This window comes from Orycteropus afer, unplaced genomic scaffold (genome assembly GCF_000298275.1).
Source record: "Orycteropus afer afer isolate SDZICR_OR568_19922 unplaced genomic scaffold, OryAfe1.0 scaffold00330, whole genome shotgun sequence".
Lineage (NCBI taxonomy): Eukaryota > Metazoa > Chordata > Mammalia > Tubulidentata > Orycteropodidae > Orycteropus > Orycteropus afer.
Genome location: NW_006921917.1, coordinates 3,674,393 through 3,744,726, shown reverse-complemented (window position 1 = coordinate 3,744,726; position 70,334 = coordinate 3,674,393). Strand labels below are relative to the sequence as shown.

The 70,334-nt window shown below is 46.6% G+C and overlaps 3 protein-coding genes across 3 annotated transcripts in view; 1 reads left to right on the top strand and 2 right to left on the bottom strand.

Annotated features, from left to right (window-relative positions):
* MED11 (mediator complex subunit 11) overlaps positions 1 to 3,003 on the bottom strand; it is a 6,493-nt gene extending 3,490 nt beyond the window's left edge. The window contains exons 1-2 of the mRNA XM_007952324.2: positions 2,919 to 3,003; positions 2,575 to 2,705 (exon numbers count right to left, since the gene is read on the bottom strand). Coding sequence (XP_007950515.1) covers positions 2,575 to 2,705; positions 2,919 to 3,003 — 216 coding nt within the window. The remainder of the gene's footprint in view (positions 1 to 2,574; positions 2,706 to 2,918) is intronic.
* A 13,267-nt stretch (positions 3,004 to 16,270) lies between these two features.
* ARRB2 (arrestin beta 2) lies at positions 16,271 to 24,474 on the bottom strand. The gene is made up of 15 exons (XM_007952320.2): positions 24,452 to 24,474; positions 21,251 to 21,281; positions 20,650 to 20,710; positions 20,493 to 20,537; positions 20,094 to 20,290; positions 19,744 to 19,803; positions 19,271 to 19,338; positions 19,003 to 19,138; positions 18,687 to 18,771; positions 18,350 to 18,422; positions 17,924 to 18,061; positions 17,004 to 17,087; positions 16,837 to 16,919; positions 16,676 to 16,730; positions 16,271 to 16,364 (listed from the first exon to the last, which is right to left on the bottom strand). The coding sequence occupies exons 1-15, from the start codon at positions 24,472 to 24,474 to the stop codon at positions 16,271 to 16,273; spliced, it is 1,233 nt and encodes a 410-aa protein (XP_007950511.1).
* A 9,723-nt stretch (positions 24,475 to 34,197) lies between these two features.
* Positions 34,198 to 67,659, top strand: PELP1 (proline, glutamate and leucine rich protein 1). Its single transcript, XM_007952318.2, has 17 exons — positions 34,198 to 34,446; positions 43,969 to 44,033; positions 44,416 to 44,521; positions 55,029 to 55,178; positions 55,567 to 55,638; positions 62,297 to 62,356; positions 62,651 to 62,801; positions 62,994 to 63,123; positions 63,279 to 63,366; positions 63,817 to 63,905; positions 63,986 to 64,102; positions 64,245 to 64,392; positions 64,531 to 64,690; positions 65,456 to 65,511; positions 65,658 to 65,864; positions 65,985 to 67,415; positions 67,567 to 67,659. The coding sequence occupies exons 1-17, from the start codon at positions 34,198 to 34,200 to the stop codon at positions 67,657 to 67,659; spliced, it is 3,372 nt and encodes a 1,123-aa protein (XP_007950509.1).
* The last annotated feature ends 2,675 nt before the right edge of the window (positions 67,660 to 70,334 follow it).

Below are 70,334 nucleotides of genomic sequence, written 5' to 3'. Positions count from 1 at the left end.
TGTGTTTCATGTAACAACCCATTCACCTCTTTCCCTTCCAGGGAACCAAGAAGTAGGTGCTACATAGCACAGGTTAGAATGGTGCATCCAGAAGGGGAAGCTGCCCACGGGGCTCACCAGAAAAACAGGCACCATAGTGTCTGCGTTGGCTGGAAAACAGCCGGAGGCAGGCAAAGCAGTAAAGCATAGTGCTTTGTAAAGTATAGTGATTTGGTGGCTGCTGTACAAAACTGCCCCATGTGCTTATGCCAGTGCCCGAGTCATCTACTGCCCCAGGATCCTGGAGAGACACATAAGGGACTGGCAGGTAGATTACCAGACAAGGCTTCTTTGGCAGAGTAGACTAAGTTGATGCCCGAGGCTCTGAGGTTAATAAATTTGGCCCCCACTAGAGCTTTAGCCTCCACATGCCAGGCTGGGAGCCCTTTGTGATCCTCTAACCATGATACAAGTGACATCACAGGCCCCTGAAGTCCATCTACCCAGGAGGTTGCCAGAGCAAAGCAGTATGGTTTTCTGAATGCCTCAGGACCTGGTGTGGGGATGGAGAACCATATATTGGTGCTTCATCCCTTTGGATATGGAGGAACCCACCATCCTGCTGCATGGAGGTCCTCAACAGTCATGCTTTACCTGTACCGGAACAATGGCTACAGTGTGAGGGATGGAAGTGGGTTGCCTTTAGTGACATACAGCAAAATGGGTGACTTTACTCATAACCCCTCAGGTGGCCTCCCCAGGGCAGCACAGATGGTACCCTCAGGGAAAATGCCCACAGCAGCTGCTGTTCTCACCACCCCAGGTGAGGCACAGGCATGATCCAAGTAGAAGGGTAAAAGTTATTCCTTTTGGTATGCACTAAATACCTGTCTTTCCAACCATGGGTATGTCCTACTCCGCTTTCTTCCTTTCAGGGCTGCCAATGTCTTTCTAGAGTAGGCCAACAGCTTTGCTGCAGTCCACCACAGAAACAGCTGTTGTGTTTGTGGCCAGCTCCCTTCTCAAGCACTGAAACTTGGAGCCTCTGGCTGGAACTGATTGGGCAGCCACAGGAGATATATCAGGGCATGTTTGAGCCTCTGTGTAATGGGGGTTAACAGGAGAGGAGGGGGCACAACCTTTCTTTTTCCGAGACCCAGACTGTTGCAGAAAACCACGTCGTGGTAAGAGACCGCAACACCTCCTGGCTGTGGCCACGAGAGGGAGTTTACCACCTCTGGGACGGTTTAGGTTGGGTGGTGCTCCTGCAAGTGTGCACCTCTGTCTGTTTTGAGCCAAGTAAAGCTCTGTAGGTTCCGTCTCCCTCCAAGTCCCCCTCCTAAATAGTGGGCTGGACTCCTGTGTTCTACTGCCAATGGGTGATAGCGCTGAATGGCTGCAAAATCACAGGAGTGTACCTGGTTCCTAATGGCACTTGATGGCTGTGTGGCCACTACTTGTGGCCCTGGTTACTGTGTGATTGGATAGAGTGCTGCATCTTGGGGTTCTACAAGCAGAACCATCAGGAAGCTATACCAAAACCTCTGAATTACCCTGTGGTAAAAGCCAAGGGGACTAAGGGCAGTGTTTTCCACTAGTGTTTTGCCTTTTAACTGTTTTTGTTCCTTCCCTTTGTAGCCAGAGGACAAACTGAAGCTCTGCCTAATTTGACTAAACAGGCCCTGAATGATAGCAGGGAAAGCTTGTGGCTTAGCTTCTGTTAATCTCATTCATAAAATGGAGGTGACAAAAATTACATCCTCGAACAGTTGTAAGAAGCCCTGGCCACAGAGGTTAAGAGCTCAGCTGGTAACCGAACTGGGTGCTTTGGACCCACCCAGTGGCTCCGCTGGGGAACGACCTGGTGATGTGCTTTGGTAAAGATCACAGGCTAGAAAACCCTATTGAGCTCTTCTACTCTGTCAACATGGGGTCACGATGAGTTGAAAAATCGACTGGTGGCATCTAACAACAGCTGCTGTGGAGTCTATGGGTGGAGATCTGAAAGGTGGACTCCAGAGGCTCCTTAGAAGACAACCCTGGTGATCTGCTTCTGAAAGGTCATAGTTTTCAAAACGCTATGGAGTCCTCCATGCTATGGTGTTGCCATGAGTCTGAATAGACTTAGCAGCAACTAACAACAAAGATTTGCACGGTTACATAACATAGTGCTGTGTCTGGCACAGCGTTAAGAATTTAGTAAATGGTGGTAGCTGTTGAACCCTCTCAATCCTGTCCTTTTTCTCTAGACTTAGGCATTTGGGGTCTCATGCCACAGTCAGGCCAAGTTTCTAAAGGCAAATCCTGTGCCTCTGGCATTTTTTGCATGCCCCCTCCCAGGCACTTTCCCGGTCCGCTGACTAATGAGATGCAATCCAGTGATACAGGCAGGGCGGCCTTTAATCTTCTCCTTTGAAAGGAAGAGACCGACCTGGTAAACGAGGGGTCTTGCTTCGTTATCCGGTCCAATTAGGCGTGAGGCCAGCTTGGGAAGCCTGGCCCTCCCCTAGCTCCCTAGGCCAAAGCTCCATCTCGGACTACAAACGTAGTCCTGAGAGCCAGGGCCTGCTCCTACCACTTCCCTCACCTACCCACCTGCGTGAGATAGCGGATCTGAGCCGACAGCTCTGCCTCCACATGTTGGACTGAAGCTGTGAAGGCCGCCGCCTGCCGGTCCAGGAGCCGCTCATTGGTTTTTTCCTTGGACAGTTCCAGGATCACGTTACCTGCCGGGGGCGGAGAAAGGACTGAACTACCGGAAGACTGCCAGTTAGCCCCACCCCAAAGCCAGTCCCTCCCGCCCCTCCAACCTCCCTACACATTAGGTGCTCCAGCGCTCAGGACCTCTCCCGACCATGGCTCCTAGTCACTGATCGGTACATGTGCAAGCCGCTCAGCCTCGCTCTTCCTCCCTGCCGTCTGCTCGTCGCATTCCAAACCTGCATTTTGAAGGATGGCGCCGATTTCTCGCTCGATGTCTTCCAGAGCGCGTAATCTCTCGTTTGCCAGGCTGCAGGTAGCCATTATCACTCTGGGAATCCTCCACCGGCCTTTCTCCTTTTGCGAAATAATGACGCTTGAGCACGGAAGTGGCTGTAGGTGGGCGCCTGCGCATAGTGCTCGCTAGCTGGCACTGTAATTCCCAGGATGCTCGGCGCAGTTTTATTTATTTTTTTTTTTCGGGGGGGGGGGGTGGTCCACCTGGTGAACTACAACTCCCAGGCTCTCCTGCGTTTGGTCGGGTCTTCCGGGACCAGATGTGTGGTTAGAGGCTGTATTGAAATACTCCTCCGCCCGAAGCCATTCGAGCTTGTCAACCTCCAGGACACTATCTTGTGTTCTTTACTTAATTTCTTCTACAAGAATTTATTAAGTCTCTGGTGGGTACTAGATGATGACAGTGGAAGCTTTGGGGTAGTCTAGACTGGATAATTTTGCCCGCCCAGCTCTGCCATAGTCAGGGCCTGGGGAAAGCTCGTCTTGGTGAGTGTTATATTATTCACCCTAGCTTTTTCCCCGACCACGAACCCAGTTGAAACAGATTATCCATCTATCTATCTATTTTTTAAAATTTTTATTGTGGTGAAAGCATACACAAGACATTCGCCAACATAACCACGTCCACATTTACAACTCAGGGACATTGATGACATTTTTCATGTGGTGCCACCATTATTGCTATCATATACCCAAATATCCCACCACTTATCAGTGTATTCTTCAATACCAGATCCTTCCAGCCTTTGTCCCTTTCTATTTTTGGTTATTATGTGTTGGGCTCTGAGGATGCAAAGTTGAATGAAATAGACTCTCATGTGACAGTGGAATAGATAGATGGTTTGATAGAGATATGCTTAGAGTGTGCGGCTAGGAGCACAGAGAAGGGGCCCGTAACTCTGCTCAGAAAAAAGATTCTTGGAGAAAGTGCCGCTTGAACTGAATCTTAAAGGGTTAGCTAGGTGGATGAAAGGTTGAAGTGGAAAAGGGAAACAGCATGGACAGTACCATGGTGCTGTGAAGGGGCCTAGCTCATTGGGGTGTAGCAAGGGCTTCTCTTGGACTAGAGTGAATGTGGTGGTGGTTAGGTAGGACAGTGTTGAGTCTGGAGGATGAGCCAGATCAGGAAGAGGCTTGCAAATTAAGTAATTTGGATTGTATTCTGAGACATCGGAAGCCTTTGAAGTATTTTGGGAAGTGTATTATGACCAGATTTAATTTTCTGGAAAGATGACTCTTTCTCTGTGTGTGTGTGTGTGTTTAATTTTTATTGGGATTTAGGTGAAAGTTGACAGAGCAAATTCATTTTCCATACACCAGTTCATCACATTTTGTTTCATGACATTGACTGCAATTCCCCACAGTGTAACAGCTCTCTTCCCACTTCCTCCATGTAGTTACCTCTTTCTTGTGTCATTCTCTCCCATGTACTCCTGCCCTACCTCCCCCCACCCCCCACCATCTCCCTGTCCAAACACTGCCCTTCTGTTCTCCCAAGATTGATCGATCCATTGGTCCAAGGAGTGTATCTATCTGATGTAAATGTTCACCCCATATGCCTCTCTGTTGTTTGCCTAGAAGCCACAGGAGTGAGTTCATTTCCAGACCTGAAGGGTAACTAGGGGCCGCAGTCTCAGGGGTCTCACCAGGCTCTATCAGACCAATAAAACTGGTCTTTTTTTTTTTTTTAATGATTTTAGTTTTATACCACATTGTTCTCCCATTCTATCCAGGATCCCCTGCACTGAATGGAAAGATCACTCTTGGCAGTATATGGAAGACTGTCAAAAATAGAGCCCGTTTTCACAAGATTAACAGATTAACTTGTCACTTGAACTCATTGGAGCTAGCATTTAACTTCTCTTCTGTAAATCCTAATAAAATGACAATGAAGAGATTTTAAAAAGAGGGAGAAATTAAGAGCCAAATTTTTAATAGAAGCTAGAAAAGAGAAAGATAAGTGGTAACTGATTTAGCAGTGAAGTAGTCACTAAGCCAGCAGTGATGAGAGCCTGCAGCAACCTAATTTACCCTTAAGTTGTTGTTGTTGTTGTTATGTGCCGTCGAGTCGGCCCCGACTCATAGCGACCCCTCCTTGGGTTTCTGAGGCAGTATCACTACGGAAGTAGATTGCCCCATCTTCCTTCTGAGGAGTGGCTGGTAGATTTGAACCGCCAGCCTTCTGGTTAGCAGTCAAGTGCCTTAGCCACTATGCTACCAGAGCTCCCCACCCTTAAGTTAGTGGTATCATATACACATGGGGTAAAGGTGGTCCTAAAATTAGGATTATTTGAAGTAGTTATACCTCCATGATTTCATGTGTCTGTGTAACTGCTCACCCTGCACTCATCGGAGTGCTGGAGGTCTCTTTCTTTGTTGGACATGGAAAACAGATCTTTGGCCTGGAGGACACTGGGCCAGTTGAGGGTAGGAGTACTGTATTGAAAGTAGAGATGAAGTGAGAGTCATATATACTCAGTAATGGTTTCAGGAACTCTGGTGACCAGGCTTATACTTGCCAGGTAGGAGACTAGAAGACTTTTCTCTGGGGAGTTTGACTAGTCAGTCAGAGGAAAGACCTAAGGATATTAACATCAGGGGTTCTCCAACAAAGTAGATCACCCATACTGAAACACACAGTTGAAAATTCCAAACTGTACACTTTCTGGTCAACTTCTTAGCACCTCATAGACAACAAAAGATTTCTAGATATCTGAAGAAACTTATGAGACAGACACCAAAATAAAAGGGGAAAAAACACCTTGGACAAACCCACCAGTCGTTCTGTGGGAGAAACATGTGGCAGTCTGCTTCTGTAAAGATTACAACCTTGGAAACCCTATGGGGGCAGTTCTATTCTGTCCTGTAGGGTTGCTATGAGTCAGAATTGACAGCAATGGGTTTTATTTTTTAAACAATATAGAGTAAAACTTAAAAAACAACAAAAACAAAACAATTGAAGCTCTTAGCTAAAGATTCTGTAAAAAGGGGATTGGCGGATGATATTCTTACTTATTGTATTTGTATGTGCTATAAAAATGTCCATATAAGGTTTGCTGGACTGATAGAGCCTGGTGGAACCACTGAGACTATGGCCTCTAGCTGTCCTTCAGGTCTGGAATTGAACCCACACCTGTGGTTTCCAGCCAAACAAAAGACAGGCATATGAGTTAAACATTTACCTCAAGTAGATACACTCCTTGGAGAGAACAATCATGGGAGAAAGAGGGGCTGTTTATGCACAGGGAGACAGCTCAGGGGGCAGGAGTGCGTGGAGGGATGGACACAGGGAGGAAGTGGAGGGGAGCTGTTGCATTGTGGTAAATTGGGTCCATGTCATAAGACAAAGTGTATGTGAACTGCTATATGGAAAGTGAATTTGCTCTGTAAATTTTCACCTGAATCACAATTAAAAAAAAAAAAAAAAAAGTCCATATACAGTTTAATAAAAGGGGAGGGGGATTAAATACAAGAAAGCATACTTGAAAAATAAAGCCATGAAGGCGGGAATGAAAAGTCTGGCAGACAGAAGAGCAATTGAGGACTTTGGTTCACAAATAAAGGAAAAGACAGAAATGGCGTATAGGAGGAGAAAGAGAAGAAAGTTAGAGAATCAGTCCAGGACGCTTGAATTCTGGAAGGAGTGAACAGAGAAAATGAAGGGGAAGAAATCAGGTGACTAATTCACAACTGTTTCAAAGAGTGGAAGGACTTGGGCTTCCGGATTTAAAGGGCCCAACATAATGGAGGAAAGTAGGCCCCCACCAAGGCAGGTCATGAAATATCAGAACACTCAGCTCAAAGAAAAAAGGTCTTTAAAAAGCTTCCAGAGAGAAAACAGACCATATGCTAAGGACTGGCAATCAGAATGACTCTGAGCCTCTTAACAGAAACATCCATGCTAGAAGGCAGTGAGTGGACCGTCACCATTTCTGGAGAAAGTGATTTCTGTACTCAACTGTGTCAGGGTGCAGCTTAAGCCGTGGTAGAGACCAGAAAATACAATGACTCAACGCAATAGAACTGAATTGTTTTCCTCATGAAACAGTTCAGTGGGTAGAGGGCTGTGCTCCACGAAACCATACAGGGACCAGGGCCAGCAGTGCAGCTCTGCCATCTTTAGGGTCTTACCCTCACAAGTGTGGGCTGCAGACCAGCAGCACTGGCGTTACTTGGGTGCTTATTAGAAATGCAGAGTTTCAGGCCCTGTGCCAGCCCTACTGTCTTAAGAGCCTCAGAGGATTCATGTACACAGTAAAATTTGAGAAACACTACTGCTACAGGACGTTGCTGTTGTCTGCGTTGTCAAAACCGGGAGGCTGCCATAGTCTGAGCTGCTGGCAGGAAGGGGAAGAGGAAATGTGGAGGAAGCACATCGGTCTCAGAGGTCTGGCGAGGAAAAGACTCATTTCTACTCACATTCTGTTGAAGAGAACTTCGTCATATGGTCTCACCCAACTTGGGGGCTCTGGGAAATCCAGTCCTTACATACGTGGCCAGCGTTGTTTTCTTACCATGGAAGGATAGATTTTAGGAGATAGCTAGAGTGTTACAACAAGGAGCCTGGGTAGCACAAGTGATTGGTGATTGGCTAGTAACCAGAAGGTTAAAGGTTCAAACCCCCCCCCCCCAGTGGTTTCATGGAGGCCTGGTGAACTGCTTCTGTAAAGATTACAGTCAAGAAAACCCTATGTTTTTTTCCTACTCTATTTTACTCTATAACATGGGGTTATTGTGAATCGGGGGCCAACTTGACAGGCAGCTAACAACCACAGAGTCTCCCAGCAGCCAAACTATCAATTACAAACGTAGGATAAACCAAACAAACCCACCAAACCCACTGCCATTGAGTTGATTCTGACTCATGGTGACCCGCATTGGGTTTCCAAGACAGTAAATCTTTACAGAAGTAGATTGCCTTGTCTTCATTCTGCAGAGTGGCTGATGGGTTTGAGCTACCAGCCTTCTGGTTAGCAGTCAAATGCATTAGGCACTGTGCCACCAGAGCGCCTTCAAAGGTAAACATGTTTTAATATATATGAGGTCTCAACATTTTTCTCCTATGCACTCTTTCTCAGGAAATAATTCGAGTTAGACCCAGAAAAAGAAAAATGGGGTATTCAAGAACTAAGATCTTTAACTGTGAGAGAGATGAAGAGAACCCCAGGATTATGGTGAAGAAGAATCTCAGGGTGACAAGAATGAAGAGCATTCAGCCCAGAGTGGAACAGGTTAGGAAGCTCAGAGAGGTTTCTTCAAAGAGATGTGAGAGAGAGATCATCTAATTTGTTTTAAATGAATTGAGAGGCTAGATAGACCTTTTGGAGGGGCATATGGTGTCGAATTAATGATAAATTCAGAGAAGCAAGTTACAAAATGACAATAATTCAGGGAAAACAAAGTTATGCAAGAAGAGAAAAGTAATCATAGTATATCACATGACTCAGCAGCTACGAATAACATTTCCATCGTCATAATAACGTAACACACTGAATACTTATGTAACCCAGCCTCTTAGGGTGTGGGATATGAGGCAGGATGGAAAGTGTCCGATGTGAGGCAGGGAAGACAAAGAGCTCAGTCTTCATGTTACATAGTGGGAAGCTAGTAGATGTTGCTTCAAACAAACAAAAAAAGTAGCAAAATAAGCATGTTGTTTACAGAGATGGAGGTGAATACTAAAAGACTTATCTATTTTAGGTGAAAGTAGTTGCCTCTGAGGACAAGGGAAGTGGGCAGTGGTCTGCTTTTCATTGTAAAAGGTCTGGTAATACTATCTAACTCCTTAAACTATATATAACTTAAAAAAAAAAAAAGAAAAGAATGAAAAGTGAGAGAGGAAATAGTGAGTGTACTTTATTGTGAAAGAAGCCTAAGAGTGGATAAGTGGTTTTGCTTTGATTTCCTCCCTCCTTCGCTCCTTTTTTTCTTTCTTGTGTGGGTTTGTTTTCCATGGAGGAAGAGCCAATAGAGACAGGTGGAAGAGAGGGGGTAGTTTGATGAATCAAGGTCTCAGGAGGAGGTGGGAGGGGAGAGATCCACAGGTGGAAGGATTAGCTTTGAACCAGAGAAGGCATTTTAACCTTGGTTGTGTAGGAGAAGTGGTACAGTGTTTGTAGGTGGGTGGGAAATTGAAATCATTCATCTCTCATAGCCTAATCTCTTAAGGAAAAAAAGGAGAAGCCATGGCAAAAGTGAGGAAGGTTTAGAAAAATTAGAATGGGAGCAGGAGAGGGAGGTGACCAGGGACATGGAGAGTGACAAAGGGTTATCCGGTATCGACAGCCCAGCTGAGGTTAGACACCCTGCGTTTGTAGCAGCCCCAAATCCATACTCAGCACCTAGCACAGTGGTTGGCACCTGTTGTTGTTTTGTGCTGTCGAGTCAGACCCAACTCATAGCGACTCCTCCTTGGGTTTCCGAGGCGGTATCACTATGGAAGTAGATTGCCCTAGCTTTCTTCAGAGGAGTGGCTGGTGGGTTGGAACTGCCAGCCTTTTGCTTAATAGTCAAATGCCATAGGCACTCCGCCACTAGAGCTCCCAGAGGAAGGCTTGTTGTTGTTGTTGTTATGTGCCGTCGAGTCGGACCCGACTTATAGCAGCCCCTCCTTGGGTTTCCAAGGCAGTGTCATTACGGAAGTAGATTGCCCCATTTTCCATCTGAGGAGTGGTTGGTGGGTTTGAACCACCAGCCTTCTGGTTAGCAGTCAAGTGCCTTAGCCACTATGTTACCAGAGCTCCCGGAGGAAGGCTAGAAGGGCCATATTAAGCAATTCACTGCACTGCATTGAGGTACATATAATACTTTGTAATAACCAATGGACACTACTTTGTGACTTGCATCAAAACAGTGTCTTTACTGTATTATTATGGTAAAGAAGTTTTAGTGTATCTGGAAGTGTTTCTTTAATGTTTTATATGCATAACAATTGGGCAATCCTACTTCCATAGTGTTACTGCCTCGGAAACCCAAGGAGGGGTCGCTATGAGTCGGGGGGCCAACTCGACGGCACATAACAACAACAACAACAGAGACTAAGACAGATATTTGACTAACTGATGGTACATATGAACTATAACTGTTTCAACTTACATACAAATTTGACTTAAAGACAGATTTAGGAACAAAACTTGTTTGTAATCCAGGGACTGCCTAAATGGTGAAAGGAGAAGTTGAATGTGCTGATGAGATAGTGGTTGATATGATCTTGACCTTTAGCCTGGAAAGAAAAGGAAGTATCATAGATTGTAAAATATAGAATGGTCAAGAGCTTAGTGACAAAACAAAGAAGCCATAAAAAAAAAGTGATTATAATTGATTACATCAAAATAAAAAAAATTATGCACTGTTAAAAAATATTAGAAACAAACTGAGAAGATAAATGACAAGCTGGGAAAATAAACATTTGCAACATACATGACAAAAGGCTAATTTCTTTAATGTGTAGAGTTCTTGGAATACATTGAAAGAAGGACCAAAAAAACAACCAAACTCACTGCCGTGGAGTCAGATCTGATTCATAGCAACCCCTCCTTGGGTTTCCAAGGCAGTATCACTGTGGAAGTAGATTGCCCAACCTTCCTTCTGAGGAGTGGCTGGTAGCCTTAAATCGCCAGGCTTCTGGTTAGAAGTCAAATGCCTTAGGCACTATGCTACCAGAGCTCCCAAAAGAAAGACACCAACCCAATAAATTGGGTTTATCCTCACTTAGTAAGAAATGTAAATTAAAATTATTAAAACATATTTCACTTGATTTGTTGTTGTTGTTATGTGCCGTCGAGTTGGCTCTGACTCACAGTGACCCCATGCACAACAGAACAAAACACGGCCCGGTCCTGTGCCAGCCCCACGATCCTTGCTATACCTGAGCCCATTGTTGCAGCCACTGTGTCAATCCATCTTGTTGAGGATCTTCCCCTTTTTCGTTGACCCTCCACTTCACCAGCATGATATCCTTCTCCAGGGAATGGTCCCTTCTGACAACATGACCAAAGTAGGTGAGATGAAGTCTGGCAGCCTCTCTTCAAGGACCATTCTGGCTGCACTTCTTCCAGGACAGATTTGTTCTTCTGGCAGTCCATGGTACTTTCAGTATTCTTCACCAACACCGCAACTCAAAAGCATCAACTTTTCTTGGTTCTTCCTTATTCATCGTCCAGCTCTCACATGCATTATGAGGCAATTGAAAATACCATGGCTTGGCACACCTTGGTCTTCAAACAGACTTAGTCTTCAGCACTTTAAAGAGGTCTTTTGCAGCAGATTTGCCCAGTGCAATTACATTGTCTGATGTCTTGACTGCTGCGTCCGTTGGTGTTGATTGTGGATCCAAGTAAAATGAAATCCCTGACAACTTCTGTCTTTCCTCTATTTGTTGTAATGTTGCTTATTGGTCCAGTTGTGAGGATTTTTGTTTTCTTTATGTTGAGATGTAATCCATCCTGCAGACCGTAGTCTTTCATCTTCCTCAGTAAGTGCTTCAAGTCATCTTCACTTTCAGCAAGCAAGATCATGTCGTCTGCGTATCACAGGTTGTTAATGAGTCTTCCTCCACCTGATTGGCAGTGATAAAAAAAAAAATGCTCACGCTCTTTGGCCCAATAATTCTACTTTTAAGAATTTGTTCTACAGATACACGTCATTATGTGCTAAAGACTTATCTTCAAGGATAATTATTGTAATACCAGCAAAAGAGTGGGCGCATCCTACACGTGTAAACTGGTAAATAAATAATGATATCCAGGCAGTGGAAAACTATGCAGCCCTTTAAAAGAACAAAGTATATCTCTGTGTATTTTTAAGGAGTGAGAAATGCCCTCCTAGATACACTTAAAGTGAAAAAAAGCAAGGTATAGAACAGTGTTGATGGTGTGTACAAGCTGTGTTTAAAAAAAGGAGGGGGTGCAAACGGGTAAGCACTCTTGACTACTAACGAGAGATTGGCGGTTTGAACCCACCCTGAGGCATCTTGGAAGACAGGCCTGGCAGTCTCCTTCTGATAGTTCGCAGCCTTGAAAACGCTGTGGAGCAGTTCTGTTCTGGACACGGGGGGTCACCATGAGTCACAATCAACTCAGTGGCAACTAACCACGACATACTTGCCAAAGGCTGGGTATAAATAAATCTCTGAGAGAATAATCAAGAAACTGATTCTGGGTGGTTGCCGCTGGAGGGAGAAATGGGAGGTAGGGATCAGGGGCAGGAGGGAGCTTCATTTTCATTGTTTACTCTTTTATCCTTTCTGGATATTTTTTCAAAACCATGTGTATGTATTACCTTCTTAAACCCATTAAAATTATTTTAAAAAAAACAAATTCATTGTTTCTCAAAAATGTGGGATCTTAGGTTGGACTAACTGCATTAATCACCCTTGGGTGCTAATTAAAAATGCAGATTCATAGATTCTTCCTGAGAAAAGGGCGTGGGGGCAGTGTCCAACCCCTTCTAACCTCACAAGGGGGAAGGAAGATCCAAAACAGCGTCAGCAACCTAAGGCTGATTCCTGTGAGGCAGAGGTCAGACATGCCACCACCCTCTCATCCTATTTACCAGTTCTGACACCAGTCCTTCCATGGCAGTCTCTCCTTCTGTGTTGGGTTTGATAACTCACTGCAGTGGCCCCACAGACAATACGGAATTCACAGACAGTAGTCACTATCTGGGCTTTGTTAGGGAAGTAACAGGTTACAATTCAGGATCAAAAACAAGCCAGGATACAGTTCTTCAATCAGGACAGCTTCTCAGTTGTGCCATAGGCACACTTCTCTCCGTCCTCAGCCTCTGCCCTGGCTGGTCAGTGTTACAAAGCTCTTAGCTTTGTTGATAGGCACCCAAAGAGGCACCCCACTCTTGCCAGCAGACCTCCTGCCTGAAGGCACTCACCTGTCTCCCTCTGTGGGCTGGGGAAGCCCACCACTCTGCCTCATGCTGGTCTCCTGCTTATGCTGCTTCTATTGCTACCACCTTTCAGCTGTTTCTCTGCTGTCTCAGCCCAGGGATCTCGAGTCCAAAGGCATGTTCCACTTCTGGTTCTTGTCTCTTGATGGTACTGAGCTCCCCCTTTCCACCTCTGGGGTGGCTCATTTTAAGCCTAGTGGATGGCAAAACGGACCTATCCTCATGCTAGGGTCCAATACACCTTATTTTCACAGTCCCACCCCCACAAGGGGAGCTCTGGTGGTGTAGCGCCTAAGGCATTTGACTGCTAACCAGAAGGCTGGCAGTTCAAACCCACCAGCCACTCCTCAGAAGGAAGGTTGGGCAATCTACTTCCGTAGATACTGCCTCGGAAACCCAGGGAGGGGTCGTTACGAGTCGGGTCCGACTTGATGGCACATAACAACAACAACAATGCTGAACAAAACTCAAAATCATTAAAAGAAAAAAAAGGACCAGGTTTGCTTGTCTGATAGAGCCTGATGGAACCACTGAGACTGTGGCGCCTAGCTGCCCTGCAGGTCTGGAATTGAACACACTCCTGTGGCTTCCAGCCAAACTAACGACAGGCATATGAGCTGAACATTTACTTTAGGTAGACACACTCCTTAGAGAGAACAATCATGGGCTGTGTATGCACAGGGAGACGGCTTGAGGGGCAGGAGTACATGGGAGGGAAAGACACAGGAAGAGGTAACTATGGGGAGGAAGTGGGAGGGGAGCTGTTGCATTGTGGGATATTGCAGTCAATGTCATGAGACAAAGTGTATGTGAGCTGCTATATGGAAAGTGAATTTATAAACTTTCACCCAGATCACACACAGACACACACACATACACACAAAGTCTGGTCTGAACCTATCAGCCACTCTGTGGGAAAAGATGTGGCAGTCTGCCTCTATAAAGATGTATAGCTTTAGAAACCCTGTGGACAGTTCTGCTCTGTCCTTTAGGGCCACTATGGGTCAGAATTGACTCGAAGGCAATGGATAGTGGTAGTAGTAAACCTGCTTCAGTGTCCCTGGCCATCTTCAGGCCCTGAAATGTTTTCTGTTCCTTCCTGCCATTGCCCAGATGCTCATCCCGAGCGTGGTCTCCTAACTCCTCCTCGTCTCTCAGTTCTCTTATTAAGGTCACTTTATCCAGAAAATCTCCCCTAAACCCCGGCCTAGGTCAGAACTCCCTGTCATTGTATTCTCATGGCCCCTATACTTTCCCTTTAGAGCATAGACATTATGCTTTAATGTTTATCTTGGTCACTGCTATGTCCCTAGACTATGCCTGGGACCTATTAGGGGCTCAGTAAATGTCCATGGAATGAATGAATGAATGAGTACTTAAGAGAAAAAGAGAGCAAGGTGGGGCTATAGAAGGGGTGGGTGATGGAGGTAAGAAATGTCAATGGAGCTTTGTTCGCCCCTCCAGCCCAGCCTGGGGTTTTGGCCAAGCCTTGGAGTGTCTGAAGTCACCGAGCACCAGGATGTCACTCCTAGGTCTTGGGCCCCAGCAACAGACTCGGGCTGCCTCGGCTTGGGTGTTAGTTGGAAGCACTAGATTCCATGGATATGTTGTGTGGCTCCTCTGTCCGATGAGGCCTACAGACGTGGCCCTGCCGAGCCCAGGAATGGACCACTTGAGCATTCACAAGGAGCAGCAGAAATGAGCTAAAGCCAGGTCGTACCTTAGTCATGGGTGTCTGGCTTGCTCTGCCCATCACCCAAGAGCCATCTAGTCTGCAGGGCAGCTGGTTATTATTTCCCCTGTAAATGAATGTTTACTTTGTGGCTTTACCAGAGCGTACCCTTGAGTTTGGACTGACCAAATCAAGTTTCTGTATTTACCTTGGAACACAGGTTCCCTGAGGGTACAGAGAAGAGTAAGATGAGTCCTCACCCTAATGGTTGTCACAGGCTAACAGAATCATGGTTGAGCACTGCAGTGCAGTGAATTGCTTAATAAGGCCTTTCTAGCCATAAAACAACAACAACAAAAAAACACCAAACTCATTGCCCTCCAGTTGGGTCTGACTCATAGCGATCCCTCCTCAGTTTCCAAGGCAGTATCACTAAAGAAGTAGATTGCCCCATCTTCCTTCTAGCCATAGTCCTCCGTTTTGCAATGTATTGTAAATCCTAGCTTCTATGCCTATTTAAGGAACTCTGGTGGTGCAGTGCCTAAGGCATTTGACCGCTAATCAGAAGGTTGGCGGTTAAAACCCACCAGCTGCTCTGAGGAAGGAAGATGGGGCAATCTACTCCCGTAAAGATTTACTGCTTCGGAAACGGTTTCCATCGAGGGTTGCTATGAGTAGGAATTGACTCCATGGCAGCGAGTTAGTAGTTATGCCTGTTTAGGGTGGGATGTATCTTCAATCCCATCTTGCTGGAGGATGTGACTCAAGTCACCACCCTTAGTTCCCCTGAGGGTCTACATGTGAATGTTCTGGCAAAGTCTGCTCTCTCTTGCTCCGGATCCTGCATTTGGTTCGTCAGCATGTCACCTCTGGAACTGAGACAGCAGCCAGCTAATTCAGGTTCACCAGCCCCTGCAACCACATAAGGGAGGCGACTCCTCCAGACCCACGGATTTGAGGGTGGTCAGCCTCCTAGCCTCCAACCACTGCGTGAGCCATTTTATCGGCAGTTTGTAAATCTGTGAGACATTACAGCAAGCTATGAAACCTTAGGATGGGAGGGAGAGTACTGAGGGGAGGAGGAGGAGGAGTGGATGTTAGAGATGATGGAAAGTACAGCAGTCTGGAAAAGTTAGACATTTAGGACATCTTTAATCTCCACCTCATAGGGACCAGCCTTGTGGTGATCCTTCTGAAAGAAATTACTCAGGCAAGCACATTACACACTCCTTAAATTCTGCATAGAAAACACACAACAAGCTCATCCCTATTAAAAGGTTTATTTTCTTCTTTATGCTCAGAAACAAAGAAATGGCCTTGCCCTCCAAAGGGTCTCATCTTGAATGGAATGGGAGGCAACAGAGCGACAGGAGCAGGTGGGAGGTGGAATGGGAAAGTTCTTTTTCGCTCCTTTCCTATCACTCCACTTTCCAGTATCCCCCCGACTCCAAAAAAGTTAGGTACAAACACAGCTTGCCACCCACTGGGAGATTGGGGAGGCAGAGCTATAGTCAAAAAATTAATGCCCACTTTCAAGAGGAGATGGGTCCAGTGCATATCTGGGGGGATGGGGAGAGGAAGGGAAGGGGTTGGTTGAGGAAGCTGCTGGACGGAGCGGAAAGGAAGACAGGCGGGGACCGCCTCCCCCCTGACAGGAGTGGGGATCTTGGTCCTACCCCTGCCTCTCCCAGCATCACCCACTCCCTTCCTCCAGCCCCCCTCCTAGCAGAACTGGTCGTCATAGTCCTCGTCCTTCATCCCCTTCAGCCGGAGCCGGGCAAAGTCCTCAAACACAATGTCATCGTCTGTGGCATAGCTTGGCAGTGGAAAGACAAAATGAGGCAAGGGCTTCAGAGCCTTTTCTCGACCTTCTGCTTCCCTCCCAGAGACAGGTCTGACTTAGGCACAACCAACAGTCACGCAGCAACGGGATTGGAGATATTTGTAAAAAGGGAAAGGGTGGGGGCAGTACTGGGCAGCTTCACCAGGTCACGGCATCTGGGTTTGATACTTCAACTGACTCTTTCCCCAATGGCCAAAAATAGGCTTGAGGGTAGATTTGAATCCTATAGGAATCGTCGTCAAAGTGGGTGAGAGGGAGAGGTGGGGGAGGGATGAATTTCTTACTTGGTATCAAATTCGATGAGGTTGGTATCCACAGGGACATCTGCTTCAGGAGCCGCTGAGGGGAAGAGAAGAGGTGAGTGGGTGGGTACTAGAAGTTCCAGCATGTCTCTTACTAACCCTCTCACGTCCTCCCTCTGGAGGCTTAGGGTAGTTATGCTTACCTGACTGGGGTCTGGGGTGAGTGATGATGTGGTCATGGGGCTTGGGGTGCATAAGAACAAAAGGCAGCTCCACAGAGACGTCTCTGGGGGAGGGGAGAGCTGGCATGAACAGAGAGCTGGCATGCAGAGAGAACCAGTGTAGTCCCACCCCAGCCCCCACAACTCACCCGCCTCGAGACACCACCAGCTTCACCTTGACCCTGTAGGACACCAGGATCCCCAGCACCTCCTTGTTGGCACCCTCCTTCACTCTGCAAACAGAGCGGAGAGTCGGACTAGGACCTACTGTCCTGTCACCCCGTCGCACCCTTGGGGCTTCCAGTGAGTGCTGAGCAGAACAACAAGCTGCCATCAGCCCTGGGGCTCCAGTCACACACTCTGTGCTGTTCTTGTAGTCAAGGAGCCACCTCATTCGTCTACCTAGAGCTCTCCTGTGGCTTCCCATCTCTTGCTTCTACAGCAAAAGCCTAGGCCCCTGTGGCCCTGAGCTCCCCGTGTGCTCTTCCTTAGCCCTCTGACCTCACCTCCTCTCCTTGCGCATCCTCACCATGCTGCCCTCAGGCCTGTCCTGTGGTTGTGCAGTGTGTACCCTGGACAGAGGCCTACCTCTTACACTGTGAAGCTGTGGACCCCTGCCACAAGCACAGTGGCATCGTGTAAGCTAGCAGAGCTACTGCTTGGCCACCTCAGGGTCTCTGTGCTAGTCCTCCTATCTTCCTGGAGCCCTCTTCCTGCCCACCCACACTGCTTGCTTCTTTGGGTCCTTATTCCAAATTCACCTCTGTATTACACTTTCCATAGTCACTGTGTTTAACTTAACACACCCTGTTCCTCTCCGTATCCACTTTGTATCTCCCTCGCTTCTGGGCTTTGCTTTTCTTTTGTAACACTTATTACAAAATTATCATTTCCTCATGATCAGATCTGCCTGTCTTCCCCTGACTAGAACAGAAGAGATCTGGTCCCATCTGGACGATGTTGATATATCTCTAGCCCCTAAGACGGAGCCTGGCACAGCTGGCACCTTTGTTGGATGAAGGTCTTATTTCTTGGGCTGGAGACCCTGCTCTGCCATAGCCCCCCTTACATGGTGCTGGAAGCCAGATTGGTGTCCTCGTGTTTGAGTTTCCCATCCAAGGCGAGGCCACGCTTCTCCCGGTTGTCACTGAGGAGCGGAGTTATGGTGTACACCTTACAGAACGTGGAACTGGGGGACACCTGGTCACTGGCGGTGGGAGCGAGAGAACAAGGAGGACTCTTGGAGGGCCAGGCTGGGCAAGGGGCAGCCCACCACCACCAAGCAGCATCTCCCACATCACTAGCCCCTTGTTCTATTGAGCACACCTCACAAGGGAGTACGTTTGGGCTCAGCCTGCTCAGGAAAATGGACAGCTCGGAGCTACCCGATTCAGAAAGGAATGCCCCTTTAATTGGCAATAGTGCAGGAGGAATTCTTCCCTGGTTCTGCTGTTCTCACCCCAAGACTGAGATCCAGGTCTGTGGTGCTACTCACTCTTGTTCAATTTGAGCCACCGGACACTTGTACTGGGCGGTGCTGAAGAGGCAGATGTCGGCGTACTGTCTCACTGTGGGACGGGGGGCGTCACAGCAGCTTTGCACGGAGCGCAACTCCAGACCACCTGGCACGGCCCTGGGCCCCAGCCCGACACTACCCTCCCACCCTCTACATCTAACCTCTTCACAGAAATAAGCTCCGAGGCCCCACCGGTCATTCTGAACAATCTAAATTCTTCAAGTGCTGTTGCGTCCCCCACCCCGAACATGTCGTTGGACTGAGCCACCTCTATAACTCCCTCCCTCAAGACTCTCTCCCAACCCCCACTTCCTACCAGAGACTTTGATCTTCTTGACTGTCTTGGTGGAGTTGTTGGTGACATGGACGTTGACATTGAGAGGCTCCCCGTGGTAGTACAGCTTTGGAGGGAGAGGGTCAGTTAATTTGGTTTGTTTTCAGGGGTCTAGTTACTTGTGTGCCCCCAACTCAGAGACACTACTTTGCCTCCTCTCTCTGAATCCAAGGCCATGATGACACCACACCCATCTAGAGCATCCTCCTTCAAAGAGGCCATACTGACATGTGGCTTCACACCTTCCCCTGGGGTCTGGCCTGCATTGTGGCCCCTGAGTCATCCTCTTGCACCCCACCTCCTTGTCCAGGGATGCCTCGAGGTGGAGGGAACGGTCAGACATGAGGAAGTGGCGTGTGGTTTCAGCTGAAGGCTGAGGGCCGGGTTTCTCAGGGGCAAACTGCACCTTTCGGATCACCAGTCGCACAGAGTTCCTGGAAGTGGGGGTGAGGTGGGGGAGGAGTCGGTGCTCAGACACTCAGATCCCTGCTCCCACCTCCCACAGGCTTAGGGTTCATGCCAGCAGGGAGGGATGGTGAAACTACAGAGGAGGTTGCATCCCTTACCTTTTGTGGCTTTTCTCTTCTAGTGATTTGGCACAGAAGGCTCGAATCTCAAAGTCTACCCCGCAGGCCTTGGGGGTGGAGGGAGAGAAGGCCACATCGTATACAAGGCCCCTGGCACCACCACTGCCCTTCCTTCCTCCCCTCTTCCTTGTCTTGGGTAGAACTCTTGCCCCCTCCTGGTCTGTGGCACAGGGAAACTCAATCTTATGCCTTCCCTGAGTCTCCAAGGCTTGACACCCAGCAGAGGGGTAGTACCGGCAGTGCAAGGCAAGCCTCTGCACTCAGGTACACACAGGTCATCAGAGTCGGGGGCAGTGTCCTATGTGAGCAGTGGCCATACCATACACCCAACTCCCACCAGGACACTTCTCTGCCCTTGGCCCCACTCCTGGCCTCTCCTGACAGTCCACTGTGCTTCCAGGCTGCTGCTGGGCCCCCTCTGCCCTGCTAGCTCAGAGCTCTCTCTTCCTTACCTTCCCTGTGTCCTCTGGGCCTGGCTGCAGTGTGACAGAGCAGGGCAGATTCTGGGGTATCTGTGGCAGAGGGGAGGGAAGGCTTCAGTCTCTCTGGAAAGCCCCCCAGTCTCCCTCCCAATCTCAACCTGAGGATGAGAAGGAAGAAGGAAGGGGCTCCAGGAGGCAGCAAGGTGAGGGCTTCCTGAATGCAAAAGGAACTTCAAGAGAGGTGGGCTGGGTCCCTGCCTCCTCCTCCCTTTCATGCAAGGCCACAGCCTCACTATTTTTCCAGATCTACTCATGACAGGTGCCTCACACCCAAACTCAGCCCAGACCCCTTGCCCTGTGGAGGGTGGGGGCATCCTCACTGTGAAAAAAAAGGGGTGGGCATGCTGGCCCAGCTTCCTCAGCAGCCGGTCCTGTAGGCGAGTAGGGGGCCGGGGTGGGTTGGGCATTGGGGGGAAAGCCTGGTAGGTGGCGATGAACAGGTCTTTGCGGAAGGACAAGCCCAGCACATCCAGGTCTTCACGGCCATAGCGGAAGGCGCAGGTGAGGGTCACAAACACTGGCAAGGGAGGGCAAAGTGAAGAGGTCAGAAACCCCCTCCCCCAGGCCCCCAGAATCTTACAGCAGCTGCTCCACCCTTGGGAATTACCTCAGTCCTATTCCTCTCTTCTGCCTTGGCCCATCTCTCTGGGGTACCCCCTCAATGCCAGCCCATTTCATCTCCCTGCCTTCCCTTGAGCCCCTGCATTTGGGGCCAGTACCTTTGCGGTCCTTCAAGTAGTCAGGGTCCACGAGCACCACACCATCTAGAAACGGACACATGAGTTCACTTCCCACTAGAGCCTCTCCCCCATTCCTGGACCCTGGGAACTGCTTTCCCTCTTAAGGGATGAGTTGCCACTTTCTGGGAGAACTTACCTACAGGGTCCACTTTATCCAGGTGATCTACAAAGTCTCGCTTGCCCAGGTACACGGTGAGCTGAGGGTGTAGAGGGTCACAGGGAAGGTTGGGTAGGAGGGTGACAAAATACCAGAGCGCTCAAAAGTGGCTGTGCTGCCCCTGGGTTTGCCTAGGCTAGGGTATCAGGAGGGAGTTTCTCCTGTTTTCTTCCGGTTGGTTTCCAAGACTGCTTAACCTTTAGGCTTCTTAGCTGCTCCCTAATTTCTTTTCATACTTCTGCCCACTAGTCAGGTGTCTGTAGGTCCTCAGGGGACCTCAGCCCTAGGCAGCCAGTTAGCAGCTGTTGGCCTCAGGGGCTCTGGGATAAAACAGACCATAGCCTGGGGGTTTGTTTACTTTCCCCAGCCCCAGACACCTGGGTTGGCTTCTCTTTGGTCTTGTTTAGGGACCCAGGCCTCTCCCCACCCACCCCTGCAGCTAGCCCAGGCTCAGCAGGGAAGGAAGTAGGTTCTTAGCTGTCACAGGAAGTGGGGAGCTAGGGGTTGGGGAACATCTAGGGGCAGGCTGGGCTGTTAGGGCCCAGGGAGGGTCAAGAGGATAAGCATGTGGGAGACTCACCTTGCAGTTAGGGCTTGACTTCTTGAAGACCCTAACAAAACAGAAAGGGAAACCCCACTGCCTCCCTCAGACTCAGCAGGGACCCGCCTGCCAGGACCTCATCCCTCCCCAGCCCAGGAAGCAAAGTTCTCCTAGGGTCCTGCTGGGGGCTTTCCCCAGCCTCCCCACCTTCCCCTAGTCCCAGAAGGAAAGGCACCCGCAACTCCTTAATATTTCCAGCACAGCAGCCACTTGAAGCGGGTTGCCATGGCAAATCCCATTTCTCTTATCCTTGGTCCATCCTCACTAGCCCCTCCTTCCCTACAGTAATGGCCACTGGTTGCCACAGGAACCACCCAGGTTTTCCCAGGACCTGAGTGACAGGTTACAACAGCATCTGTGTAAGATCTAACCCTCTTTCCATCTTCTCTGGTCTCCACTTGCTCATGGCGGGAAGGGGCAGATGTCCCAGCACCAATGACAGTTCTGATTTGGAAGAGCAGTGGCCCTAGCCTTTGCCCTTAAAATGGCTCCTATAACAGGAACCACCCAGGTCTGACCCTGTTCCATTAACCTCCAACTGTCCCCATCTCTGACCTCAGCAGCTTAAAAGCCTAGTCATCTTTCAAGAACCAGTTCAGATGTCACTTCTTTTGGAAAGCAAGCCAGTCAGGACCCCAGGTCACTCTGCTTTGGGGGTTCCTGTCATACCTTGTTCATGCTTTACTTCTGGTGCATAAACTGCACACCACAGCCAGTGAGCTGGGCCTCATCTGTCTGTCTCATGGATAGACTGTGGGGAACATAGTCATAGACAGACTATGGGCACCAGGGGCCTTAATCTTTTAGGCATCCCCAGCACAATGCCAGCCAGATGATGAAGATGACGGTGCTGGCTAGCATTTATTGGGTGAAGGCTCTGTGTCCAACACTGCTCCAAGTGTTTCATGTGTTTATCTCATTTATTACTCTTAAGGACCCAATGATGTAAGTCCTAATATTCCTATTGTACAGGTAAGGAAACAGACACAGAAGAACAGTCAAGCGTTTTGCCTAAGATCACAGAGTATAAATGGTGGGACTCTGAAACAAACGAAGGTGGTCTGGCTCCAAGTCCACGCTCTTAATCAATAAATGACTATACTATCCTGACTATAGGAGCTCTGGTAGCGTAGTGCCTAAGGCACTTGACTGCTAACCAGAAGGCTGGTGGTTCAAACCCACCAGCCACTCCTCAGAAGGAAGATTGGACAATCTATTTCCGTAGTTATATAGCCTTGGAAACCCAAGGAGGGGTCGCTATGAGTCAGGTTCGACTCGACGGCACATAACAACAACAACAACAACAACAACAACAACAACAACATCCTGACTCTAACTGGCATTCCTCGTTTGCTGAATAGGATTTGCTTCCTGGTTGCTGAAACAGTGTAAGCCTGGACTCCAACCCTTGTTGGGAGGGAAGGGAGTCTGGCTCTGGCACTCGTGGGCCCGTTCTTTGCTGTACCACCTCACTCCTCCCAATCCACCAAGCCTCAGCAGCCATCCCCGGGAAGGGCCCAGAGATAGCAGAAGCTGAAATTCTGCCAACTGGCCCATCCCGCCTCCAACCCAACTGCCCCAGTTTCTGCTATAACAACTTCACTTTGCCTCTTCTTCCCCAGAAGGCCGAGCTGTCCAAAGACTGTAAGGCAAATGGGTATGGAGGCCCCAGGTACCTCCAACCACTCGAGAACAAAGCATGGATGTGGCAGCTCCCACTTGGAGGCTGAGTGCTATGGTATCATCCAGGCTCTCCCTCCCCTTTGACCTCAGTCGCTTCTGGTTTCTCTTTTTCTCCCAGTGTTTCCTCTCATTACAAGCACTGGCAGAAGGCTACGACAGCCACGGCTACTTGGCCAACTGGAGTAGGGCTCTGGAGCAACTGCCCAGGAGCAGCTACAGGGCACCTGCCCTTTGGATCCTACCCCAGTCATCTCCTGCCAGGCTAAGAAGGCGCAGGGTATGTAGACTGAAGCTGGGGTGACCAGGGAGGTGCCTAGTGAAGTGTGGGGGGACAGAAGCAGATGCCCCTCACATTTCCTGCCATTCTCTCCACTTCCTGTGGCCCAGAACTTACTGGTGGTGGTGGTGGGGAATTGTGCCAAGTCAGCAGTGCCCCTTTAGTCCATCCGTCCCCTTCCCTGAACCTCATAACGGAAACCAGGGCCTCCCTCAATACATAGCAACTTCCCCTTTCTCCTGGGTGACTAACCCCTTATCCAGGACATCAGTCCTCCCTCCCTGTGATCTTCTCTCTGATACTAGTGGACTCCATGCTCAGAAGCCTGGGTTCTCATACTCCATAGGTAGGGAGTGGTGGGCCTAATACAACATTTTGCAGAACAAGTGATGGCTCAGGCAGGACCAGGCCTGCATCTCTGCACCCTCCTATGTTGAGGAATACAGCTCTAACCTTTCCTCTTTTGCTCCTGTTCTCTGGGGACTCGGGCATTCATCCCCTGCCCCCTTGGGGTGCTGGGTCACAACAGGAAGTGGATTTTGCTAGAGACCAAAAAAGAGAACTCGGGGTGTCAGTAGAAGGAAGGAGCCCCGATTGCACAGAAAACATCCGGGGAGTGGATGGCGTGCCCAGGGCAGACATTGCCCACCCCCACCTGGGGGCTGAGGGGTAGGGCTCACGTTCGGGGAGGGTCGCCAAGCACTCTGCTTCCCCAAGAAGAAGCTGTTGCTCCTAGCAACCCAGAGAAGGCAGAAGTTTGGAAGGGGAGACACCCTGCCCTCGGGACAGGTGGGGGCAGCAAAACTGCCTGTGGGGTATTGGACGCGAGCCTGTCCATTGGCTCAGCACAAGTCTGGGGGGATCCCTCCCAAAGTCCAGCCTTCCCAAATACGACCCCTCAAGGCTGGCCACCTGCTCCTCCTCCCTCCGCCCCTGCATCGCAGCTTGCACGGGAGAACCCAGGCGTCCGGCCCCCATATCCCTGGGAGAACCCAGACGCCAGTTTCCCGATCCCCTTAAGCTCTTGCTTCCTACAGGCGCCCGAGCATGCACCCCCATTATCCTCAAGGACCAAAGCTTGCGGCCCCGGATGGCTGCTCCCTAGGGACCCAGGAGTCCGGCCCCACGGATTCTCTCTCCAGTGCCCTTATCTGAGGACCATTTGGGCACTCGCCGAGAGCCGCCGCCCATGCCCCGTCGCGTGGCCCCACCTCCCTTACCTGGTCCCGGGTTTCTCCCCCATGATGCGCGCGCCCGCCGCCCGCCGCCTGCCTCCCGCCGGGTTCGCGGCTCGCTCGCAACCTCCTCGCCCGCTGCCAGGTCCCTGCTCCTCCCCGCACCACTGCGCACGCGCGCTCTCCGCTTTTTCTCTTTTTCCCCCGCTCCCGTCAGGCCCCTCCCTCGGTTCTGGGGAACATGGGCCAGATGCGTCAGCCCGGATCGCGCGCGCCGCGGCGCTGCCCGCCTTCTCCCCACGGACACGCGCGGTGATTGGCTGTACCCCGCCTAGTCCTCCCCTCCCCAGGGAACTCTCTCGGGCGGGCGCAGTTCCTACAACCCACCCACTCCCGCTCTTCCCGCCCATCTCCCCGCCCTTCCACATTCCCTTAAAAACTGATTGGGTTTCCCTAAACGAAGGTTCCCGCCTTCTAGGAGATTAGAGCCCTCTGGTTGGCTCCTGGCATCCAAGACCCTGTGGGGGTTCCCTCCCCTTTGTTTGCTTTCTTAGCGGTGGTGGAAGCGAGGTGGGTAGTGGAGGCGGTAGAATGAGCAGAACCACTGTACGGGAAAGAGGATGGGGAGGGTGCACACGTGGGTGAGCGGTTACAGTTGCTTGATACTTGCTTGACTGCGCGCGGCTCATCGGCTCACCCCAGAGCGTGCAGCGTTTTTTTGACCCGCCCTCCAGCTTCTTTATTATGGTGTGTCTGCTCCCCCTGGTGTCCGTCTTTGGTCTTTGCAGGCTTTCTTCTCCTAATTTCTCGCCATTACCTATCTCTTTCAACCCACCTATCCCAGCTTCGGAGCCCTGATAGCGCAGTGGGTAAAGCGCTTGGCTGCGAACCGAAAGGTTGCTGACTGAAACTCACCAGTCATTCAGCAGAAGATGTGGCAGTCTGCTTTCTTGAAGATTTACAGATTTGGGAACTATGGGGCAGTTCTACTCTGCCCTAAAGGGTCGATAAGAGTTGGAATGGACTCCACGGATTTTTTTTTTTTTTTTTTAATCCAGTTTCTATTCACCCACCCATTCATCCATCCATCCATCCTACTTTGTGTCAGTCCCTACCACTAGGCAGTGAAAACCCAGACATGAATTAACGTGGCCCTTGCCTTCCTAGTGTAATTAAAGAGACACATCAACAGGTATTATGATCCCAGGAATGCTCTAATAGAGATATGACTCACAAGGCAAAGTAACAACGCCTGGCCAGGATGGGGGGGGAAGAAAGTACAGGCTGTCCAGAGGAGGGCACATTTGAGGACAATCTTGATGGACGGGCAAATGATAGGAAAGGATATTCCAGAGAGAGAGAGAGAGAGACACACGGGTGAAGGCATATCCTATTCTGAAATTTTTGTGGAGCTAGATGGCAGGAGAGATGAGGCTGCAGAGGAAGACTGGAATGGATTTGTGACGAATTTTATGTAGAATGAGTGAGCTGTCCTCAGGACACATGGAACCAGTAGCAGTTAAGCAGGGATGATGGGATTTATCCTTTTAGGAAGATAATTATGGACACGTGGAGAGTGGAGGGAGTGGGGCAGGACTGTGTGCAGAGAAAGAAGTTATCTGTAGATAATTGCAAGGGAAGATGGTGAACACTTGAACTAAAGAGCTAGGGTGAGAAGGAGAAGAGGGACCAGACCGAAGGGTCATTTCTAACATCAAATTGCTTGAACTTGGGGGAGGGTGATAGATTTACGGGCATTTCAGGATTTATGATGCTAAGATATTTCTCCATATTCCATCTCTTTTCATATTCTCTTGCTGTTAGGTGCCTTTGAGTCACTTCTGACTTAAGCAATCCGTGTGACAGAGTAGAACTGCCCCAAATGGTTTTCTTGGCTGTAATCTTTATGGACCACATTGTCAGACTTTTCTTTCCTGGAGCCACTGGGTGGGTTTGAACTACCAACTTGTCAGTTACCAGCCAAACACTTAACTATTTGCCCCACCAGGGCTCCTTTCCTATACTACACCACACACACACACACACACACACACACAAATGAACTAACTTTACACTTCTCCCTGCTCTTTTCCACGTAACAAAAAGTAATATGCACCACAATGTAGTTTCTGAGATCGTCTTTCAGGTTCAGAACAGGCTGTGCCCACCAAGTGTCCACTCCTTCAGTTCCATCCCACCTCAGTTCTGAGTTTGCTCTTCACCTCTTTCAAGCTTTCGATCATGCATTTTTCTTTCATGGATCAACTTTGTCTAAATTTGACCCTGGTCAAAGGGTCATGGCTGCAAGGTAATGCTATGTGTTTGAAATGCTGTTGGGACAAAAAGGTGATAAAGGCTGCATGACACAGCAAGTTGCTTAACTGTGCCTGTTACTTCATCTGTAAAATGAAAATAATTCTAGAACCTTAACTGATGGTGTAGTGCCTAAGGTATTTTACTGCTAACCAGAAGGCTAGCTGTTCAAACCCACCAGCCACTCCTCGGAAGGAAGATGGGGCAATTTACTTCCACAGAGATACCGCTTCGAAAACCCTAGGAGGGGTCACTATGATTCAGATCCTACTTGACGGCAGTGAGTTTTGTTTTGTTTTAACTCATAGAGTTGTGAGGATTAAATGAGTTTAGACTTGTAAAGTGCTGAAATAATGCTTGGCACACATTAAGTGCTGTAAAGTGTTCCTGTTGTTAGCTGGCATATGCCCAGCAGTCCTGTGCCATTCTTATGACTGGTTGCAGACCAGATTCTTGTAAGCTGTGGGCTTGTCATCGGCTGATTTTCAGGAGGAGATTGGCAGGCCTTTCCTTCTATTCCATGTTAGTCTGACAAACTCTGCTGAACTGAAACCTGCCCGACATTACAGCGACGCACAAGCCCCCACTGACAGACACTTGGTAGCTGTACGTGAAGTGCGTTGGCTGGGGATCCAACCCAGTCCCTCCACCCTATTAAACCACTAGCTCTGGTAGCATAGTGCCTAAGGCACTGAACTGCTAACCAGAAGGCTGGCAGTTCAAACCCCCCAGCCACTCCTCGAAAGGAAGGTTGGGCAATCTACTTCCATAGTGATGCTGCCTCAGAACCCAAGGAGGGGTTGCTATAACTCAGGTCTGACTCGATGGCACATAACAACAAAAACAACAACCCCCCATAATGTGTTAGCTATCAAACCCAGTTTCTCAGCCCCATTAAACCACCACAATCCCCCATAAACTGTTAGCTATTATTATTTATGGCCCTGGGATTTCATATCCTAGAAGCCCTTCCCCAACCTCCAAGATTTAAAAAATATTCTCCTGTATTTTCTTCTAATATTTTCATAGTTTTACCCTGTACATTTAAATATTTAATCCATCTGGAATTTATTTTAAGATGTGAGATAGAGATATAACTTTTTTTGTATCTGTATTTTCTATTCTGCTTCATTGCTCTATTATTTTGTAACTTACAGTAAACTATAAGTGGTGAGACACATTTATTCTTGTTTTTCAGCATTTTCTTGGCTATACTTGAAAGTTGATTCTCTAATTGCATTTAGAATCAACTTACAAACAGTTACTTTGAAAAATTCTGTTGTTATTTTGATTGAGACAATGTTAAATTTATATTTAACAATTTGGGGAGAAAAGTTATCTTTATGAGCTCATCCAGAATATGATATATCTCTTCATTAGTTCTGACCTTCTTTAAAATTTTTAGAAAGTTGTTGTAAAAATGGCCTAGGGGAGGCTTCTGACCTCCTTTAACCTCACAAGACAGGAGAACAATCAAAATCAACAGCCCAAGGCTGATGCCTATGAGGCAGAGGTCAGACATGCCTCTGCACCCCAACCTTTTTACCAATTCTGACCCCAACTGTCCTTCCCATGGTACTCTCCACTTCCCTGTTGGGTTTGATAATTCATTTTAATGGCCATACAAAACTCACAGACAACACTCAGGATTATGGGTTTTATTAGGAGAGTAATAGGTTCACTTGATGGCTAACCAGAAGGCTGGCGGTTCAAACCCACCACCCACTCCTGGGAAGGCACACTGGGCAATCTACTTCCATAGAGCTACTGCCTCATAAACCCAAGGAGGGGTCTGTATGAGTTGGAATTGACTTGACAGCAGTGAGTTTGGTTTGGTTTGATGCAGAACAGGTGTGGAAGGTCATTCAGGACGGCACTCATATGTTTATATAGATATACTTGTGGATATTTCTGCATATGTATTTGTACATGTTGCAAGTATATTCATATATATAACAGAGCACATACGGGATGCAATTATGAAAACTTCTTAGACATAACCAACACCTCTTGTGACGAGCTACTGGGCTTGAAGGCTAAGGACCACAGTCTCAGGGAACATTTAGATCAATTGGCCTAGCATGTTTCATAGAGAAGGTGGTCTGGTGGTGCAGTGGTCAAACCACTCGGCTGCTAACTAAAAGGTGGATGATTGGAACCCACCAGCTGCTACGTGGGAGAAAGATGAGGCAGTCTGCTTCCATAAAGATTTATAGCCTTGCAAACCCTATGGAGCAGTTTTTCTTTATCCTAAAGTGTCACTAGGAGCTCTGGTAGCTTAGTGCCTAAGGCATTTGACTGCTAACCAGAAGGCTGATGGTTCAAACCCACCAGCCACTCCTCGGAAGGAAGATGGGGCAATCTACTTCCATAGTGATACTGCCTCGGAAACCCAAGGAGGGATCGCTATGAGTCGGGTCTGACTAGACGGCACATAACAACAAGAAGGTTACAATTCTTGAAGGAACAGAGTCTGGATACAGTTAGTTCTTCAATCAGGATAGCCTCTTCTCAGCAGTGCTCACAGGAATGCCTCTCTCTGACCCTCAGCCTCTCCGATCCCTTGGACCCTTGGCTTCTGCCCTGCTCAAGGCAAGTGCTACAAAGCTCTTTTAGCTCCACCCAAGTGCCTAGAGGTATCCCCTCTGCCAGTGTTCTGGTCACCTAGTGCCGCTCTGACAGAAACATACACCACAAATGGGATACTCCATCTTAATAATGATCAGATCTTACCAAAATTGAAAGCAGGCATTTTCTTCCTTCTAACATTCATTCCTTTATCTATTCATTCAACAGAATTTATTGAGTACCTTTTATGTGCAAAGCATTGTTACAGATGATGGGAATAAAATAGTGAAGAAAACAAGATACCTCTCATGAAATTTATATTTTACACGGAAGAGACAGGCAATAACCAACATAGTAAATAAATATTTTCTAATCAGGATTGGAGGAAGACTCACTAACAGCCTGTGATCTGCGGATGACACAACATCGCTTGCTGAAAGCACTGAGGACTTGGAGCACTTACTGACGAAGATTAAACACAACAGTCTGCAGTTTGGATTACATCTCAACATAAAGAAAACGAAAATCCTCACAACTAGACCTATAAACAGCATCATGATAAATGGAGAAAAGGTTGAAGTTATCAAAGATTTCATATTACTTTTTTCCACAATCGACACCAATGGAAGCAGCAGTCAAGACATCAGACGATGTATCAGACTGGGCAAATCTGCTGCAAAAGACCTCTTTAAAGTGCTGAAGAGCAAAGATGTCTTTTGAAGACTAAGATGTGCCTAACCTAAGCTTTGGTATTTTCAATAGCCTCATATGCACGAGAGAGCTGGACAGTGAACAAGGAAGACCAAAGAAGAGTTGATGCTTTTGAGTTGTGGTATTGACAAAGAATACTGAAGGTACAATGGACTGCCAAAAGAACTAACAAATCTGTCCTGGAGGAAGTGCAGCCAGAATGCTCCTTGGAAGTGAGAATGACCAGACTTAATTTGACCTTCTTTGGTCATGTTGTCAGAAGGGACTACTCCCTGGGGAAAGGTATCCTGCTTGGTAAAGTGGAGGGTCAATGAAGAAGGGGAAGGCCAAGGGGACTGACACAGTGGCTGCAATGATGGGCTCAGGTATAGCAGGGATTTTGAGGCTGGCACAAGACCAGTCAGTGTTTCCTTCTGTTGTACATGGGGTCGCTATGAGTCAGAGCTGACTCAATGGCTCCTAACAACAACAACAATGATGATACATATAAAAAATAAGTAGTGTGATATGAGAGAGGGTGATTGAAGTTGGAGTGGAGGCTATTATAAAGAAGCTCCTTCTGCAAAAAGATGGAAATAACCTAAATAAATACCCATCAAGGGATGAATGGATAAACAATCTACGGTACATACACACAATGGAATAATATGTCACATTAAAGAATAATGATGAATCTATGAAACACTTTCTAACATGGATAAACCTAGAGGTCATTAGCTGAGTGAAAGTAGTCAGTCACAAAAGGACAAATATTGTATGGGACCACTATTGTAAAAAGTCAATAAAGCATTTGCACACACACACACACACACACAAAGAAGCTCCTTCTGAAAAAAAAGAACAAAAAGCCTTCACTAAGGATGGTAAGATGGTGTCAGTCACACAGAGTCAAAGGGAAGTTTCCTCAGGCAGAAGTAACAGCATTTGCAAAGTCCCTGAAGTTGGAATGGGCTTGTAGGAGGAAAGAAGTATTGTAACTGGAAAGACTACAAGTCTGATTAAAATTAAAAACAAAGAGTTTATTACAGTGAAAGATCGTTTTGCAAAACGAGGACATACAAGAGTCAAGAAGCTCTTGACTCAGTGCTCCAAAGGGCTACAGAATTACGGAGGTTAATAAAGACAAAAACCACAAGTAAGGGGGGTACAGTTGGAGTATTTTGGATTGATCAGCATTTACAAAGTTGCAGGTGCCAGGGTCTTAGTTGACTATGAAAATGACATATTTCCTGGTATCTAGACATCTGGGAGCTCTGGTAGCATAGTGCCTAAGGCACTTAACTGCTAACCAGAAGGCTGGTGGTTCAAACCCACCAGCCACTCCTCAGAAGGAAGGTTGGGCAATCTACTTCTTGGAACCCAAGGAGGAATCGCTATGAGTTGGGTCCAACTCAACGGCACATAATAACAACGGTCTGTGTTAAACTGAGTTACGTTAGCAATATGACCATGAGTTCTGTTGAAATATAAAAGCAAAGAGTTTGTTGAAGGAATAGGATGATTACAAGTAAAAAGCTAAGTACAGCCAACCCTTGAACAACACAGGTTTGAAATACCAGGTCCACTTATATGCAGATTTTTTTTTTTTTTTCAAAATATAGATCTTGAAGAAATTCAAGAGCTGATAGACACGACACCAGAGGAGTTAACAGAAGACAACTTGATGGAGATGGGTGCTACCAAACCAGTGCCAGGCGATGAGGAAGAAGATGTAGAAGAACAGTGCCAGAAAACAAACTGACAGTAGACAATCTGGCAGAGGTTCTGATTATTCAAGACTGCTTTCGACTCTTTATGACACGGACCCCTTTGATAATAGAGGCACTGGAACTAAAGCAAACGTTGGAAGAAGGGTTGGTATTAAATAGAAACGTTTTTAGAGAAATGACAAGCAAAAAAGTCAGACAGAAATTACAATGTATTTGTGTGAAGTTAGGAATGTGCCTGTCCTGCCTGTCCTCTCTTTCACCTCTTCTGCCTCTGCCACCCCCGAGACAGCACGACCATCCCCTCTTCCTTCTCTTCCTCCTCACCTGTACAATGTGAAGACCACAAAGATGGACACCTTTGGGATGATGCACTTCCACTTAATGAATAGTAAATGATGATCATGCTGCACAGTTAACACACTTAACTGTTCTGTATGTGTGTATCTTTGTATAAAAATAATAGTTGTACAGCAAGAACTGTGTTAATTGACTGCTTATGTTACCAGTAAGGCTTCCGGTCAAAAGTTGAATGTTGTTGTTGTTGTGTGCCGTCGAGTCAGACCCGACTCATAGTGACCCCGCCTTGGGTTTCCGAGACAGTATCACTACAGAAGTAGATAAAAGTAGACTATTACTAGTTAACTGTTTGTGGTGTCAAAAGTTATATATGGATTTTGACTGTGTGACATGGTCATTGCCCTGATCCCCACATTGTTCAAGACTCAACTATATTCTAATGCTTAAGGAATGAAAAGTGTTTTGATATAGAAAAGTTATACCTTTGCCTTTATTTAACATCAGCTCATTCTAATCAAAACTTGGGCTAGTTAGAACAAAGGTTTAGAAAACTACAAGCACAGTTGAGAGGGGACTATTTTCTTGGAATCAGTTTAGGTGCTACAGTCACATGCTTAACACAGTGTTTAACACCTGTACAAGTCGAATAATCGTCTCTAAACTTTGACTATTTCTAACCACAAGCTTATCTATAACTCAAGTAGTGTGGAAAAAACTGCATATTTCTGTAGAAACTGCTGTATCTAGATTAAAGTTGTTGTTGTTGTTGTTGTTATGTGCTATTGAGTTGGACCTGACTCATAGTGACCCCTCCTTGGGTTTCTGAGGCAGTATCACTACGGAAGTAGATTGCCCAGCCTTCCTTCCGAGGAGTGGTGGGTGGGTTTGAACCGCCAGCCTTCTGGTTAACAGTCAAGTGCCTTAAACACCATGCTACTAGAGTTACGGTGGAAAAATTTTTCACATAAGTGATGGTCTGCACTGTATGACACAAAAGTGAAAAAATGAAGTCACTTAGAAGTTTCAGTCATATCAAGAGGCTTAGTTTTGGAATGCTCTTTCCCGGAAGGAAGGCTTAGTTAGGCTTAAGAATAGTGAAAGAAATGGAAAGTGGTATGCATTGTACTATGGAATCTGAGAGATGGGTATGGGTCAGGTCATGTGAATTCTAGTAGGCCAAGGTGAATAGACTAAGAGGGAAGCAAGGGGAGCAGTGAAGAGGCCAGGTGAGGGAATGTTGCTTGGACTAGAGTTGCAGTGGAGACAGAGAATTGAGAAAAATGAACCCAGTAGGATGCATTTTGGAGGCTGAAATGCCAAAAGATAACTCTTAGATTTATTTGAATGTAATAATCACAGAAGTACACAAGGAAGTATCAGAGCGATTATTGTATTATTTGTATTAGTGAAAAATTGGAGTTGCCAGAAGTATGCAACAATTGAGAAACAGTTAAATAAATCACGGTGCACTGATTTCTGGTTGTAACATGCAGCTTTAAAAAAAGAAGTGTAAAGATGCTCATGTTAAAAGCCAAGTGTAGATCTTATTCTTGTAAATTAAAGTATGCATCTATGTGTTTGTATATTGAATAATATAAGGAAAGTACACACATTACTGGGAGCTCTGGTGGCGTAATGCCTAAGGCATTTGACCGCTAACCAGAAGGCTGGCAGTTCAAACCTACCAGCCACTCCTCGGAAGGAAGTAGTGCTACAGCCTGGGAAACCCAAGGAGGGGTCGTTATGAGTCGGATCCGACTCGACGGCCGTGAGTTTCAGTGAGAGCAAAGGTGTCAAGAGGCTCCAAGTGTTTTATTATAAAATTTTGCCCATCCGCCACCACTTCTGTAAGTGGAAAGCCTAGTACAGTACGTAGCCCTCAGTAAGGGATCAGTAAATTCAAAGATCTTTCGGGCTCCGGCGCCTTTTGTCCAAACCACGTGTTCCTTCCGCACCTCTGGACCACCTCCGCCACGCCCAGCCACACCCCACCCGCGGTCCCTTTACACCTCCCAGGCTAAAGCCTCAGGCTCTCAGTGCGCGCAGGCTCCTAGTCAGAGCCCTGGAGTCCCCCAATCTCTATACACAGAATGCGTAAGACCACAGCCCCCTCCTCACGTCCCCTCCACACGAGACGTCCGTCGCAGTGTGTTTGCGTCATTGCGCCACGCCACCACTAGAGCCCCGGTGAAGATGGCGGCGGCCGTTCTTAGTGGGCCCTCTGCGGGCTCCGCGGCTGGGGTTCCAGGCGGAACCGGGGGTTTCTCGGCGATGGGCTCGGGTCCACGTCTCCGACTGCTGCTGCTGGAGAGCGTGTCTGGGTTGTTACAGCCGCGAACAGGGTCCGCTGTTCCTTCTGTGCATCCCCCAGTCCGCCCTGTTCCACATTTGCCCGGGCTTATGTGCCTGTTGCAGCTGCATGGAACGGTGGGCGGGGCTCAGGTGAGTCCTAGGCCGGCGTACCTGTGGCCCAGTTGGAAGGTTAGCTCCTGGTACCTGTGCGCGGGCGTCCTGATGCACTGCATAGGCATTGGGAGGTTGAGGGAAAAAGAGCTGGGGACAGAAAGCTGACCTGGGTATCAGTTCGAACGAGATTTACACTTTTCTCCTTTACCAGCCCTGAGTTTCTCCAGGAAAGAGAATGGGCCTCATTTCTCTCTTGCTAGACTTTTGGTAGGGAGCTCTGGTAGCCTAGTGGCTAAGACACTTGCCTGTTAACCAGACGGCTGGCGGTTCAAACCCACCAGCCACTCCTCGGAAGGAAGGTTGGGCAATCCTGCTTCCGTAGTGATACTGCCTCGGAAACCCAAGGAGGGGTCACTATGAGTCGGGTTTGACTCGACGGCACGTAACAACAACAACAGATTTTGGTAGACACACGTGAATGGATTCAATTCCAGGCTTTGCCATTCACTTTAAGCTCATTTTCCTTTGGTGATGTCTGTTCTATGGGATTGTTTGGGCTGAGTTAACGCACATATTCAATGAGAAATGTTTACTGAACCCTTGCTGAGGGCTAGGTACTGTACTAAGCTTTCCACTTACGGAAGGGGTGGTGGATGGACAAAATGGTATAAAACACTTTGAAAATTGTCTAGTAGACGTCTTCTACCCTAATCTGGATAATTGCAAAGGTTTTCCTGAAGAATTGGGGTTTAAGCTGAGATCCCAAGGGTGGGCTGGGGAAAGAAATGGGGAGGAGTGGCTCAGTCATAGGCAAGCTCATGTGAGAAGGCCCTGTGGTAGAAAGAAATTGTCAAGAAGATCGTTGTGCCTGGTGCCAAGAGATGGAGATGAGGGAGGTGAGATGGGCAGCAGTGGACAGATCACACAGAGTTTTGAAGGGTAATTTGGACCATCCTAAAAGCAGAAAGAACATCTGTTCTGCACGCTAGAAACCCCGAGAGTCATCAGACTCTACCTTCTTGCTCCCACACCCCCATATGCAATCTATCCAATCCTGTTGATTTTGTCTTCTGAGTAGCTTTCAGAGCTGTCCATACCTTTCTGTCTTATACCACTGCCTCCATCCGAGCTTGAACGCCCATGATCTTCCCCCATGAAAGTACTGATTCTAAGACACAATGTGTCGGTTCCATAGTAGGTGCTCCTTTACCATTATCTCCTGCCCTTCCCCTCCCCAGGAGGTCTTTCTTGCCCATCCTTTGTTTCTGTCATCTTCCCAGTGCTATGTTTCCTTCTAGGAAGAGGGTTGTCACAATTGTTGGTGGTTCAATAAATTTAGCCCAAATGTGTCTGAGATGACCTTTAGTACAGTCTTTTACATTACTCCTTAGCTGAAGGTGGCAAAATGAGGCCACTGCTCTCTCAGGCCAGTGTCAGAAATAGAAGCTGGTCGGATATTTTCTCTACCCTCTAAATCCCCCTCTAATTCACAACGTTTCCCTGCTATTTCCTCATTTATATCACAACAGTGGTTTTTTTTTTTTTTTTTTTTTTTCCTGCTCTCTTCATCTCAAAAACAGGACCACATAGATATTTCTGAAATACTTCTCCTGTCTGTGTGTGATTTCTTTTATTATCTCTTTTAAGACTTTCTCTCCTCCCTCCAGGCTAGCTAACTTAATGCCTTGCTTATTTTCCCAAAGTACCTGAGTCTAGTAGAATTTTGAGGAAAGAAACTAAGAGTGAAATGGGAAACTGGGGTATATTGCCTATACCACCTTTTTTGGTACATCCTGCCTTGAATTTTTTTTTTTTTTTTTTGACTTGTGTCTCATGTATTGGGTCCATAATACATGGAACTGTGTGGAGAATATGCTTTGCTTTCACATAGACTTTTGTCCAACACACATACATTGAATATTTGTTATGTGTGAGGTACTGTTCCTCATTTCTAGGGAGATAAATATGACATGGTCCTTTTCCTCAGAGAATTTCTAGTTTAGTTGAGATGAGAAATGAAGGTAAGTAAATAGTCCTGGGGCTTGAGAGCAAAAGAGACCCATTGGGTGATGCGACAATCTAGGGTTAATCCCCCACTTGTCTTTCTCACAGTTACCACCACTCAGTAGTTCCAAATGGAGCAGGTCACAGTTTCTAGCTTAGATGACAGCCACAGTCACCTATCTGGTCTCCTTGCCATTGGTCTTCTAAAGTAAAATTCTCATCCTGTTTGCTTATAAAATCCTCAACACATAGGCTTTCTTGCCTCAAGCCTTTTGTACTTACTGTTCTATAATTTTTCACTGTGTTGCCTCCCCTCCCTTCTGTCCTCAGATCTTATCAGTTCTCTGCTTATTTGTCCCAGGGAAAACTTTCTTAACCATTTATGATGAACTGATCTTTATTACTCCTTATTGAAAGGACCTATATATTTCTTTCACATTTACATACAACTCCTCTCCTCAGCATCTACACAGGTAGGCTTTAAATTGTTTTGTCTCTGCCTGTAGTTTAAAAATTTACGGAGAGCTTCAGATATAGACAAAAATAGAAAAAATAGTATTTGGAACCAGTGCATCCTATGCTGTGTACCTGTCCCTCAGATCTAACAGTGGACATTTTGCTAGTCTTGTTGTTAGCCCTGTATGTGGGCTTGCCTGGAAGGACAGAGACAGTGTCTTGGTCTGCTTTGTGTCCTTAGGGCTTTATGCTGTCCAGTTCTTCAGTCAGTAGTTTGTGATCTTTTTAAAAACATCAACAGGATTACAGCAATCTCTTTCTTAAAACCCTACAGTACCTCATAGCACAGGCCATACATACTGTGGCTCCTGCTTTCTCCTTGGCCTCTTCTCCTACAACTCTCCGCCTCCCTTAGCTGTGCTCCGGCCACTCAGGCTTATCTCGTTTCTAGAACACGCTGAGCCCATTCCTCTTTAGTTCCATGAGTGAATCTTTGCTCACGGTAAGGTGAACTTCTCATTTAGGTCTCAACTTGCGTGTCACCATTTCGCAGGGGTCTTTCTTAACCACTCTGCTTAAAATAAAGTAGTTTCTCCCCTTCAAGTTATCCACTGGCACACTGTCCCATTTTGTTTCTTTCTCAGCATTTGTCACTACTGGAAAGCAATGAACTTGCTTATTATCTGTCATGTTCTCACTTCTTTCTTACTCAGTCTAACTTCCACGGATCATTATAATCACTTCCTGCCCCAAAACCAAACCCAACCTACTTCTATCAACTCAATTCTGACCCATAGCGACCCCCATTGGGTTTCTGAGGAGGGAAATCTTTATGGAAATAGAAATCGCAGTCTTCCTCTAGTGGAGTAGTTGGTGGGTTTGAACCGCCAACCTTCTGGTTAGCAGTCAAATGCCTTAGGCACTGTGCCACCAGAGCGCCTCACTTCCTGCCCATTTATGTTAAATCCAACTCGTTATCCTGGGCCTCTACCTGTACAGCTGACTGTGGCTGGAGAAAAACATGGATCCTTGCTGACTGCTCTCACTTTAAATTCAAGGCCATTGTTATTTCAAGCAGACCCTTAGTGTTGCCCAGCAATCTTACTACATGTCTATTTTTCTAGACAGCTAGAAAACCTTTTTCTTTTCAAACCTCTTCTTCTCACTCTCAGCTGATGACCTCACTTCCCTTTTCACTGAGAAAGTAGAAGCAGTCGGATGGGAATCCCCATAGTCTCTTGTCACCATATCTTCATCTGCCTACATCTGTGCCCCATGTTCTGCCTCCCGCCCATTACTGGGGAAGAGCTGTGCATGCTCCTGTCTGAGGCCAACTCCCGCCATGTAGTGGGTCCATCCCCTCTCCACTTACCCAAGGGCGTTGTGTCAGCATTTCGCCCCACTCGCCACCATCGTCACGTCCCGTTTCCCCTCTGATAGATGGTTTTCATCAGCATACGGCTCAGAGCTGCTTCAGCCCCTCCCTGTCTCTCTACTTCCCTTTATGGCAAAACTCTCAAAAGAGTTGTCTGTACTTGGTCTCAAATTCTTCTCCCATTCTTTCTTTTTTTTTAAAATACATTATTTTCAAATAATTTAAAATGTACAGAAAAGTTGAAAGAACAATGCAGAGAATTCCTGTATATCCTAAATGTAAACACTTTAAATACATATCTGTGTTACTGTTCTCTCTCTGTTTTTTTGGGTCCATTTAAGAATAAGTTGCAGACATGATACACTTTTACCTCTAAATTCTTCAGTGTGTATTTCCTTAAAAACAAGGATTTTTTTTTACGTAATTGCATTCCATCATCAAAAATCAGAAAATTAGCTATAAATCTTTTTTTTTTTTTTTAATTTTGTTGTGCTCTGGGTGCAAATTTACAGAGCAAATTTGTTTTACATTCAACAGTTCTTGCACATTTGTTTTCATGCTCCGATTGCCATCCCTGACCATAAACTCTCCTCCCCCCTCCTCCCTGTTACTGCCCCTCCCTGTGCCCTTCTCATCTGTGCGCTCCTGTCTGCCCAGCTTTCCCTCCATGTGAATGCTGCCCCTCTGTGTCTCATGGCTGCTTGATCCAAGGGGTGCAGCTCCCTAGACTAGGTGAGTGCATCGCCCTGGGGTAGGTGCTCTGCATGTAGATCTTTCTTCTGTTGGACTGAGAGCCAATCCATGGGAGTGAGTCCATTTCTAGGCCCAAAGGGTAACCCAGGGCCATACTCTTGGGCCTTCCACCAGGCTCTTATCTGACCAGTAATTCTGGTCATTTTTGTGTCTTTGAATTCTGTTCTACATTTTTCCTCCCACTCTATCCAGGATCTTCAGTTTTGATCCCTTTCCGGGTGGTTGGCATTGGTAGCTGGGTACCATCTAGTTCTGGTCTCAGGGTCATGAATGCTGATGTCCTCATGGTCCATCTTATCCTTGGACTAATTGTTTCCAGATGTCTTTGATTTTCTTCACTCTTTGATTCAGATGAGAGGAGACCAATAATTGAATCAGAAAATTAGGGATAAATGTTATTCAAATTTTGTTAACTGTCCTATAAGGGGCCTTCATAGCAAAAGAAAAAAAGAAATTCTGGTTTACAATCCAGTCCAGGATCATATATTGCATTAAGTTGTTATTTTATTTTTTTAAATCTGAAATAATTCCTTAGTCTTTGATGTTCTTGACATTTTGAAGAATATAGGCTAGGTAAGGAGCCCTGGGGCCACAGTCAGCTGCTCCTTGGGAGAAAGATGTGGCAGTCTGTTTCCATAAAGATGGGTGGTGGTGTTATGTGCCATTGAGTCGGACCCGACTCATAATGACCCCTCTGTGGGTTTCCGAGGTGTTATCACTACAGAAGTAGATTGCCCAACTTTCCTTCTAAGGAGTGGCTGGTGGGTTTGAACTGCCAGCCTTCTGGTTAACAGTCAACTACCTTAGGCACTATGCTACCAGAGCTCCTTCCATACAGATTACAGCCTTGTAAACCTTATAGAGTAGTTCTACTCTGTCTTGTAGGGTTACTATGAGTCAGAATTGATGGAAATGGGTACAGGATATTTATTTTATAGGCTGTCCTTGTTTGGTTTGTCTCCTGTTTCTTCATTACTAGGTTAGGAGCTCTGGTAGTGCAGTGCCTCAGGCATTTGACTGCTAACCAGAAGGTTGGTGGTTCAAACCCACCAGCTGTTTCAAGAAGGACGATGAGACAAAAAGATGAGGCAATCTAGTTTTGTAAAGATTACAGCCTTGGAAACCCGGTGGGGTCACTATGAGTTGGAATTGAATGGCAATGGGTTTAGATTTAGGTTGGCATGAATATTACAGAAGTGACATTGTGTCCTCAGTGCATTGTACCAGGTGGCACGTGAGGAAGTGATGTTGACTTTGATTACTGGTTTCTGGTAATATCTACCAGATTTCTTCATTGTAAATTTATGGCTTTTTCTTTGTAAAGAGTAAGTGTCTTGTGGGGAGATACTTTGAGATGTAACTGTCTTGTTTTCTTTTTCCAACTTGCACCCATTTGTTTTAGCATCGTTCAAGATTCTTCCCTGAATTAATTACTGCAGTGATGGTTGTCCTGTTCTCTCTTGAACTCATTCCATTTAGACTTTCAGCCTAACCACTTAGATGAAACAGCCTTTGTTAAGGTCACCAGTGACTGTCAAGATACTAAATCCGAAAGTGAAATTTACATCCTTATTACTTGACCTATCTGTAACATTTGATACAATTTATCTCCTCTTCCTTCTTGGAAAGTTTTCTTAACTTGTCTTCTGGGATGTTACTCTCTTGCCACACTGTAACTCTTTTTCAGGCTCTTTATGGTTGTACCTCCTTTCCCTGGTCTCTAAAGGTTTGTGGGCCCAAGAACCCAATCCTTGCACTGCTTCTCTTCTCTGTTTACACTCACTCTCTCCGTGAACTGAGACAGGTCTCAGGCTGACACCTCACAAAACTATCTCTAACCGGGATTTGTCTGTCCAGTGCCTATATGGAATCTCCATTTTGATGTTGAATAGTCATCCCAGATTTAGCATATCTAAAACTGACCCTTACCCCTAAACCTACTCCTGTTTAAGTATTCCCCTTCTCCATGAATGGCAGCTCCATCTTTTCATTGTTCAAGCCAAAAACTTGGAATTTCTTCTTTGATTCTTCTGTATCTCTCCTTGCCCCCATGTTCAGTTTGTTATCAAATCCCATTGGCAACCTTCAGAATATATCTAGGATCTCACTGCTTTGTATCTCCACTGTTCCATGATCTTCAAGCCACATCACTTCTTGCCTGGATTATTATAATAGTGTCTTAACTCATCTCTCTGCTTTTGTCTTTTCAACAGGGCAACTCGAAGTGTTGTTGACACTTTTTAATGTATCATAAGTCAGATCACGTGACTCCTATGCTCAATTCTCCTCTCCCTCGTGGCTTTTTGTCTTAGGCAGAGTAAAACCCAGCAGTCCCCTACAGGGCTTCACAAGGTCTGGACCCACCACCTCTCTTGACTTCATCTTTTATAATCCATCTCCTCTTGCTTGATCTTCTCCAACCACAATTCCCCTCCTTGCTGGTCCTCAGATATACCAAGTATGTTCTCATCTCACGACTTTTGCTCTTATTCTTTTCTCTATCTTTTGTTGTTGTTAAGTGCCATCGAGTTGTTTCCAACTCATAGTGACCCCATGCACAGCAGAACGAAACACCGCCCAATCCCATGCCAGCTCCACGATCCTTGCTCTACTTGAGCCCATTGTCGCAGCCACCGTGTCAATCCATCTCGTCGAAGGTCTTCCCCTCCTTCGTCGACCCTCCACCTTACCAAGCATGATATCCTTCTCCAGGGAATGGTCCCTTCTGACAACATGACCAAAGTAGGTGAGACGAAGTCTGGCCGTCCTCGCTTCCAAGGAGCATCTTGGCTGCACTTCCTCCAGGACAGATCTGTTAGTTCTTTTGGCAGTCCATGGTACCTTCAGCATTCCTCGCCAGCACCACAACTCAAAAGCATCAACTCTTCTTCGGTCTTCCTTATTCATTGTCCAGCTCTCCCATGCATAGGAGGTGATTGGAAATATCATGGCTTGTGTCAGGCGCACCTTAGTCCTCAAGGAGACGTCCTTGCTCCTCAGCAGTTGAAAGAGTTCCTTTGAAGCCGACCTGCCCAGTGCTACACGTCGTCTAATGTCCTGACTGCTGCTTCCATTGGCCTCGATTGTAGAACCAAGCAACGTGAATTCTTTGACAACCTCAATCTTTTCTCCATTTATCGTGATGCTGCTTATTAGTCCATTTCTCTACCTAGAACTTTTTTTTTTTTAATAAAAAACACGATTATTGCGATATAGTTCATATACCATACAGTTCACCCATTTACAGTGCATAAGTCAGTGGTTTAGTATGTTTGCTAGGTTGTGCAACCTTCATCACCATCAATTTTAGAACATTTTCATCACTCCACAGAGAACCCCATGCACCGTTCAGCAGTCACTTGCCACTTCTTCCCAATCCCAGGCCACCACTGATGTACATTTTATCTCTATAGATCCTTGCCTATCTTGGCCATGTCATATAAATGGAATGGTACAGTGTGTGGCCTTTTGAATCTGGCTTCTTTCACTCAGCATGTTTTTATAATGTTCATCCACACTGTAAGGTCTGTCGGAACTTCGTTCCTTCATTCCGGAATGATATCCCGTTGTTCGGATAGACAATTCTTTGTTTATCCATTCATCAATTGATAGACATTTGGGTTGTTTTCACTTTGTGGCTTATATGAATAAAGCTGCTATGAACATTTGTTTTTGTAAGGACATTTATTTTCATTTCTACTGGGAATTGAGTGGTATTGCTGGGTCACATGTTACCTATGTTTAATAATCTTCTGAGGAACTGCCAAACTGTTTTCCAAAGCGATTGCACCATTTTGCATGAGGGCGTCAGTATGTCTTGCACCTTTCCTTGCATTTAGGTCTCTGCTCTTATGTCACCTTTTCATTGAGGCCTTTTGTGTCACTCTGCATAAAATACTCTCCCCCTTCTCTGCTCTGGGCGCTCCTTTCCTTCCTGTCTTGTTCCCCCCCAGCACTTAGCACCATGCCTTGTGTCATACATTCATTTGGCCATTTGTTTATTTTCTGTCTCTTCTAATTAGAATAGAAGCTCTCTAAACAGTACTTCACATGAGACATGTATTGAAAAATAAATATTTATTGAAAAAAATGAATGAATATTTTCTTCTGTGAGAGTGTTGTTATGTTGTTATGTGCCATCGAGTCGGACCCGACTCATAGTGATCCCTCCTTGGGTTTCCGAGGCAGTATCACTATGGAAGTAGATTGCCCCATCTTCCTTCCCAGGAGTGGCTGGTGGATTTGAACCACCAGCCTTCTGGTTAGCAGTCAAGTGCCTTAGGCACTATGGCACCAGAGCTCCCTCTATGAGAGTAGGGGCCTTATTTGTTTTATTGAGCCCTTTGTTCCTGTACCTCACTCAGTTTGTTGAGAGAATAGGAGATACAGGTGCCGGGAGGAGAGTCTGGCCATCCGGGGATAGAGAGGTTACTTGAGGAGGACTAGTGAGGAGACGTCTCGGGGCTTCCAGGATATGAATGAAGAGGAAGGCTAGAAGTCGGACTCTGGTTGACTAGGTCTGTGTGGGCTTCCCTCACAGTTAAGGAAACCAGCAATAGGTGGTGGTGGAGCATCTGTTTGTGGTGAGGGCGAAGGGTAGCAGATGAGTTCAGTGTCCGTTCAGCAGTGTCTGCTGTGTGCTAGGTGTTGCCAGGAATCCAGAGTTGGAGCAGGCCCATTTCTGACATCAGGCACCTGGGATGAGCCTCTGTGTAGCACTTGTTTGCTGGGTGGAGCGTGGGAGAAAGGACCAGGCAAAGTGTAACTTGAGGCAAGTCTGAGGGACAGGCTGTGTGTGTGTGTTACTCGTGAAAATGGGGCAGAGGCTGGCGGCCTCTAGAGGAATGGTCTTTTGGCCTTAGAGGAAGTGTGACTTATAAAAACCTCGTAGGTACTAGGGCAGGGAAGAGTCGGAGAAATCCTCCTGCATGTTCAGCATCTTGCTTACTTCCCTGTTTTCTTTCCTCCAGAACCTTTCAGCCCTTGGAGCATTGGTGGGTCTCAGTAATGCACGTCTTGGTTCTATCAAAACTCGGTAAGTCTTTCGCCCTGTTTTCTTCTCCAGGGGGATGCACCCTAGGAAGTGGGCTCTATATTTGCCCCTCCATTATCACCACCCCATGGATTCAAGAGATTTCTTCATTCCCTAGAGGGTAGAGTTTCATTCTTTCTGTGAGCTTCCTTGAGTTTGAGCCCACCTTGTTCAGCTCCCAAGTTTCCTGTTCCTCATCTGGAAATATTTCTGCTCCCTTCATTCCTTGCTGCCCCCACCTCATTATAAGCCCTCCAAGTATTTCAGGGGTTTGAAACCACAGTGGACCTGGGAGTTAGAGCCCAGTGAGAGTGAAAGAACGGTAAGCAGGTTTCTCTGCAGTTAGCCTTCACCCACTTGTCATCACTCACTTTTTTCTTACAAGGTTTGAGGGCTTATGTCTGCTGTCCCTGCTAGTAGGGGAGAGCCCCACAGAGATGTTCCAGCAGCACTGTGTCTCTTGGCTCCGGAGCATTCAGCAGGTCTTACAGGTAAGGATTCAGGTGGCAAGTTCTGATTCTTCATCCTGAGTATGGTGTGTCTTTGGGGCTTTGACATTTAGTTCTGAGGTTGACAAGATAATTAGAAGTAATTTCCTGATGGAGGAAGAGTAAGGTCCAAGTAGGAACATCTGTTTATAAACTAGTGACATTTTAATCTACTGGGTTAGTTTGATTCATCTGACCTTATATGACCTTGTACACACTAACCTCTGGCAGGTTCACTTCTGCCTTAGCTTTTCTAATGTGTGACATTGCTAAAGTTACTTTTTCTAGATTCCTGACTTTTTTTTTTTTCCCCCTTCCTGGTTGCTTGCTCTTTTGTTCCTCTTTTAATGTTTTAATTGTTTCCCCTACTTTTACATCCTCTAAGGAGTTCTGGTGGTACAGTGATTAAAGCATTTGGCTACTACCAAAAGGTTGGTGGTTCATACCCACCAGCTTCTCTGTGGGAGAAAAGGTGAGGCATTCTGCTTGTGTAAAGATTTACAGCTTTGGAAACCCTATGGGGTGGTCCTGCTCTGTCCTATAGGGTCGCTATGAGTTGGAATTAGCTTGATAGCGGTGGGTTTACATTCTCTGGTGACATCTTCTCTTATTCAGCAGTCATTCTTCTGAGCACATATTGCAGGCTGTTTGCTAAGCTTTGGGGAGACAGAGGTAAGAGGTACACGTTCTCTGCTTTCATGGTACTTGTAGTCTAGTGCAGGGGTCAGCAGATTTTTTTTCTATAAAGGGCCAGATAGTAAATGTTTTAGCCTTTGCAGACCACATATGGCCTCTGTTGCATAGTGTTCTTTGTTTATTTCCCCTAACCCTTTATAAATGTAAAAACCATTCTTAGCTTGTGGATGATACAAAACAGACACCCACAGACTATAGTTTAACAAACTAAAGCGGAAAACATTTTAACTGTATAATTTAAAAAAATGAATGTGAAATGACAAATTGAGGTCCATGCAATGAAGGACAAGAATGTAATTCTCTAAGAACGTTATCAAAAGCAATTCTGACCCCAGTTGGAGTGGGGTGGGTGGTGGTGATTGGAATCAGTGGTTCAGGGAAGACTTCTGAACTGATCAGTGGGAGCTAATTGATCTAAGAAAGGAGAAAAGAGTGTTCTAAGGATGGAAAAGCCTTGAGAGAAGAGGAGTGTGGCCTATTTGAAGAACTATAAGCAAGCTGGTGTGATAAGCTGGTGTGGCTGGCATTGATGAGATGAGGTGGATGAGGGCCAAGCCATGGATGGCCTTGTGGGCTGTGTTCATAATTTTGGTTTTTATACTGGGGGCAGTGGTAGGTAAATCATAGATTTTTAAGGGGTGAGGAGGTGGTAGTGGTAGTAACATGATCAGATTTTCGTTTGAAATACTGCTCTGGCTGTTGTGTGGAGAAAAGGTTACCAAGTAGCCAGAGTGGAAACAGAAAGACCACGTAGAAAGCTACCAAAGTGGTCGAAAGAGCAGTCATGGGAGCTTGGGCTACAGTGGTGACAGTGGAAATGAGAGAAGTGGATGGATCTAAGACGGGGCAGAGTGGACTAGAATCAGGACCAGGGAGAGAATGTGTCCAGGTTGGCTCCTGGATTTCAGAACACGGGAGGAAAACAGGTTCAGAGAGGAGGGATGACAGTACCCTGGGTATGGCCTTGGACATTCAGTAGAAACCCTCTTTGTAAGCCTACCTGTCATTGGATAAGAGTGGACTTGATCGGGGTTTCAAAGTTTAGTTTCTGAGGCTCAGAGGGTGGAGAGCTTCTGTCAGTATGCTGTACAAAGGGGTGGCATAGTCAGCATTTGGATAACTGAACTGAAGATGGGATGAAAGTACAAGGGCTGAATTTCCAGGGACTCCACATAAAATGTAAACGAGAATGCATTTACAAAGAAGACAGAACAGTAGAAAGAAAAGAGATAACTGTTGTGGGCTGGGTAGACTCCATGGAACATGTACTTCAGGGATGCGGGGGAGTCGTTTGTGTTTATGCTTCTGTGAGGTGGCGCAAGGTGAAGGCTGAACATTGTTGATCAGACTTAGCAGCTCGGGGTCGTGTAAGGTTTCTGATGGAGCAGTGGGCACTGCGGTCAGTGTCAGGTGAGAAGCAAATGGGAGGAGGGCAGTGGAAATAAGGAAGGTAAGCAGTTCGTCGAGCTGTTTGCCTCTAAAGGTAAGGGACAGAAATTAGGCAATAACTGGGGTTTGGCAAGTGGAGTACAGAGTCAAGAGAAGGATGTTTAAGATAGAAGAGACTTGAGCATGTATGGATGTTAGTGGGATGAATCTGTTTGAGAGGGACAAGTTGGAAACACAGAAGAAAGGACTAATTGATAATGTGAGGTTCTGAGAAGAAGGGGGAGCGTGGTACCTAAAGCCCAGTGGCAGGATTGTCTCGGGTAGTAGGAAGAGTGCCTCCTCCACTAGCAGGAGAAGAGTGGCTGGGTGAGGATGAAAATTGAGTTTTCAGGTTTGATTGTGGGAAGCTAAGGAGGTTCCCATCTTTGGGGTTCAGTTTTCTTTGTGAGGTTGTAAGCAAGGTCATACAGAGGTTCCAGTGGTGGGAGAAGCTGGGGTTTGAGAATTTGAGGAGAAACTTTGAGTAGCAGAGAGGGTTAACTAGAGAGAAATGTAGTACAATTGCTGGGCAATGTTGAGGGCACATTTGTAGTTGGGAGGCCATCTATTCTTACTTTCTTAATACCCATTGCTCTTGAGTCGACTTCTACTTGTAGCGACCCTATACAGCCCCCACAGAGTTTCCTAGGCCATCATCTTTGTGGAAGGTGGCCACATCTTTCTCCAAGAGGTCCCTAGTAGGTTCACACCGCCAGCCTTTTGGTTAGCGGCTGAGTGCTTAACCCTGCCACCAGGGCTCCTGTCTTTCTCTTGTTTGTTTTTCCATTTTATTTTATTTTTAATTATTTACTTTTGTTGCTGAGAATATATATGGCAAAACATACAGCGATTGAGTAGCCTCTGTGTCTACTTCAGTAATACTGATTACATTCTTTGGGTTGTACAACCTTTCTCCCCTCCTTTTCTGAATTGTTCTTCCTTTGTTAATGTAAATTCACTGCCTCCTATCCAGTCTTTCAAGTTGCTGTTGTCAGTTTGAACCCACATTGGTAGATCTTAAAGGAGCACAGTGTCAAAGCAGACAGTCCTTTACTAGTTAAGCTAAACTATTACTTGGTTTTAAGAAGACTTCAGCAGATATTTTTGGTTTACAGTTTAAAGATAACCTTAGGGCAATAGTTTTGGGGTTCATCTAGAGCTGCATGGCTCTAGAAACTCTGGAGTCTATGAGAATTTGAAATTCTTTTTGCATTTTCCCTCTTTTTTGATGAAGATTCTTCTATAGAATCTTTCATCAAAGTATTTAGTAATGGTAGCTGAGCATCATTCATTTCTTCTGGTCTCATGGCAAAGAAGGCATTGGTTCATGGAGGCAATTAATCAGCCATGTATCCATTTCTTCCTCCTCTTCCTGACTCCTTCCTCTGCTGCTTCAGTTTTTGTCCCTTGGATGGCTGCTTGCAAGCTTGTTTGCCCTCCTCCTCCTTTTTTTTCTGTCTGTAGTGGTTAGGAGCTCTGGTGGCATAGTGGTTAAGCATTTGGCTGCTAACTGAAAGGTCAGCAGTTCGAGCCCATCAGTTGCTTTGTGGGAGAAAGATGAGGCAGTCTGCTTCCGTAAAGAAGCACTGTGCTGTAGAGCCTTGGAAACCCTACAGGGGAGTTAGACTCTGTCCTATAGCATCTCTGAGTTGGAATTGACTTGATGGCAGTGGGTTTGTTTTTGGTTTTGCAAGTGGTTTACCCTCCCTTCCCCACCTACCCCTGGTAACCATCAAAGAATATTTGTATGTGTGTGGAACCCTTTTCTGACTTTTTACAATAGTGGTTTCATACTATATTTGTCCTTTTGTGATTGACTAATTTTACTCAGCATAATGTCCTCTAAAGTTCATCCATGTTGTGAAATGTTCCACAGATGTTGTTTTTCCTTCTTTTAATTTTTTTTTTTTTTTTTTTTTAATTTTTGCAGTGTTCCATCCCCTTCCCTCCTACCTCTGGTAACCAACAAAGAAAGTTTCCTTTCATCTATAAATCTTTCCTTGACTTTTTACAATAATGAACTAACATAATATTTGTCCTTCTGTGATTGACTTATTTCACTCAGCATAATATCCTCCAAATTCATCCACGTTATGTGGTGTTTTGCAGAGTCTACATTATTCTTTTGTGTTGCATAATATTCCATTGTGTGTGTGTATCATCGTTGGGTTATCCATTCTTCTGTTCACAGGCACGTAGGTTGTTTCCATCTTTTTGCTATTGTAAATAGTGCCACGATGAACGTGGGTCTGCACATATCTGTTCTTATCCTGGCTCTCACTTCTTTAGGATATGTACCTAGTAATGGTATTGCTGGATCAAATAATATTTCTGATTTCAACTTTTTAAGGAATTGTGTTTATGCTTCTGTGAGGTGGTGCAAGGTGCAGGCTGAACATTGCTTTCCACGGTGGTGGTGATCATTTTACAGTTCCACCAGCAGTGTTGAGAGTCCCAATTGCTCCAGATCCTCGCCACCATTTGTTATTTTCTGTCTTGTTGAGCTTTGTTACTAGTGCTGGGGCAAGATGGTATCTCGTTGTTGTTTTGATTTGCATCTCTTTAATGGCTAATGATGGACTATAAGAAGAAGAACATGGCATCAGGATTGGAGGAAGACTCATTAACAACCTGTGATACACAGACAACACAATTTTGCTTGCTGAACATGAAGATGACTTGAAGCACTTACTAATGAAGTTTGAAGACTGCAATCTGCAGTATGGATTACACCTCAATATAAAAACAAAAATCCTCACAACTTGACCAGTAAACAGCATCACAGGAAATGGAGAAACGATTGAAGTTGTCAAAGACTTCATATTACTTGGTTCTACAATCAACAGCAATAGAAGGAGCTGTCAAGACACCAGACGATGTATTGCATTGGGCAGATCTGCTGCAAAAGACCTCTTTCAGGTGCTGAAGAGCAAAGATGTCTCTTTGAAGACTAAGGTGCAGTTAACCCAAGCCATGGTATTTTCAATCACCTCATATGCATGTGACACCTGGACAATGAATAAGGAAGACCAAAGAAGAGTTGATGCTTTTGAGTTGTGTTGATGAAGAATAGAATACTGAAAGTACTATGGACTTATGAACTGAAAAAAAAAAAAAACCAAACTCGCTGCCATAGAGTCGAATCTGACTCATAGTGACCCCACCTTGGGTTTCTGAGGTTGTATCTCTACAGAAGTAGATTGCCCAATCTTCCTTCCAAGGAGTGTCTGGTGGGTTTGAGCCACCAGCCTTCTGGTTAGCAGTCAAATGCCTTAGACATGGACTTCTAAAAGAACCAACAAATCTGTCCTGGAAAAAGTGCAGCTGGAATCCTCCTTGGAAGTGAGACTGGCCAGACTTTGTCTCATCTACTTTGGTCATGGTGTCAGAAGGGGCCATTCCCTGAAGAAGAATATCATGCTTGGTAAAGTGGAGGGTCAATGAAAAAAGAGAAGACCCTCAACAAGGTGGATTGACACAGTGGCTGCAGTGATGGGCTCAGGTGTGGCAAGTATTGTGAGGTTGGCACAGGACTGGGCAGTGTTTTGTACATAGGGTTGCTATGAGCCGGAGACGGCTCAATGGTACCTAACAGCAACAACAACAACAACAACGTGAACGTTTCTTCATGTGTTTGTTGGCTGTCTGAATATCCTCTTTGGTGAAGTGTCTGTTCATGTCTTCTGCCCATCTTTTAATTGGACTGTTTGTCTTTTTGTTGTTGAGGTGTTGGAATTTTCTCTAAATTTTAGAGATAAGTCCCTTGTTAGATATGTCATTGCCAAATATTTTTTCTCAATCTGTAGATTCTCTTTTTACTCTTTTAGAGAGGTCTTTTGAAACACATAAAAATTTAGTTTTTAGAAGGTTCCATTCATCTAGTTATCTTCTGCTGTTTGTGCATTTTGGGTTATGCTTGACAGTCTATTTATGCCATAAATTAGGCCCCCTAAATGTGTCCCTATTTTTTTCCTTAAGGAACTTTTTATTTTTTTTTTTCGCATTTAAGTTTTTTTTTTTTTTTTTAAAGAGCTTGTTTTACATTCAGTGTTAGTGTACATTTACTTTAATTCCCCATTTACCATGTCCAGCCCTAACCCAGTCTCCTCCCCTCCCTACCCTGTAACCCTCCCCCTGTGCCCTTCATATTTATGCACTCCTGTTCGTTCTGCATTTCCTCCATTTGAATGTTGGTCCTCTGGTGTCCCGTGGGCTATTGCTCTAAGGGATGTATTACTGTAGAGTATGTGGGTGCGTCATCTTGGGTTGAGTGGTCTGCATGTACATCTTGTTAACTCTTGGGCTGAGAGCCAGCCCCTCGGGGTGCATTTTATTCCAGGCGCAGAATGAATTCCGGGTCCATAATATTGGCAGTCTTCACCAGATTTCATCTGACCAGTAATTCTGGTCATTATTGAGTTTTTGGATATTGTTCCACGTTTTCCCTCCCACTCTATCCAGGATCTCCTGATTTGATCCTTTCCTGAGTGGTTGGCATTGGTAGCCGGGTACCATCTAGTTCTTCTGACACATTTAAGTCTTTGATCGATCTGGAGTTAGTTTTGTGTATGGTGTGAGGTATAGGTCTTGTTTCATTTTTCTGCAAATGGATATCCAGTTTTGCCAGCACCGTTTGTTAAAGAATCCATCTCTTCCCCATTTAATAGATTTCAGCCCTTTGTCAAAGATCAGCTACCATAGGTTCATTGTTGTTTTTTAACGTTTCATAGTATTCCATTGTGTGTATGTACCAGAGTTTGTTGACCCTTAGTTCTTCCACTGATGGCCATTTAGATTTCCATCTTTTTGCTATTGTGAATAGTGCTGCAGTAAACCGCTTGTAAGCTTTTAAGACCTCAGACACTAAGCAACAAACGAGGAGGTAGAACAAAAGCCTAAACACGTTAATAGGCCAGCTCACTGGGATGTCCCATGAAACCATGATCCAAACCAGGGAACCAAATCCTATGAGATGTTTGGCTGTACATAAGCAGCCTCAGCAGCTACTCTTTTTGTGTTGTTGTTGTTGTAACTATATCTGTCACACAACTTTTCCTCCTTACTTTCTTAAGAAACATTCTCATTTGCTTTGTTGACACATGGCTGCCTCTAGTCTACCAGGAGACATGCGCTGAATGTAAATTTGGCATGTTAATACATGTTAATTTTCCAGGCAAGTCCTTCTAAATCCAAATAATTTGTTCTCTGTAAGTTCTAAGGTGAGCTTCAGCCACCTGGGTAGCAAGCTTGGGGACATGGGGCAGCTTTATTAGGGCTGAAGATAATCTGAGTGTTTTCAGTCTGAAAGGAGCTGCTCTCCATTCTCATCAGGGAAATAAAGTGTGGGAGAACCAAGAAACCCTTGGCATCGTCCAGTTAGAACTTTAAGGTATAGCTTTGTTATTTTTTCCCCAAAAACAAATTTCTAGGAGTTCAGATACCATTAATACTAAAATATAAACATATGTCCTTTCTGTTCACACATAAGTTACTTTTGGATACTCCTTATCACTAATGCCCTCTATTCCTATAGAAAATGGATTTGATGTAATGTTGACATTAACAGCAGTGTTTCTTTGTTGTTATGTGCCTTCGAGTCAAACCTGACTTATAGCGACCCCTCCTTGGGTTTCCAAGGCAGTATCACTAGGAAGTATCACTATGGAAGTAGATTGCCCTACCTTCCTTCTGAGGAGTGGCTGGTGGGTTTGAACCACCAGCCATATTTTTGTACCTACTATTCCTCCTTTTGGTGGTAATAAAAGTGAGGTCAGAAACCTGAGTTGTTGGACTTCCAGTAAGATGGAGGAATAGTCAGGCAAGCAACACAGATCCTCTTCAACAAAGAAAAGAAAAACCAATTGACCGAGATACAGAAGATAAGCCTGGAGCCCTGAGCTTTGAAAGGAACTATACAGAAGTGGATTAAGCACCAACTAGTGGAAAAACCTGAATGAAAACAGTGAGTACAGACACAGTGAGAGGTGCAGACTGTCAGCTACTCTGACGGGACCAACAGCCTGAATAGTTCCAGGTGGTGTCGGGACCTGAGAATTGACCTAAAGATCAGCCCTGGTCACCAAGGGCTGCAGGGACGACTGCACTGGTGGCCTATGACTAGGAAGGGAAATAGCAAGGAGGGAGACAACCTGAGCTGTTGATTTTCTGATGTCTGAAAGAAATTTTGATTGCAGCCATTTTGGATATTTAAAGTGACCAAGGGTGTGGCCATTTTGAATGTTTACAAGTGGCAACCACTTTGGATTCTCATTTGGATTCCAGGGACCTAAGAATAGGCTCTGTTTACCAAGGTGGCAAGGACATATGTGGCTGACAACAGGAAAGGAGACAGGTGGTGAGTGTATAAGTGCTGTCAACTAGCAAATAGAGGAGCACAGTGGCCTGCTTATGGAGATAACATACAAACAAAACAAAGAAAATGAAAATTGTGGGCAAGTCGCTTGAACATACAGCCACCAATTAAATATAAACACAAAAATGTCACAATGCCTCAGAGACAGCAGAGCATCACAGTCCACAAAAGAAGCAATATAAATCAGGAGAAACAAGGGACCAGGAAACAGACCCAAAACACATCCCTGAGGAAGACACAGCATTTGGAACTCCCTGATAAGGAATTGAAAAGAATTGTATTTAGGTATCTTCAACGAATTGAGAGACAGATCATGGAAAACACAGAGAAAACCCTGGAACAATTTTGAAAGACAATACAAGAACAAAATGACAAAATAAATGAAAAATTAGAAATGATACAGAATCTACACACACAAATCCAGAAGGTTAATAATAAATTTTCAGAAATAGATAAGACATTGACTGGGCAAAGGAGCAGAATTGAATCAATGGAAGAGAGAATTAGGGAGTTTGAAGGTAAATACCTGAACACTTCTTTGGAAAGGGATAAATGAGAAAAAAAAAAAAAAATGAAGAAAGCCTAAGGTTCGTGTGGGATACCATCAAAAGGAATAACCTACGTGTAATCGGAATTCCAGAACAGGAAGAGACAAATAAAACCACAGAGTAAATTGTCCAAGGTTTGTTGGAAGAGAATTTTCCTGGTATGATGAAAGATGAGAATATATCCATTCAGGAAGTCCAGTGAACCCCAAACAGGATAGACCCCAAAAGAAAATCACCTAGACATAGCATCATCAAACTTACCAAACCAAAGACAGAGAAAGAATTGTAAGAGCAACATGGGAAAAACGAAAAGTTACAAGGGGCAACCAATAAGACTAAGCTCAGATTTCTCGAGAGGAACCATGCAGGTGAAAAGACAATGGGATGGTATATATAAAACACTGAAAGAGAAAAGTTTCCAACCAAGAATTATGTACCCAGCAAAACTGTCCCTCAAATATGATGATGAAATTAGGACATTTCCAGATAATCAGAAATTAAGGGAATTTGTTGAAACCAGACCAACCTTACAAGAGATGCTAATGGGAGCCCTTTGGACAGAGAAGCAACAACAGCCAACAGCAACTGACCATTAACACACATGATGATATAACCCAGAAACCAACCAAGCTATGGAAGTATCCAAAGTAAATAAGCCTACAAGATTGTCAACAGGGAACCAGAGACATCAATTGACAAATGAGAATAACTACAAACCAAAAAGAGGGAAAAAACTGTGTCATTAGAGAACTTCTAGATGGTAGGGAAGTCAAGACAACAACAAGACAGAATGGACTATTCTAAACTTGAGAAGAAAATTATAAATCACAGGGTAACCTCAAAGAAAAATGATAAACCTTCACATCAAAAGAGAGGAGCAGCATTAATATTCAGCAAATACTAAAACAATAGCAATGAAGGAAGTGATAATGTGATTCATAAACGAAACAAGCTCAGCATAGAAAGTTATATGAAACAGAAATCGACACCACGAAAAAGCACATAACAAAAATGACAGCAACAAATTCATATTTGCCAATAATTACACATCTGGCTAGGGACTTATCTCTAAGATTTATAGCAGAAGAGTGGATGACCAAACTATGGTCCAAACACATAATGGAATAGTATGCAGCAGTAAATAATAATGTAGAGTCTGCCAAACACCACAATAATATGGATGAACTTGGAGGACATTATGCTGAGTGACATAAGTTAGTCACAGAAGGATAAATATAGTACTAGTTCGTTGTTATGGAGGGTCAGGGAAAGGTTTCTATATGGAGGGAAACTTTCTTTGTTGGTTGCCAGGGGTGGGAGGGGAGGAGAGGGAACACTGCAAAGAAAAAAAAAATGCATTGACCCTTGTCACTTTAGTTTTGTGTATTTCACTGTACATGAATTATATTTCAATAAAATGCATTAAAAAAAACCCCAAGTATCTGAGTTGTTGTTGCTCTCTTAGTCCCAGGACCCAGCCCCCACAATGGAGTTGGCTGTGGCCATCCTGAAGGACCTCCTCCGGTATGCAGCCCAGCTTCCTACGCTCTTCCGGGACATCTCCATGAACCACCTCCCTGGCCTCCTCACTTCTCTGCTGGGCCTCAGACCAGAGGTGAGCCCCTTTCTCCAGGTCTGGCCCCTTACAGTGCCTAAGGCATTTGACTGCTAACCAGAAGGCTGGTGGTTCAAACCCACCAGCCACTCCTCAGAAGGATGGTTGGGCAATCTACTTCTGTAGTGATATTGCCTTGGAAACCCAAAGAGAGGTTGCTGTGAGTCAGATCCTACTGGACAGCAGTGAGTTTGGTTTTGGTTTTGGTCTTAAATACTGTTTGGATTAAAGATTGTAATGGGAAGTAATTGAGGAATGGGGTTGAAGAAGTGAGAAAAAATGGTTGTATGGAGAAGGAACCTTAGGGGATGGTAGGTAGCAGGGGTAGGGTGAGGTAATGGTATATGGCTGGTGATGGGCTCTCAGCCTCTTTTTCTGTTTCCCACAGTGTGAGCTTTCAGCACTGGAGGGCATGAAGGCCTGTATGATCTATTTTCCTCGGGCTTGTGGTTCTCTTAAAGTAAGTATTCATGGAAATGCCTCTCCTTGTCAACATAAGCCTCTCTAGCTCCACCTCCCCTTCCGTTCCTAAGATTTGTAAGCACATATATACTTAAAGTTGCCTAGCTCCACAGCTGGGTGCAGTGATAGCTCAGTGGTAGAATGACTGCCCTCCACACAGGAGACCGGGTTGATTCCTGGTCAGTCCCCCTCAGGTGCAGCCTATCCAGTGCAGGCGTGCATGTTGCTCTGCTGCTGAACAGGCTTTAGCAGAGCGTCCTGACGAAGAAGACTAGGAAGAAAGGCCTGGTGACCTGTTTCTGAAAATCGACCACTGAAAATGGCAGAGGACCAGGCAGCATTTCGTTCCATTCTACATGGAGTGAGTGTGAGTCAGCAGCTGCCTCGGTGGTAGCTAACAACAATGTGATCTCCACAACTACAATTATATCACCTTGTCGCACTTTATATGTTATCTCACATCAGCCTCACAGTTGAAGAAATTGAAAGTAAGTAACATGCCCAAGGTCAGTAGGGATCAGAATCCATAGCCATTTGATACCAGAACCCAGGCTTCCAACTGTGGACTTCTTTCCCTTTCTGTCCTGCCTTCTCTGTGCCTCAAGAATGCCTTGTCCGTTTTTCTACCATCTGAAGCTCTTGTGATTTCCTCCGAGAAGCTTTCCTAATTTAGCATATCCCTATGACAGCTTCCCCAACATTCCTCACTAATCGACCTCTATCACTTTCCCAAGCTGCCATGACCCAAACAAGGTGGCTGTTCAGCTAAGCCTTATTAGAGGAACCAGGCAGGGGAGGAGGCGGCCAGTGAAAGAATTATTTAGAGTTTTATTTTCAAGAAGATAACAAATATGAATCGTTATCAAATTCTAATAAAGCAGTAAGAGTGAAAAGGCCATTTGTAACTAGCGTGTTTGTTTGTGCTAAAATTGGATGCCCACTAGTAGTGGGTTTTTTTTCCCCCCACTGGTACCTAAGAATGAATCGGCATCCTCCCGTAGACCTATAGATTAAATGTTCTCTCTTACTGCATTATACTCGTCGTTGGCTTGACAGACCAGTCAGTAAGTACCCATTACTCACATGGACCCATAAGTCTACAGAGCTGAAGTGGCAGAATAGAACTTTGGTGTATAATGAGTGTGATTAACTGTATTGGCCATTATCATGATGAACTAAGAGTTTGCCATTCAAATGATCTTGAAAGTAACATTACAGGGTTGTAGAACCGAATCAAAGGAACCCTAGTAGCACAGTCAGCTGCTAACCAGAAGTTTGGCAGTTTGAACCCACCAGCGGGAGAAAGATGTGACGGTTTGCTTCTGTAAAGATGCCAGCATTGGAAACTCTATGGGGCAATTCTGTGCTGTCTTATAGAGTTACTGTGAATTGGAATTGACTCAACAGCAGTGCATTTATGATTGAATCAAGAGAGTAACCCTTAAAGAGTCAGTCACATAGCTGCCTCAGGCCCATAAGGGAAGGGGAACTGCTGTCTAGTGGGCACCCACTGTGTGCCAGGCACCCTGCTGAGTGTTTAAGGTGTGTCGTCTCATTTTATCATTACGATAATTCTGTGAAGTTGGTATTACCTTATTTTACAGAGGAGGAAATAGGCCCTTGGAGAATTTAGTAACTTAATTCTGGGGCCTACACTGGTAGTTGTGAGACCCATAGGGATTTAAGTAACTGTAAGTTACAGAATGTAATTGTAAAACCAGAATGTCGGCCAGATCTGTTTGCCTTAATAATAGCCCTTTTTCTTTTTACTAAACCAAACCCTCTAGAAGCGTCAAAGGATGTAGAATGTATTGGCAGATAGGGATCAACACTAGAGCCTGCTCCGGGCATTTGTTAGTGGCTGTGTAGACCGCTGGCTTGAGGATGAGTGTGTCAGACACGAAGCTGTGTGGGTGCAGGTGCTGTGATTGGGGTGGTGTCAATCACGGTTTTAGTAACTGGCTACTTGCAGTATCGGAGACGTCCCCAAGCAAATGACGGTTCTGTGAACATGGGGTCATATCGTTGTTAATTCTTTGTTTTCATATGACTGCCAGGCATCAAAGTGATAGACTCTCTGGGAAAGCAGGCCAGGGATTTTGTCAAGAAGGCATTTGGAGTAACACGTAGAATTAAGTGTAGTAAACACCACCTTTCTTGTAAAAACACTCTGTAGGGCAGACTTCTCCTGATACAGTAGTTCTTTGTCCCAGACCCCTCACTGGTCAGTGTTCATGAGGTTCTCCTGTAAATGTCTATTTTGATTTGGCTTTGTCTGTTATTCTCTGTATCTTCCTGACTCCCTCGTGAAAGTAGAGACGGGATTGAGTGTTGCCTGCAGGATGGAGATGTGAACAATGGAGAGACTCGGGTGCTCAGTGTTGCCTCTGCTGTTACTTTTTAATCTTGGTGTGAGTGGTAAGGAGACGCCACGCCTTTTGTCAAACATGTTTACTTTTTAAGGTATGAGCTGGGTTTTGAGCACCCTTTTCCAAACCAAACACAGCTTTCGTACATTGTTAGCAGGGTATGTATGCTTTTATTTCTCAAAGAGTAAAGTGTCATCAGGAGACTTACCCTTGGTTTAGGGTTTTTGACTTCCTCTCATGCCAGCACGTCAGATTAGGGTCTGTGTTATGCAGAGTCCCAAGAGAGAACTTGTACTTGGAAAGTCTTGTGGAGTGAGTTCTTAAGAAACTGGTAATTGCCATTTTGAAGTATTTATTTGTTGTGTCTCCCCTCCCTCAGAGGTCCCTAGAGCAGCTGTATTTGCCAGGCTCAGGGTAACTCCCCCCAAATGATGCATCGTAAGCGTTGTGAATCCATGAAGTAATCCCCGTGGGAGCTTTGCCTCACGTTCTCCTCCTTGACAAATTAATAATGCCTTGGAAAGAGTGGGAGGAATAACTCTACTTATGAGAGATACCAAGATACGTTTTTTGTGTGTGTACGTTTTGAGTGAAATGTTCCCAGTGCGCCATTACTTGGGTTTGCTTTGTGGGTTACCCAGGGCAGGCCTAGTGGCCAGAGCCATGCCATTGCAGTCTGCTTCACTGCAGTCACATAAGCCGACTTCTGTTGGCCTCAGCTCAGCTTTTTGAGCCAGAGCCAATACCACCTCTCAGGGAAAGTGTGAACAGTGAGGTGGCCGCAGGGGCTGAGAAGCACTCTCCGGGTGATGGCAGCTCTCTGAGAGGTGTCGTCCTCAGCGAAGCCAGTGGATTCGGAAACCTGTGCATGGTGACTGTTGTTTGGTTCGGAGTGTTCTGAACCCTACAACATCTGACATGAAAGTGCTTTTCCAAGTCCCAAGAGGGGCTTCTAGATCCTGGGGTCAGCTATACCAGTGTTTGTTCTGTGGTTAATAAAGAATCCTGAAGTGGAACGTGAGAAACTTAACGTGCTTCCTGCTGCAAGGCAGATGGGAGGGAGTCCTTGGAGGACTGGTTTCCGAACCACACAGTGATGGAGGCTTCTCTAATTTCCACCCGTAAGTCCCCTGCCTTTTGCCTGGTGCCACTGCTGGCTTGTCTTCCACAAGTTTACCTTTATGCGTGTAATGCCTTCTGCTTCCCGGATAAGTCCATACTCCTGAGCCTAGAATTTAAGGCCTCGCTCCATTCTCTGGCATCTTCTGATTCTGGAGATTCCCTCATGTTTTTTCTCCTTACTCTCATCTCATGGCGTAGATTCGACTCTTCTTTCATGCCTGACTCAGTCTGCCCTCTGTAGCCTTAGCACCATCTTCTCTTGACCCTTTCACTGTACCCTTCACTGTGTTTAGTGCCAGCGTTGGTTCAGGTTACTGTTCTCCACACATTTATCCTGACTAACTCTTAGCTACCTCTGAAGGCAGAAATCGGTGTAATTCCTTTCTAGTTGGCTAGGGCAGGTTTCTTAACCCTGCCATGGCCCTCTTCTGAGAATAATGGTTTTGAATCTGTAAAATAAAACATAAAAGATTGCAAAGGACATGATTCTGTTGAAATCTACTTATCAAAATAGATGGTAAAATTGTGATAAAGTAGCATATGCTTCTTTATTAACATATTAAATAACAAGGTCTTGTGTAAGGTTTAATGACTACCATAATTTCAAATCAGTGTTGCATATGAACGATGTTTCAAGATACCTGTTGTAATGTGAAATGGAAATCGATGGTTTCTGTTGGTGACAGCCACAGGTACTGCTACTACTAGTATAGTCTGTTGTCTATGTTTATAATTGAAGGAAACGCTACATTTCACTTAAAAGTTAGTGAAAATGATGATGTGTTTTTTTCCCCATCTACCCATGTTCACAGGACAGTTTGATTCTATCCCCAGATCAGCTGTGGACCCCAGTTTAAACACTGCAGCTCTGGCGCCATCACAGAGCAGGCAGCAGGGACTGTTGGCTGACGAGGCATTGCTCTGAGATTTGCTGCCTGGGCTCTCTTCCATTACCCTTCCCTTTGTCTTTAACCTTGTCCTTCTCTCAGAGCTCTGGTTACTGCCTCAGTTCCCAGCTGGGCCCCTTGTTGCTGTGTACAAGCTTGTAGAGAGTCAGGGGTATAGGCTGCTGCTTTTCAGTACTCTGTGTCCTGTTGGCTCAAGGGAAATGTTGGTATCGTTTTGTAAAAACTAGCTAGAGGAAGCCCCACAGTTAGATTTGGGGCTGGGGCCAGACCCTTTTCCCCCAGGGCAGGGAGGCCAAGGGCAAGGCTGAGATTTCAGATGTGCTTCTACTGGACAATCTATTTCCATAGATTGTCCAGTAGAAGCACTGCCTTGTAGATGTACTGCCTTGGAAACCCAGTGCGGGTCACCGTGAGTTGGGATCGACTGGATGGCAGTGGTTGGATTTTCGGTCTGCTGTGGGAACATGGTGGCCACCAGGCATTGCTGTCCCCAGTGGTCTTTGCTTCTTGTGTCTGTAGGAAAGGAAAAGGCACGGACTGAGATTGTGCTGGTGAGCGTCTCACTGCCGCTGAGTCGATGTGACTCACAGCAACCCCTCCTTGGGTTTCCGAAGCAATATCACTATGGGAGTAGATTGCCCAGTCTTCCTTCCGAGGAGTGGCTGGTGAGTTTGAACTGCCATCCTTCTGGTTAGCAGTCAGATGTCTCAGGCACTACGCCACCAGAGCGCCACTGGCAGGCATGTTGTTGTTGTTAAGAGCCATTGAGTCATTTCCGACTCATAGCGACCCCATGCACAGCAGGACGAAACACAGCCCAGTCCCACGCCAGCCCCACAGTCCCTGCTATACTTGAGCCCATCATCGCAGCTGTGTCAATCCATCTCATTGAAGGCCTCCCCCTCTTTCATCGACCCTCCACCCTACCAAGCATGACATCCTCCAGGGAATGGTCCCTTCTGACAACATGACCAAAATAGGTGAGACGAAGTCTGGCCATTCTTGCTTCCAATGAGCATTCTGGCTGCACTTCCTCCAGGACAGATCTGTTAGTTCTTTTAGCAGTCGATGGTACTTTCAGCATTCTCTGCCAGCACCACAACTCAAAAGCATCAACTCTTCTTCGGTCTTCCTTATTTATTGTCCAGCTCTCACATGCATACGAGGCGATTGGAAATATCATGGCTTGTGTCAGGCGCACCTTAGTCCTCAAGGAGATATCCTTGCTCCTCAGCAGTTGATACAGTTTCTTTGCAGTTGACTTTCCCAATGCTACACGTCGTCTAATGTCCTGACTGCTGCTTCCGTTGGCATCGATTGTAGAACCAAGCAATGTGAATTCCTTGACAACCTCAATCTTCTCTCCATTTATTGTGATGCTGCTCGTTGGTCCAGTTGTGAGGGTTTTTGTTTTCTTTATATTGAGACATAATCCATACTGCAGACTATATTCTTCAACCTTCATCAGTGGGTGCCTTAAGTCATCCTCACTTTCAGCAAGCAAAGTTGTATTGTCTGCATATCTCAGGTTGTTAATGATTCTTCCTCCAATCCTGATACCACGTTTTTCTTCATATAGTCCAGCTTCTCAGATTATTTGCTCAGCATATAGATTGAATAAGTGTGGAGAAAGGATACAACCCTGATGCACTCCCTTCTTGATTTTAAACCATGTAGTGTCCCCTTGTTCTGTTCAAACGACAGCCTCCTGGTCAAGGTACAGATTCCTCATGAGTACAATCAAGTGCTTGGGAATTCCCATTCTTCTCAATGTTATCCATAATTTGTCATGATCCACACAATCAAATGCCTTTGCATAGTCAATAATACACAAGTAAACATCTTTCTGGTATTCTTTTCCTTGAGCCAAGATCCATCTGACAACAGCTATGATATCCCTTGTTCTACATCCTCTTCTGAATCTGGCTTGAACCTCTGGAAGTTCTCTGTCAATATACTGCTGCAAACGTTTCTGAATTATCTTCAGTAAGATCTTACTTGCGTGCAATATTAATGATATTGTTCTATAATTTCCACATTCTGTGGGATCACCTTTCTTTGGAATGGGCACAGATATGAATCTCTTCCAGTCAGTTGGCCAGGTAGCTGTCTTCCAAATCTCTTGGCATAACTGAGTGAGTGCCTCCAATGGGGCATCTGTTTGTTGAAATATCTCTGGCAGACATAGACAAGGTATAATATATCTCTGGCCCTTGGAGCTGACTCACCAGCCTCTGTTCTTTCCCCCCAAATCCAGGGCAAGCTGGCCGCCTTTTTCTTGTCTCGGGTGGAGGCCTTGAGCCCTCATCTCCAGCAGGTAAAGGGAAGGAGGGGATATGGAGAGCCTGGGGGTCTGGGCCTGGGGTTTTCTCTTCTCATCTTTTTCTCAATTTTCTCTTTATTGTTGCTTCTAGACTCTGTTTGCACTTCCTGCCTGTTAACACCCAGAGTATCCACTCTGCCATGTTCTCATCTGTCCTCCCCACTGTCCCTTCCCACGTTTTCCTCCGAACTCTCTGATCTCCATCTTCCTTGGGCGTTGGTAGGATGGGAGGAGTCTGTGGCTGGGCCTGTGTCCCATCTGACCAGATTTCTGATGCTGCTTCTACAGCTGGCCTGTCAGTGTTATTCCAGGCTGCCCTCCTTAGGGGCTGGCTTTTCCCAGGGCCTGAAGCACACGGAAAGCTGGGAGCAGGAGCTGCACTGCCTGCTGGCCTCATTGCACAGCCTGTTGGGCACCCTGTATGAGGGAGCAGAGACAGGTAGGGACTGTGACTGGGAGCCCGTGGGGCCGCAGTTGGGGAACTTGGCAGAAGGAAGGAGGAGGGTGGCCTAGGAGGATGAGAGGAGTAGGTTTCCAGGCAGCATGGAGTATAGGATGGGTCATCTACCAGAAATGGCAGAGGAGGGGAAGAAAGAAAACATCCCACATGAACGGCGGTGTTTCTGTCCAGCTCCTGTGCAGTATGAGGGGCCTGGCGTGGAGATGCTGCTGCCCCCCTCGGAGGATGGCGACGCCAGTGCCCTCCTGCAGCTTCGGCAGAGGTTTTCCGGGCTGGCCCAGTGCCTGGGCCTCATGCTCAGGTGTGTGGGGGTGATGCGGGGAGCAAGGGGCGGGAGCAGGAGGCCTTGGGATGAGGGTGTTGTCTTTATCACAAGGAAGGGGACTGAGGATGGGTGCAGGGAGTCATGCTGGGACAGCTGTGCCGAGGGTCTCCCTGCTCTAATTCTCTCTGCAGCTCTGAGTTTGGGGCTCCCGTGTCCGTCCCTGTGCAGGAGATCCTGGATCTCATCTGCCGGACCCTCAGCGTCAGTGGCAAGAACATCGTAAGTATTCACAGCTCCTTCTCAGAACCCAGGGTAACTACAAAAGGATTGGAGGACCACCAGGCAGTGCCATTGCAATTTGTCTCAGATGGTTCCCGACTTTCATTCAGATGTCACTGTTCCTTGTGTTGCCTCAGAGTCATGTGCACAGTCGGGTGGGTTTTCTCACACACGCTGGGAGCACTTGTAGCAAATGCTTCCCAAGGCGGGGTGAATTTGGGCATCACCTGCATCACTGCTGAGCAGTTCGGCCATCCTTCCCCTTCCCCTCCTTCCAGGGCCTGTTTTAGAGGATAGGGGTGTGACTTTGTTGAAAAAGGGTCAGGAAGTGGGCTCCCTTCCACATGTGCCTCGTCACATTCAGCTCCCGTGTCACTGTGCCTGTTTCTTTCTGTGTCTCCCTTTCTTCCCTACTTGTTTTTGATAAATCTCTTACTTGTTTTCCTCCAGAGCTTGCTTGGAGATGGTCCACTGCGGTTGCTGCTGCTGCCCTCAATCCACCTTGAAGCCTTAGACCTGCTCTCTGCCCTCATCCTCGCGTGAGTGTGACTGAGCAGGGTGTAGCAAAGGACTGGGACCTGCTCGGGATGAGGGCTCACCATCCCGCCTCTGCCTGCAGGTGTGGCAGCCGTCTCGTGCGCTTTGGGGGCCTGATCAGCCGCCTGCTCCCGCAGGTCCTCAATGCCTGGAGTATGGGTAGGGATACGCTCTCTCCAGGCCAGGAGAGACCTTACAGGTGACCATCAAGGAAGGTTATAAAGGGGGGGAGGCAGGTTGCCGACGGATGGGGCCTCAGAGGGGTTGGGAGTCCTGAGGGCAGAGAGGTGGGACGAAGTAGATGCGCCCTCCGTGACCTGTCTTTGTTGCTCCCACCGTAGCACTGTGCGGGCCAAGGCGTACGCTGTCCTGGAGCTGTGGGTGAAGATGTGTGGGGCCTCGGCCGGGGTGCTCCAGGGAGGAGCCTCGGCAGAGGCCCTGCTCACCCACCTGCTCAGTGACATCTCCCCTCCAGCCGATGCCCTTAAGGTGAGTGTGGCCGTGGCTGCGGTCCCAGCCTGCTCATCCTGTTTCCTTAATCCCAATCTGCTCCTCACCAACCAGCTCTCTTCTTCCCTGCGTTCCTGTTTGCCTGTGTATGCAATACATGTTTCCTTCCACCCCCAGCTTCGCAGCCCCCGGGGGAGTCCTGATGGGGGTTTGCAAACTGGAAAGCCCAGTGCCCCCAAGAAGCTGAAGCTGGATGTTGGGGAGGCCGTGGCCCCACCTAGCCACCGGAAAGGAGATAGCAATGCCAACAGTGATGTGTGTGCAGCTGCGCTGAGAGGTGGGTGAGGGCTGGGCCCTGGGCCTTGGGGCCTGGGGTGAGAGCCCGAAGCAAGTTGGAGGAGGGAAGTAGGAACATGCGGAGCCAGGTAAAAGCCTGCGGACTAGGCCAAGATGGAGGAGCAGAAGCAGCGACACACTCGCCCGGGTGGGATCTTGGTTGCTGCTGTTAGATAGCGGATCCTGGCCATTCACACGGCTCCTGCTAGACCTCGTATGTAACACATACGTTGTTGGCATATCTGCTCTTACATGCCAGGTGCCATACTAGGCACTTGGGGAAAAAAAAATCCCTGCCATTGGTGGAGCTTACATTCTCCCCGGGGCAGGTTCTCCAGTGGTACTTCCTGCTTCCAGCGTGCGCTCTGATGTAAGTAGAGGTTCCTAGTCTGATACTGTACTGTGAATGGGTGACTTCCATTTGGGTTCCGTATATCTCAGTCTGCCACCTCACCTTCTGTAAAGAGGAGACACTGCCTCTCCGCAAATACAGAAATACGTGTTTAAATTGTTTTACATAATTCTCATTTGAATATTGCCAACAGCCCTATGTGGTAGTGGTACTTCTTTTTTTTTTTTTTAATGGCTTCAAACAAAATTCCAGTGTTGAAGGAAGTGTTAGAGGTACGTTTGGATCTGCGTGTTACAGTTGAGAACTCAGACTCAGAGCAGTCACATGACTTGCCTGTCCTTGGGCTGTGGTTCAGGAGCCCTGGCTCTGAGTGCCGTTACTAGCCTGCCTCTTCACACCCTCTCTCCTCCCCAGGCCTCAGCCGGACCATCCTCATGTGTGGTCCTCTCATCAAGGAGGAGACTCACAGGGTGAGTGGAGCCTGGGGAGGGGCCTCTGCTCGGTCCGTGTGAGGGTATGCTCCAGTGGTGGGCCCATTCCAGCCCTGGGAGTAGGGCCCGGGGAACGATTGGCTGGCCTTGGGGATGTTTCTAGGTGTGCTCACTGTCCTTTCCAGAGACTTCATGATCTGGTCCTGCCCTTGGTCATGAGTGTCCAGCAGGGTGAGGTCCTAGGTAGCTCCCCATATACCAGCTCCCACTGCCGCCGTGAACTTTACCGCCTGCTGCTGGCTCTGCTGTTGGCACCATCTCCTCGGTGCCCACCTCCTCTGTCCTGTGCCCTGCAAGCCTTCTCCCTTGGCCAGCGAGAAGACAGCCTTGAGGTGAGTCAGCCTCTTCGGTTTCTGAGTTCCTTGTTTCTGATGTTGGTGGCTTTCTCTCTGTCCAGCCCCCTGGCACCATGTGTGCCTGATGGTCACGCTTGCCCATTCTTCCTTCCTTAGGTCTCCTCTTTCTGCTCAGAAGCACTGGTGACTTGTGCTGCTCTGACCCACCCCCGAGTTCCTCCCCTGCAGTCCATGGGCTCTACCTGTCCCACGTCAACTCCAGTTCCTCCTCCTGAGGCCCCCTCTCCATTCAGGGCCCCACCCTTCCATCCCCCAGGCTCCATGCCCTCGGCAGGCTCCATGCCCTCAGCAGGCCCCATGCCTTCAGTGGGCCCAATGCCTTCGGCACGGCCTGGACCTCCAGCCACAGCCAACCACCTAGGCCTCTCTGTTCCAGGCCTGGTGTCTGTACCACCCCGTCTCCTGCCTGGCTCAGAGAACCATCGGGCAGGCTCCAGTGAGGACTCGGTCCTTGCCCCTAGTGGTAGTCCTCCTCCTGCTATCCCCTCTGATGAGACATTTGGTGGGAGAGTGCCCAGACCAGCCTTTGTTCACTATGATAAGGAGGAGGCATCCGATGTGGAGATCTCCTTAGAGAGCGACTCTGATGACAGCGTGGTGATTGTGCCTGAAGGGCTGCCACCCTTGGCACCTCCGCCCCCCTCAGGCACCACACCTCCCCCTGTGGCCCCAGCTGGGCCACCAACAGCCTCCCCTCCTGTGCCAGCCAAGGAGGAGCCTGAAGAGCTTCCTGCAGCCCCAGGGCCCCTCCCACCACCACCACCCCTTCCTGTTCCTGGTCCGGTGACACTCCCACCACCCCAGCTGGTCCCTGAAGGGACTCCTGGTGGGGGAGGACCCACAGCCCTGGAAGAAGATTTGACAGTCATCAATATCAATAGCAGTGATGAGGAGGAGGAGGAGGAAGAGGAAGAAGAGGAAGAAGAAGAGGAGGAAGAGGAGGAGGAGGAGGAAGATTTTGAAGAAGAAGAAGAAGATGAAGAAGAGTATTTTGAAGAGGAAGAAGACGAGGAAGAGGAGTTTGAGGAAGAATTTGAGGAGGAAGAAGGTGAATTAGAGGAAGAGGAGGACGAGGAGGAGGAGGAGGAGGAAGAAGAGTTGGAAGAGGTAGAAGAACTTGAGTTTGGCTCAGCAGGAGGGGAGGTAGAAGAGGGTGGGCCTCCACCCCCGACCCTGCCACCAGCTCTGCCCGCCTCTGAGTCCCCCAAGGCACAGCCTGAGCCGGAACCAGAACCTGGGCTGCTGTTGGAAGTGGAGGAGCCAGGGCCAGAGGAGGAGCCTGGGGCTGAGACGGCCCCCACGCTGGCCCCCGAGGTACTCCCCGCCCAGGGAGAAGTGGAAAGGGAAGGGGGAAGCCCCCCAGCAGGGTCTCCTCCACAGGCACTTGTTGAGGAAGAGCCCTCTGCACCCCCAACCCTGCTGGAAGAGGGGATTGAGGATGGCGGTGACAAGGTGCCACCCCCACCCGAGACATCTGCGGAAGAGGAGATGGAGACAGAGACGGAGGCAGCTGCTCTTCAGGAAAAGGTGAGGGTGCGTGTGTGGAAGGGTGGGGGTGGGGAGAAGGCTTTGCAGCTGCAGCTGCTTCTGTTTAGGAAGAGGTTTGTCCCCAGCCCGGGGCCCACTCTTCTGGGTGTGTGTGTCTGACCGTTTCAAATCTTGTCTTTGTCCCTAAAAGGAGCAGGATGATACAGCTGCCATGCTGGCCGACTTCATTGATTGTCCGCCTGATGATGAGAAGCCACCACCTGTCACAGAGCCTGATTCTTAGCCCGCTCCTGACCCCTGCACCCTGTTTCTAATAAAGTTATGTCCTTGGTTATTGACTGCTGCTTCCACCTTTTGCCAGTGGTGTGCCCAACTAGAAGCCCAAGTGTCTGTGGGGCTTTCAAGGTACTAGTCATATTTCCCAGGTGTCTGCGGAGCTGCTCTATTGTCTATTGTTCAGAGGCAGAACCATCGATTGCAGGGCTCATGAGGACTGTCCTGCCACTCAGCAGTTCAGTGTTCGAATTTTAGAATTTTTTTATTTATTATTTTTTTATTGCAATTTGGGTGCAAGTTTATGGAGTAAATTTGTTTTCCATGTAACAGTTGATGCACATTTTGTTTCATGACGTTGACTGCAATCCTCATAATGTAACAGCTCTCTTCCCACATCCTTCCTCTGGTTACCCTTTCCCTGGGTCCCTTCCTATGCATTCCTGCCCTCTGAGCTATCTCTCTGTGCAAATACTGCCCTTCTGGTCTCCCGTGGTGAATTGTTGGGTTTCACCAGTCTCTATCAGACCAGTAAGCATGGTCTTTTTTTTTTTTTTAATTGAGTTTTGTTCCACATTTTTCTCCCACTACATGCAGCACCACCTGTTTTGATTCCGTTCCAAGTGGTTGACAGTGGTAGCCAGACACTATCTAGTTCTGGTCTCAGGGTTATGTAGCCTGAGGTTCACATGGCCCCTAGTCCCTTGGACTAGTTGTTTCCATGTGTCTCTGGTTTTCTTTATTCTTCTTTGCTCTAGATGAAGGGAGACCAGTTGTTGCATCTTAGATAGCCACTTGAAGCTTTTAAGAGCCCAGTCGTTACTCACCAAAGGAAGATGTAGAACAGTGTTTCCCTGTAGAGTGTTGTGCCAGTTGAACTTGCTGTCCCTTGTGACCATGGTCCTGAGCCTGTGGACCCATGACTCACTCCCTCACGGTGTTTGGCTGTGACTAAGAAGTTACCATACTTCTTTTTTCTTCATTGTGATTTGGGTGAAAGTTTGCAGAGCAAATTGACTTTCCATAGAGCAGCGTACATGCATGTTGTCTCAAGACATTGACTACAATTTACCATAATGCAACAGCTCCCCTCCCACTTCCTCCCGATAGTTACCTCTTCCCTGTGTCCATCCCTCCATCTACTCCTGCCCCTGAGCTATCTCCCTGTGCATAAAGAGCCCTTCTTTCTCCCATGATTGTTCTCTCCAAGGAGTGTATCTACCTAGCGTAAATGTTCATCTCATATACCTGTCTTGTTTGGCTGGAAGCCACAGGTGTGGATTCAGTTCTAGAGCTGAAGGGCATCTAGGGGCCATAGTCTCAGTGGTTCCATCAAGCTCTGCCAGACCAGCAAAACCTGGTCCCTTTTTTTTTTTTTCCCCAAAATGATTTTGAGTTTTGTCTCACTTTCTATCCAGGATCTCCTACATAGATCCCCCTTCGAGTGGTTGATAGTGGTAGCCAGGTACCATCTAGTTCTGGTCTCATAATTGTATAGGCTAGGGATCACATGGTGTACCAGTCACTTGGACTAATTGTTTCCATGAATCTTTGGTTTTCTTCATTCTTCTTTGCTCTGGATGAGAAGAGACCCATCGTTGCATCTAGATGGCTGCTTGCAAGCTTTTAAGATCTACTCGCCCAAGTAGAAAATGGAACAATGTTTTGTGTAGTATGTATGTTACACCAATTGAGCTTGATAGCCCCTGCAACCATGGTCCTGAGCCCACAGGTCCAACTACTCGCTCCCTCTGGGTAGCTGGCTGTGGCCACGAAATGACTACAACCTTGTCCCTTGTCGGCTCTACTATACACCTGGGAATTCTTACAGAACATACATATACACTTGTAGAACCATTATCTGCCAGCCCTATACATGGTCTTCAGTACACTCCCCGCTTCATAGACATACGTAATAGTTCAGCCTGTCCACCCATCTCTCCACCTGTATACCCATGTTCGCCTTCACTGACAACACAGTACTTTACTGTATGTGCAAAAGGGTTCATCTTTGTTGTCTGCACCCCCCATGTACCTCTCTGTGTCTTCCTCTTCCTCAATGCCACCGTATTGATCACTCACGCTTAGTTACCGTAACTTTGCCCTGTTAGCTCTGTTATATATATGGACATTCATATAGCACATACAAAAAAGTTGTAGAATTCTTGACCTTTTGCTTTTTCTCATGCTAAATTTGTGCCCGGTTGTCTGTGTAGTTAAGACTACAGGAGTTACAAGATGTAGCCCTGCTTTTTCTTTTTTCCCAACTGTTTTTGTGATTTGGTTAAGTTTAGGGTAAATTGGTTTTCCATTCAACAGTTCATACATGTCTTGTTTTGTGACATTGATTGCAATCCCCTCAATGTAACAGTGTTCTTTCAGCTTCTCCCTGTGGTTACAATTTCCCTTTGTCCTTACCTTTCAGTTCTGCTTTCTGAACTTTTCATGGGCAGATGGTGCTCTTTGATCTCTCTCTCTCTCTCTCTTTTTTTTTTTTTTAATTGTGATTTGGGTGGAAGTTTCCCTTTCACTTGTTTAATTGTGGTGAAAACATGCCTATGGAACTATGTGGCAACACAGCATCTTCCATATTTGCCACTCATGACATTGGTTACATTTTTCATGTTGTGCTACTGTTCCCACTGTCCTCATCCAGCATAGCCCTGCTTTTGAGTTTGTATTCCA

Excerpts from the sequence above, each read along its gene's own strand:
- ARRB2 (XM_007952320.2), bottom strand. The coding sequence starts at position 24,474 with ATGGGGGAGAAACCCGGGACCAG. Across the intron at positions 20,538-20,649 it reads GGATAAAGTGGACCCTGTAG|ATGGTGTGGTGCTCGTGGAC; the intron begins GTAAGTTCTCCC and ends GTCCGTTTCTAG. Across the intron at positions 19,339-19,743 it reads GCCCAGAGGACACAGGGAAG|GCCTGCGGGGTAGACTTTGA; the intron begins GTAAGGAAGAGA and ends TCCACCCCCAAG.
- PELP1 (XM_007952318.2), top strand. The coding sequence starts at position 34,198 with ATGGCGGCGGCCGTTCTTAGTGGGCCCTCTGCGGGCTCCGCGGCTGGG. Across the intron at positions 55,639-62,296 it reads GGGCTTGTGGTTCTCTTAAA|GGCAAGCTGGCCGCCTTTTT; the intron begins GTAAGTATTCAT and ends CCCCAAATCCAG. Across the intron at positions 64,691-65,455 it reads GTGTGCAGCTGCGCTGAGAG|GCCTCAGCCGGACCATCCTC; the intron begins GTGGGTGAGGGC and ends TCTCCTCCCCAG.